General features: G+C 46.9%; 2 protein-coding genes across 6 annotated transcripts; one reads left to right on the forward strand and one right to left on the reverse strand.

Annotated features, from left to right (window-relative positions):
- Window positions 1–2,922: 2,922 nt before the first annotated feature.
- Window positions 2,923–38,100, reverse strand: LOC120041288 (cullin-4A-like). Of its 4 annotated transcripts, XM_038986221.1 has the most exons (19): window positions 37,474–38,096; window positions 36,743–36,858; window positions 21,302–21,405; window positions 19,322–19,391; window positions 19,126–19,199; window positions 18,678–18,840; window positions 16,115–16,204; window positions 15,913–15,995; window positions 15,655–15,722; window positions 14,467–14,585; window positions 14,188–14,380; window positions 13,791–14,006; window positions 11,798–11,883; window positions 8,752–8,859; window positions 8,485–8,598; window positions 8,094–8,199; window positions 4,836–5,008; window positions 4,320–4,472; window positions 2,923–3,787 (listed from the first exon to the last, which is right to left on the reverse strand). In XM_038986221.1, exons 1-19 carry the CDS (start codon window positions 37,613–37,615, stop codon window positions 3,692–3,694), a joined length of 2,274 nt encoding a protein of 757 aa, XP_038842149.1. In that variant the 5' UTR covers window positions 37,616–38,096; the 3' UTR covers window positions 2,923–3,691. The 4 variants fall into 4 exon arrangements, 3 of the variants coding, with proteins under 3 accessions (XP_038842149.1, XP_038842150.1, XP_038842151.1); XR_005475873.1 differs by lacking the exons at window positions 2,923–3,787; window positions 4,320–4,472; window positions 4,836–5,008; window positions 8,094–8,199; window positions 11,798–11,883 and having other exon boundaries at window positions 37,474–38,100; XM_038986222.1 differs by lacking the exons at window positions 2,923–3,787; window positions 4,320–4,472; window positions 4,836–5,008; ... (5 more) ...; window positions 14,188–14,380; window positions 14,467–14,585 and adding an exon at window positions 15,276–15,367 and having other exon boundaries at window positions 37,474–38,100.
- Window positions 38,101–39,940: 1,840 nt separating this feature from the next.
- Window positions 39,941–49,781, forward strand: LOC120041293 (transforming growth factor-beta receptor-associated protein 1 homolog). Of its 2 annotated transcripts, none has more exons than XM_038986230.1 (12): window positions 39,941–40,032; window positions 41,205–41,915; window positions 42,014–42,208; window positions 44,260–44,414; window positions 44,947–45,185; window positions 45,340–45,525; window positions 46,164–46,221; window positions 46,452–46,595; window positions 46,782–46,940; window positions 47,747–47,906; window positions 48,274–48,722; window positions 49,039–49,781. In XM_038986230.1, exons 2-12 carry the CDS (start codon window positions 41,228–41,230, stop codon window positions 49,228–49,230), a joined length of 2,625 nt encoding a protein of 874 aa, XP_038842158.1. In that variant the 5' UTR covers window positions 39,941–40,032; window positions 41,205–41,227; the 3' UTR covers window positions 49,231–49,781. The 2 variants fall into 2 exon arrangements, with proteins under 2 accessions (XP_038842158.1, XP_038842159.1); XM_038986231.1 differs by having other exon boundaries at window positions 41,208–41,915.
- The last annotated feature ends 21,721 nt before the right edge of the window (window positions 49,782–71,502 follow it).

Raw genomic sequence — 71,502 nt, forward strand, 5'->3', positions numbered from 1 at the left:
AGGGAGTACCAGTACCAGATCACTGTGGAGCTATATACATGGAGTACCAGTACCAGATCAATGTGGAGCTATATACAGGAAGTACCAGATCAATGTAGAGCTATATACAGGGAGTACCAGTACCAGATCAATGTGGAGCTATATACATGGAGTACCAGATCAATGTGGAGCTATATACAGGGAGTACCAGATCAATGTGGAGCTATATACAGGGAGTACCAGATCAATGTGGAGCTATATACAGGGAGTACCAGATCAATGTGGAGCTATATACAGGAAGTACCAGATCACTGTGGAGCTATATACAGGGAGTACCAGTACCAGATCAATGTGGAGCTATATACAGGGAGTACCAGTACCAGATCAATGTGGAGCTATATACAGGGAGTACCAGATCACTGTGGAGCTATATACAGGGAGTACCAGTACCAGATCAATGTGGAGCTATATACAGGGAGTACCAGTACCAGATCAATGTGGAGCTATATACAGGGAGTACCAGTACCAGATCAATGTGGAGCTATATACAGGGAGTACCAGATCAACATGCAGAGGTACAAGCTATTTGAGGTAGATATGGACATGAAGGCAGGTCAAGTGACTAGGCATCATAGATAATAAGATTCAAATGTGTAAAAGTGTGTGTTATGTGTGTGCGTATGTAGTGTGTGGGTTTCTATTTGCCTAAAACAACATGGTTGATTTCTTCAGGGCTCCTGGCCAGTACGGTTGATTTCTTCAGGGCTCCTGGCCAGTACGGTTGATTTCTTCAGGGGTCCTGGCCAGTACGGTTGATTTCTTCCGGGCTCCTGGCCAGTACGGTTGATTTCTTCAGGGGTCCTGGCCAGTACGGTTGATTTCTTCAGGGGTCCTGGCCAGTACGGTTGATTTCTTCCGGGCTCCTGGCCAGTACGGTTGATTTCTTCAGGGCTCCTGGCCAGTACGGTTGATTTCTTCAGGGGTCCTGGCCAGTACGGTTGATTTCTTCAGGGGTCCTGGCCAGTACGGTTGATTTCTTCCGGGCTCCTGGCCAGTACGGTTGATTTCTTCAGGGCTCCTGGCCAGTACGGTTGATTTCTTCAGGGGTCCTGGCCAGTACGGTTGATTTCTTCAGGGGTCCTGGCCAGTACGGTTGATTTCTTCCGGGCTCCTGGCCAGTACGGTTGATTTCTTCAGGGCTCCTGGCCAGTACGGTTGATTTCTTCAGGGGTCCTGGCCAGTACGGTTGATTTCTTCCGGGCTCCTGGCCAGTACGGTTGATTTCTTCAGGGCTCCTGGCCAGTACGGTTGATTTCTTCAGGGGTCCTGGCCAGTACGGTTGATTTCTTCAGGGCTCCTGGCCAGTACGGTTGATTTCTTCAGGGGTCCTGGCCAGTAAGGTTGTTGAGAATGTAGGGGTGGTGGTGTGATAAGAGGACTACTCTAAATGCAACACTTACAAGCAGCAGCAGCTCCTCTGACTCATCACTAAGCCACATACACCCTGTTCTGTTGGGAGGAGTGGAGGGGCAGCCTCACTGAGGAGAATTGCAATAGTTTAAAATACCTTGCTTTACTGTACTTGTGAAATAATTTAACTATTCAATAGCAAACTGCTGGTAAAAGGACTTGGTTTTAGTTGAGATGGAGAGGAGACAAGAGGAAGCCACTTTAGACAAACCCAGGGATGAGGAGAGGTTGGGGGGGGGGTGAGGGGGGTGAGGAGAGGTTGGGGGAGAGGTTATTCCACAACAGCATGCCAAAAGGAGACAAGCTGGGACCAGAATCTCTGACATCACAGGTCACTCACGCTCCTCCTACTAAAGCAATTATAATTTGTTTGAGGAATGACTCCACAGGCAGAAATCACATCAGCCTGGCCTGGAGCCATGCACTGTCAGCCTGGCCTGGAGCCATGCACTGTCAGCCTGGCCTGGAGCCATGCACTGTCAGCCTGGCCTGGAGCCATGCACTGTCAGCCTGGCCCGGAGCCATGCACTGTCAGCCTGGCCCGGAGCCATGCACTGTCAGCCTGGCCTGGAGCCATGCACTGTCAGCCTGTAGCTCCCTCCATACACACACAGAAACATCATGTTGGTGAACACAGTTGAAAGGATGAACAGAGAACACTTGCGATTCAGTTGAGGATTATTTCTCACAAGGTCAACCAACTACTCAGTCACACCACTATGTTATACACATCTACTCAGTCACACCACTATGTTATACACAAGTACTCAGTCACACCACTATGTTATACACAAGTACTCAGTCACACCACTATGTTATACACAAGTACTCAGTCACACCACTGTTATACACATCTACTCAGTCACACCACTATGTTATACACATCTACTCAGTCACACCACTATGTCATACACATCTACTCAGTCACACCACTATGTCATACACATCTACTCAGTCACACCACTATGTTATACACATCTACTCAGTCACACCACTATGTTATACACAACTACTCAGTCACACCACTATGTTATACACATCTACTCAGTCACACCACTATGTCATACACATCTACTCAGACACACCACTATGTTATACACAACTACTCAGTCACACCACTATGTTATACACATCTACTCAGTCACACCACTGTTATACACATCTACTCAGTCACACCACTATGTTATACACATCTACTCAGTCACACCACTATGTTATACACATCTACTCAGTCACACCACTATGTTATACACATCTACTCAGTCACACCACTATGTTATACACATCTACTCAGTCACACCACTATGTTATACACATCTACTCAGTCACACCACTATGTTATACACAACTACTCAGTCACACCACTATGTTATACACATCTACTCAGTCACACCACTATGTTATACACATCTACTCAGTCACACCACTATGTTATACACAAGTACTCAATCCATTTGATGTTCACACAATGAATTAACTCTTCATTAAATATCAATTTATTCATGTTTCCTTTCTCTCTCTTACAAAGAATACAATCTGGTCTACAAAATTCAGAGCGTGGAAAGTGTTGGTCAAAATACAGGAGAGTGTCCCCAGACCCAAAATCATCCCTCCCCTTGTATCGGTATCCATGTGACCCCCCCAACCTGTTCCTGTACCCTGTCTGACAACACTGTCACAGTGTTATCCCAGGCCGGGAAGTTATGTTACCTCACAGGAAAAAAACTGAATAATCCCCAGGAGCTAAACTACAGATGAACTGAGACTGAAAAAGAAACATGTGGATGGATCACAGCCCCCAGCCCCCCCCCCCAAGCTAAACTACAGTGGAACAGACTGATAAAGATAGATGTGGATGGATCACAGCCAGCCCCCCCCCCAAAACAACACATTTGAGAAAGTGCTACGTTGTTCTCGTTGTTAGCGTCGTCAGCGGATGATTTGTGCCGGCCGGCCTTCCACCCACCAGACAGACTCCTCCAGCCCCAGGACCCAGCCTGCCCTGCTCTGAGCCCCCCCCCCCCCCGAGGGTGGTGTTGGCTGGGCTGGTGTTGGACCAGGTTGGGCTCTAGCCTCCAGACTGGCCCTCTCAGAGCTGGGCCCCAGAAGCAGGGGGGAGGGGCGGTGAGGGGGTGGGGTGGTTCAAGGAGAGGTGGGGCTATATCAGGGCCAGCTGATGCTGACTATCTGAGCCCACTGGCAGGGCACCGGAGGGGTGGTGAGGATGGAGGTGGCGCCCCCCTCAGGCCACATAGTGGTACTGGTTGGGACTCTCCTTGTCTCTCTCCATGTAGTCTCTGTCGATCAGCGACTCAATCCGCTTCTTCAGGTCTCCAGGCTGAGGAGAGAGAACACACAGAGAGGAGTGACACCGAGGAGAGAGAACACACAGAGAGGAGTGACACCGAGGAGAGAGAACACACAGAGAGGAGTGACACCGAGGAGAGAGAACACACAGAGAGGAGTGACACCGAGGAGAGAGAACACACAGAGAGGAGTGACACCGAGGAGAGAGAACACACAGAGAGGAATGACACCGAGGAGAGAGAACACACAGAGAGGAGTGACACCGAGGAGAGAGAACACACAGAGAGGAATGACACCGAGGAGAGAGAACACACAGAGAGGAGTGACACCGAGGAGAGAGAACACACAGAGAGGAGTGACACCGAGGAGAGAGAACACACAGAGAGGAATGACACCGAGGAGAGAGAACACACAGAGGAATGACACTGAAGGGTATGCAGCTTAGAGCTGAGGGTGTACAGTTCACGTGATGTGAATGCCTGTTCCACATGTGACTATATTTCAGGGCAGGAAAAAAGAACAAAAGCGAAAGAAAATAAATGAGAGTGAAAATGAAAGAGTACCTTGACAGGGAACTTGAGCTGGTTGTAGAGTTCTGACACCAACAGGTTGTGGCCCAGGGTCTTCCTCATCTTCATGATGCGGACAACGGCCGCGTCGATCTGGTACTGTCTGTCCTGAAACACACGCTCAGTGGTGCTCACCTGCTCCTCAACCTGGACACACACAGAAACACACAAACAACACACAGAATTGTAATTCACCGTTTATTTTCTGTGAACGTTTCACTTCCTGAATGAATTGACTCCAACTCCAGAGTTGACTGTGTGAATGCATGATGGCCACACTTCCTCCAAATGATGGGCAAGGGAGGGACTCAACACTTAGGCAATAAGATTTAAATGACGGGAACTTGAGGCGTCAACCCTCAGTGGAAAGCACCATTATATGGATGAATTAGTCTGATATAACAGACACAATGATTAGAGGAGTCAGCACTCCTTTCTGTTCAACAGGCAGGCACAGACTTGACAATGTACCGTTTCCTTCACAGAGACAGAGAGAGGTGTTAACCCTACCGTTTCCTTCATCTGAATCTGGTTGATCTTGATGCGGAACAGTTTGTGTCTGAAGTCGTTGTTGAAGTTGAAGCGGTCTCCGTCTTCGATGTCCTTCCCCCGGGGAGTCTTATTGAGGACGCGCGCCTTCCCACAGGCCAGAGACTGCAGGGTACGCCTCAACTCACCCTCCTCTGGGGACGGAAAGGGGACACAGATCACGGTTACACTACTTCATTTCATCAAGTTTAAATTGGGGAAATTACTTGCGTTTCATGAATGAGCCAAAATGTTAATTACCCCAAATACGCAATGAGATGAATGTAGAAGAGAGATCGAGATGATTAGAAGGGCACTCAACATGTACGGCACTGACACAAATCACTGATGACTGGTTGAAATGGATAAGATTGCAGGAGCTGTACTGTTAGAATTCAGTGCAGCCTTTGGTATTATTGACCCTAACCGGTTGAGAAATATATACGATATGGCAATCTAATAGAACCTTCTCTAATGTCAAACATGTAAAGTGTGGTGTACCGCAGGGCCGCTCTCTAAGTCCTCTACTTTTTTTCTATATGAACAGAAAATAAACAAAAATAAACGCAACAAGTGTTGGTTCCATGTTTCATGAGCAGAAATAAGAGGCCAGAAATTTTTCATAACCACAAAAAGCGTATTTCTCAAAAATGTTTTTTGTTTACATCCCCAAATTTGTTTACATCCCCATTAGTGAACATTTCTCCGTTGCCAAGATAATCCATCCACCTGACAGGTGTGGCTTATCAAGAAGCTGATTAAACAGCATGATCATTACACAGGTGCACCTTGTGCTGGGGACAATTAAAGGTAACTAAAATGTGCAGTTTTGTCACAACATAAGGCCACAGATGTCTGAAGTTTTGAGGGAGCGTGCAATTGGCACGTAGACTGCAGGAATGTCCACCAGAGCTGTTGCCAGAGAATTTAATGTTAATTTATCTACCATAAGCTGCCGCCAATGTAGTTTTAGAGAATATGGCAGTACGTCTAACTGGTCTCACAACCGCAGACCAGCTATTACCACGCAAGCACAGGACTGCCACAGCTGGCTTCACAACAGCAGACCACCGGTTACCACGCCAGCCCAGGACTGCCACACTTGCTGGTTAGTCTGAGACCAGCCAGTCCGGACAGCTGATGAAACTGACAAGTATTTCAGTCTGTAATAAAGCCCTTGAGGGGAAAACCTCATTCTGATTGGCTGGGACTGGATGCGCCAGAGATTCGGACCTAATTTATTTATTTCAATTGACCGATTTCCTGATATGAACTAACTCAGTAAAACTGTTGAAATAGTTGAGTTTACATTTTGTGTTCAGTATATTTTTACCAATGACCTGCCACTGGCATTAAACAAAGCATGTGTCTATGTATGCTGATGATTCAACCATATACACATCAGAAACCACAGCTAGTGAAGTCACTGAAACCCTTAAAGAGTTGCAGTCTGTTTTGGAATGGGTGGCCAGTAATAAACTGGTCCTGAACATCTCTAAAACTAAGAGCATTGTATTTGGTACAAATCATTCCCTAAATTCTAGACCTCAGCTGAATCTGGTAATGAATGGTGTGGCTGTTGAACAAGTTGAGACAAAATTAGATGGCGTTACCTTTGATTTGTAAACTGTCATGGTCAAAACATATAGATTTAATGGTTGTAAAGATGGGGAGAAGCTTAGCCGTAATAAAGAGATGCTCTGCTTTTTTGACACCACACTCCACAAAGCAAGTCCTGCAGGTTCTAGTTGGATCTTATCTTGATTATTGTCCAGTCATGTGGTCAAGTGCTACAAAGAAAGACCTAGTTAAGCTGCAGCTGGCCCAGAACAGAGTAGAACGTCTTGCTCTTCATTGTAATCAGAGGGATAATAGTAATACTAGGCATGCCAGTCTCTCTTGGCTAAGAGCTGAGGAAAGACTGACTGTGACACTTCTTGTTTTTATAAAAACACATTGTGTTGGAAATTCCAAATGGTTTGCTTAGTCAACTTCCACCAGACATGACACCAGGGGTCTTTTCATTGTCCCCAGGTCCAGAACAAATGAAATTAAATGTACAGTATTATGCAGAGCCATGACTGCATGAAACTCTAACATCTTATATAGCGCAAGTGGACAGCAAACCAACTAATAAAGCAACATTACAGCACCACGCCTCTCCCCATGTGACCTACTTGTGGTGTGTATGTATCTATCAGTTCCACATACATGTCAGTACACACAAACACACACCACAAGTAGGTCACATGGGGAGAGGCGTGGTGCTGTAATGTTGCTTTATTAGTTGGTTTGCTGTCCACTTGCGCTATATAAGATGTTAGAGTTCCATGCAGTCATGGCTCTGCATAATACTGTACATTTAATTTCATTTGTTCTGGACCTGGGGACAATGAAAAGACCCCTGGTGTCATGTCTGGTATAAGTTGACTAAGCAAACCATTTGGAATTTCCAACACAATGTGTTTTTATAAAAACAAGAAGTGACGCAGTCAGTCTTTCCTCAGCTCTTAGCCAAGAGAGACAGGCATGCATAGTATTACTATTATCCCTCTGGTTACAATGACAAGCGAGACTACATGTTAATGTTTAAATATTTGTACACTGTTAAATCAGTCTGTAATGTCTTTTTCATTATGTGTCGGAGCCCAGTAACACTAGCTGTCTCCATTGGCATCGGCTGAAGGGGATCCTAATCAATCTAGAGATAAATAAGGAGAGTAGTTAGATTAATCTAAGGACCAGAGAACATTAATGTAGACCTTTGTACCTATGAAGACAGACCAGACAGAGAAGCTGTACCTATGAAGACAGACCAGACAGAGAGGGAGAAGCTGTACCTATGGAGACAGACCAGACAGAGAGGGAGAAGCTGTACCTATGAAGACAGACCAGACAGAGAGGGAAAAGCTGTACCTATGAAGACAGACCAGACAGAGAGGGAGAAGCTGTACCTATGAAGACAGACCAGACAGAGAGGGAAAAGCTGTACCTATGAAGACAGACCAGACAGAGAGGGAAAAGCTGTACCTATGAAGACAGACCAGACAGAGAGGGAAAAGCTGTACCTATGAAGACAGACCAGACAGAGAGGGAGAATCTGTACCTATGAAGACAGACCAGACAGAGAGGGAGAAGCTGTACCTATGAAGACAGACCAGACAGAGAGGGAGAAGCTGTACCTATGAAGACACAGACACTGTACCTATGAAGACAGACAGACAGAGACAGAAGCTGTACCTATGCCAGTGGCTGATTTGATCTCCTCCACGCTGAACTCCTCCCCCTCGTTGAACATCAGAAGCACCAACGTCTGGAACAGAGACACCTGCAGCTCCTTCTTACCCTGTAGAGACACACAGTTAGAGACACGTCTGGAACAGAGACACCTGCAGCTCCTTCTTACCCTGTAGACAGACACACAGAGACACGTCTGGAACAGAGACACCTGCAGCTCCTTGGTAAAAGACGCATTCGAAATTTGACATTTCAAACAAAGAAAGCTGTCCATCTTCTCAGACAGTGTTGCTCTGGTCGTCACCTACCATTTCTATTGTATCCCAGCATGTTTAACCTGGTGGCTATTTGAGGAGCAGAGAAGCACTGTTGTAGGGAAACCTTTCAGTCTCACCTCTTTAAACTCAGTCTTTAGAACAGCGTGGCCCAGGGTGGGCTGCCACTGGAGCTTCCTGCCACTGTGTTTCCCCAGATAGAACAGCTTGAATACCTCCTGGAGCTTCACCATCTGGGAAGAGCGAGGAGGAGGGGAAGAGCGAGGAGGAGAGAGATACTTTATATAGGCTTCATAAAACCTAACCAACACTCAGATTAGATTCATACCTTCTACAGTACTTATTGCTAGCATACACACCACCCAACCACAGACAGACAGACATACCTCAGGGGGCAGGTGGACCTCCATAGGAGTGTAGGAGGGCCAGTAGCCCATGGTGAGGATGTTGACCGTCAGCTCCAGCTGGCTGGGCTCACTCTGGTTCTGGGTGTACTGGAGGTGACAGACAACCTGACTCAATACATTCATGTACTGGAGGTGACAGACAACCTGACTCAATACATTCATGTACTGGGGGAGACAGACAACCTGACTCAATACATTCATGTACTGGGGGAGACAGACAACCTGACTCAATACATTCATGTACTGGGGGAGACAGACAACCTGACTCAATACATTCATGTACTGGGGGAGACAGACAACCTGACTCAATACATTCATGTACTGGGGGAGACAACCATGTTCAATACTACACTGCTCAAAAAAATAAAGGGAACACTTAAACAACACAATGTAACTCCAAGTCAATCACACTTCTGTGAAATCAAACTGTCCACTTAGGAAGCAACACTGACAATAAATTTCACATGCTGTGGTGTAAATGGAATAGACAAAAGGTGGAAATTATAGGCAATTAGCAAGACACCCCCAATAAAGGAGTGATTCTGCAGGTGGTGACCACAGACCACTTCTCAGTTCCTATGCTTCCTGGCTTATGTTTTGGTCACTTTTGAATGCTGGCGGTGCTCTCACTCTAGTGGTAACATGAGACGGAGTCTACAACCCACACAAGTGGCTCAGGTAGTGCAGCTCATCCAGGATGGCACATCAATGCGAGCTGTGGCAAGAAGGTTTGCTGTGTCTGTCAGCGTAGTGTCCAGAGCATGGAGGCGCTACCAGGAGACAGGCCAGTACATCAGGAGACGTGGAGGAGGCCGTAGGAGGGCAACAACCCAGCAGCAGGACCGCTACCTCCGCCTTTGTGCAAGGAGTTAATTAATCTAAACTAACAATATGCCAATTGACGTTGATGTCAATTAAGGCAGCCCCCCCCAGCACCTCTCTGATTCAGAGGGGTAGGGTTAAATGTAGAAGACACATTTCAGTTGTACAGCTGACACACACTTGAAGTCGGAAGTTTACACGACACCTTAGCCAAATACATTTAAATTCAGTTTCACAATTACTGACATATAATCCTAGTAAAAATTCCCTGTCTTAGGTCAGTTAGGATCATCACTTTATTTTAAGAATGTGAAATGTCAGAATAATAGTAGTGATTTATTTCAGCTTTTATTTCTTTCATCACATTCCCAGTGGGTCAGAAGTTTACATACGCTCAATTAGTATTTGGTAGCATTGCCTTTTAAGTTATTTAACTTGGGTCAAACATTCTGGGTAGCCTTCCACAAGCTTCCCACAATAAGTTGGGTGAATTTTGGCCCATTCCACCTGACAAAGCTGGTGTAATTGAGTCAGGTTTGTAGGCCTCCTTGCTCACACATGCTTTTTCAGTTCTGCCCACAAATGTTCTATGGGATTGAGGTCAGGGCTTTGTGATGGCCACTCCAATACCTTGACTTTGTTGTCCTTAAGCCATTTTGCCACAACTTTGGAAGTATGCTTTGTGTCATTATCCATTTGGAAGACCCATTTGCGACCATGCTTTAACTTCCTGACTGATGTCTGGAGATGTTGCTTCAATATATCCACATAATTTTCCTTCCTCATGATGCCATCTATTTTGTGAAGTGCACCAGTCCCTCCTGCAGCAAAGCACCCCCACAACATGATGCTGCCACCCCCGTGCTTCACGGTTGGGATGTTGTTCTTCGGCTTGCAAGCCTCCCCCTTTTTCCTCAAAACATAACAATGGTCATTATGGCCAAACAGTTCTATTTTTGTTTCATCAGACCAGAGGACATTTCTCCAAAAAGTACGATCTTTGTCCCCATGTGCAGATGCAAAACGTAGTCTGGCTTTTTTATGGCGTTTTTTTGAGCAGAGGCTTCTTCCTTGCTCAGCGGCCTTTCAGGTTGTCAATATAGGACTCGTTTTACTGTGGATATAGATACTTTTGTACCCGTTTCCTCCAGCATCTTCACAAGGTCCTTTGCTGTTGTTCTGGGATTGATTTGCACTTTTCGCACCAAAGTACGTTCACCTCTTGGAGACCTCTAGGAGAGCTCCTTCCTGAGCGATATGACGGCTGCGTGGTCCCATGGTGTTTATACTTGCGTACCATTGTTTGTACAGATGAACGTGGTACCTTCAAGCATTTGGAAATTGCTACCAAGGATGAACCAGACTTGTGGAGGTCTACAATTTTTTTTCTGAGGTCTTGGCTGATTTCTTTTGATTTTCCCATGATGTCAAGCAGAGGCACTGAGTTTGAAGGTAGGCCTTGAAATACATCCACAGGTACACCTCCAACTGACTCAAATGATGTCAATTAGCCTATCAGAAGCTTCTAAAGCCATGACATAATTTTCTGGAATTTTCCAAGCTGTTTAAAGGCACAGTCAACTTAGTGTATGTAAACTTCTGACCCACTGGAATTGTGACACAGTTAATTATAAGTGGAATAATCTGTCTGTAAACAATTGTTGGAAAAATTACTTGTGTGATGCACAAAGTAGATGTCATAACCAACTTGCCAAAACTATAGTTTGTTAGCAAGAAATTTGTGGAGTGGTTGAAAAACGAGTTAATGACTCCAACCTCAGTGTATGTAAACTTCCGACTTCAACTGTAGCCATGTCAGTAAGCTAGCTAGCTACAACAGCTCCACAGCTGAAAGTCACGGCACTAGCGACCAACGTCCTGGCACACAACTTGTACAGGAGACAGCTACCCGTTTACTTCCTTCTCACAATTGCAAACTGATGAATCCCTGTAACATCTGCAATAATGGAGTCATACGAGAGTGCAGTGAAATAAAACAATTAGGAAGTACAGTATGTTTTGATTTTAAAACAACGGACACTAAATATTGAAATACGAGTTCCACGTCCTACAAGACAGAATGGTTGAGGGACGAGCGTCACGGAGGAGTGACGACAACATAGTCTCAAGTCAGGTGGCATCTATGATTCCCTGGTGGTAAATGTATATTACAGTAAGTAGTGATATGAGTCTGTGTGTTAACCTGTTTGAACTGGATCATAACGTCTTTGGAGAGCTCCATGTCCTTAAACATCCCCTCCAGCTTACTGGTGAAGGCCGCTCCACACTCTGCAGGGACAGGAAGTCACAAATCATCACACTCACTTCCTGTTAACAAGTTTTTATAGAGTATTATAAGCAGGGTGGTTCGAGCCGTGAATGCCGATTGGCTGACAGCCAGGGTATATCAGATCGTATACCACGGGTATGAGAAAACATTTATTTTTACTGCTCTAATTACCTTGGTAACCAGATTATAATAGCAATAAGGCACCTCGGGGGTTTGTGGTATATGGCCAATATACTACGGTTAAGGGCTGTATCCAGGCACTCCTGGTTGCGTCGTGCTTAAGAACAGCCCTTAGCTGTGGTGTATTGGCCATATTCCACACCTCCTACGGGCCTTAGTGCTTAAATACATTGCATGACCTGGTGACTGGTGGTGTTTCTACAGTCACACACCAGAGGTAGTGACAAACCACCGATGGGCTAACCTCACTGCTGAGGCAACAATCAGCATCTGCCGGAGGACATTTGACATTATCCCACGAACACAGGGCCTAAAATAAAAAACCACGCCAAATGCGGGTAGATTTTGACATTGGCGGGTAAAGACGTCTACTTCACCAGCCATGTTGGCGGGTAAAGACGTCTACTTCACCAGCCATGTTGGCGGGTAAAGACGTCTACTTCACCAGCCATGTTGGCGGGTAAAGACGTCTACTTCACCAGCCATGTTGGCGGGTAAAGACGTCTACTTCACCAGCCATGTTGGCGGGTAAAGACGTCTACTTCACCAGCCATGTTGGCGGGTAAAGACGTCTACTTCACCAGCCATGTTGGCGGGTAAAGACGTCTACTTCACCAGCCATGTTGGCGGGTAAAGACGTCTACTTCACCAGCCATGTTGGCGGGTAAAGACGTCTACTTCACCAGCCATGTTGGCGGGTAAAGATGTCTATTTCACCAGCCATGTTGGCGGGTAAAGATGTCTACTTCACCAGCCATGTTGGCGGGTAAAGATGTCTACTTCACCAGCCATGTTGGCGGGTAAAGATGTCTACTTCACCAGCCATGTTGGCGGGTGGTCAGGGCAACAGAGCGCCAGGATTTCACTCACATGTACAAATAAACATGTCGTTAGGAAGTAGGAAAACATTTATAACTAACTAAATGCTGCAGTAACTGTTTGGTCCTTTTGTTTCATAGATGGTAGGTAATCACAAAGAACTAGGTATCCACTCAAATATATATCCCGTGAGGCGCTGCAACAACGCCTGGCTGGGGAGCTGTGAACACTGGGATTGAAAGTGCTCAATATGCACAGGCATAGAAGTCAGTCTAATTTACTGGAAAGTCCACTGAAGTGAGAACTTGTGTTTCTTGGCTATTTACATTGTTTTGTTCACAAGCTACGTTGTTTTTCAATGTTTGACTTTGCTTCAACTACCAGTGAAGACGTCAGCTACTAGTCAGACCATCTACTCTAATATCTCACAGGCACACCGTCACTGACCACTCCAGCGGCTGGAGTACCATCGTTGCCACGGTAACCTGCCGCCCTTAAAGGGGCAGCTTAACATGTCTCATCTGTGATATTTTGGTTAAAAAAGTTAGTTAAAATGATTAGCCCTATACCACATCACTTCTTACTAGTAATACATTTGTTTTTGAAACATCACAAAGCTTCTGAAACATCACAAAGCTTCTGAAACATCACAAAGCTTCTGAAACATCACAAAGCTTCTGAAACATCACAAAGCTCATTCGTTTTTTGTTGTTGTTCTAACTTAACAATATTTTGTCTGGTAAAACTGGAGTGGCTGCCAGACCAAAAAGTTAGTTGTAGTCCCTACCCACAAACAAAGCCTGCTTCAACACAGATACCATAACATGTGATGGTGACAAAGTTGTAATTTTGGAGATCACTGCACTGTATCCTGTTATCATACAGTGTTTGAGTTGGGACAACTTACCGTGTTTGAGTTTGGACAGCATGGACTTCTCAGCGTCCACAGAGGCACTCTTCCCCACCAGCAGGCGTTTGGCCAGGTCCTTCTTATAAAAGGCCTCGAACACATCCTTCCCGTGGATGAAGCGGAAGATGATCATGATCTTGTCTAGAATTCTCTCCATCTCCTCCTCGGTAGCTTCCTTGTTGCCCGCCCGCAATTTACAGTCCACGTACTTCGCTGTGCAGAGACAGGACACCGCCAGTTAGATAAAACATACAGGAAACATTCATATCAACATAACTGGCGTGGGACCTCTGACTGGTGTTTTAAGCAATGGAACATTCGTTTTAAGATTCCAGGTGCCTTTAAATATCTCCTGCCCTGACTCTTTGCACACACACAGCGGTCTTGTCCTCACCGATGAGTTCAGCAGGTTTGTTGGGTCTGTTGTTGATGAAAGCTTCAAAGGCCTCCTTCATAGCGTTGATGAAGCTCTCGTTTCTGTTGAAACAGCCCTGGGCCACGTTGTCCATCTTATCCTTAAAGTCCAACAGGTCTTGAACCATGTCCTTATCCTTCTCTGGGGTGCCCACAATCTCACCACCAAAACTCTGTTAGGAGACATCTCAGTGAGACTAGAGTCAATAGAAGCGTTTCATAGTGAGAGTAGTATAAAGACAGAGAGAAGAGAGCGTACCTTGATGTAGTCTCTCCAGTGCTGCAGCAGAGTGGGGAGTCCTCCCTTCACCTTACTGAAGAGCTGGTAGAGCAGAGCCAGCTCCATCACCCGGTTACCATCTAACAGAATACTGAGACCTGGAGGAGAGGGTCAATATCACCCAGTTACCGTCTAACAGAATACGGAGACCTGGAGGAGAGGGTCAATATCACCCGGTTACCGCCTAACAGAATACTGAGACCTGGAGGAGGGGGTCAATATCACCCAGTTACCGTCTAACAGAATACTGAGACCTGGAGGAGAGGGTCAATATCACCCAGTTACCGTCTAACAGAATACTGAGACCTGGAGGAGAGGGTCAATATCACCCGGTTACCATCTAACAGAATACTGAGACCTGGAGGAGGGGGTCAATATCACCCGGTTACCGTCTAACAGAATACTGAGACCTGGAGGAGGGGGGTCAATATCACCCGGTTACCGTCTAACAGAATACTGAGACCTGGAGGAGAGGGTCAATATCACCCGGTTACCATCTAACAGAATACTGAGACCTGGAGGAGAGGGTCAATATCACCCGGTTACCGTCTAACAGAATACTGAGACCTGGAGGGGAGGGTCAATATCACCCGGTTACCGTCTAACAGAATACTGAGACCTGGAGGAGGGGGTCAATATCACCCGGTTACCATCTAACAGAATACTGAGACCTGGAGGAGGGGGTCAATATCACCCGGTTACCATCTAACAGAATACTGAGACCTGGAGGAGGAGGGTCAATATCACCCGGTTACCGTCTAACAGAATACTGAGACCTGGAGGGGAGGGTCAATATCACCCGGTTACCGTCTAACAGAATACTGAGACCTGGAGGGGAGGGTCAATATCACCCGGTTACCATCTAACAGAATACTGAGACCTGGAGGAGGAGGGTCAATATCACCCGGTTACCGTCTAACAGAATACTGAGACCTGGAGGAGGAGGGTCAATATCACCCGGTTACCGTCTAACAGAATACTGAGACCTGGAGGGGAGGGTCAATATCACCCGGTTACCGTCTAACAGAATACTGAGACCTGGAGGGGAGGGTCAATATCACCCGGTTACCGTCTAACAGAATACTGAGACCTGGAGGGGAGGGTCAATATCACCCGGTTACCGTCTAACAGAATACTGAGACCTGGAGGAGGGTCAATATCACATACCTTTCTGTAAGATGGCCGTCATGTGTTCTCCAAGCAGCTGCTTCTCTACATTAGAGATAAGTGGCTTCCTGTTGAATACAAACAGAGAGAGAGATGATAAAGACAGATGGAGGGGGTGAAAGAGAGAGAGATGATAGAGATGGAAGGGAGGGTGAAAGAGTAAGTAAAGTGGTTCAAATCTGTGAGATGATCTAGTGTACTCTGATTGGAGCACAGGCCTGTCAGTCTAAGGGGTGTGGAGGAAGAGGCGGGTCTTACTGAGTGCTCTGGTCGAGGTAGCTGATGACACGATCGTTCTCTTCTTCCAACCGACGAGCCACATGATGCAGGTACTCCGGCACCTGGACACACACATACACGTCACTTATGACCGTCACTAGGAGAAAGCCAAGTATGCTATCTATATAGGGGCGTGGTCATAATATGGAATCAAAGCATTTGATTGACGGCTGTCACTCACATCTCGTTCCTGCATCAGCCTCTGTCCCTCTGCAGCGTACAGTCTGTTAGTCTCCATCAAAAAACGCTCCTCAAACGACTCTTTATACACCTGAGGAGAGACAATAGATTACACCAGGAGATCAGAGAATCTACATAGACCTGAGGAGAGAGACAATAGATTACACCAGGAGATCAGAGAATCTACATAGACCTGAGGAGAGAGACAATAGATTACACCAGGAGATCAGAGAATCTACATAGACCTGAGGAGAGAGACAATAGATTACACCAGGAGATCAGAGAATCTGATCTCCCGTCTTCAAGAGAGCGAGAGTTGCACCCCTTCTGAAAAAACCTACACTCGATCCCTCCGATGTCAACAACTACAGACCAGTATCCCTTCTTTCTTTTCTCTCCAAAACTCTTGAACGTGCCGTCCTTGGCCAGCTCTCCTGCTATCTCTCTCAGAATGACCTTCTTGATCCAAATCAGTCAGGTTTCAAGACTAGTCATTCAACTGAGACTGCTCTTCTCTGTATCACGGATGCGCTCCGCACTGCTAAAGCTAACTCTCTCTCCTCTGCTCTCATCCTTCTAGACCTATCGGCTGCCTTCGACACTGTGAACCATCAGATCCTCCTCTCCACCCTCTCCGAGTTGGGCATCTCCGGCGCGGCCCACGCTTGGATTGCGTCCTACCTGACAGGTCGCTCCTACCAGGTGGCGTGGCGAGAATCTGTCTCCTCACCACGTGCTCTCACCACTGGTGTCCCCCAGGGCTCTGTTCTAGGCCCTCTCCTATTCTCGCTATACACCAAGTCACTTGGCTCTGTCATAACCTCACATGGTCTCTCCTATCATTGCTATGCAGACGACACACAATTAATCTTCTCCTTTCCCCCTTCTGATGACCAGGTGGCGAATCGCATCTCTGCATGTCTGGCAGACATATCAGTGTGGATGACGGATCACCACCTCAAGCTGAACCTCGGCAAGACGGAGCTGCTCTTCCTCCCGGGGAAGGACTGCCCGTTCCATGATCTCGCCATCACGGTTGACAACTCCATTGTGTCCTCCTCCCAGAGCGCTAAGAACCTTGGCGTGATCCTGGACAACACCCTGTCGTTCTCAACTAACATCAAGGCGGTGGCCCGTTCCTGTAGGTTCATGCTCTACAACATCCGCAGAGTACGACCCTGCCTCACACAGGAAGCGGCGCAGGTCCTAATCCAGGCACTTGTCATCTCCCGTCTGGATTACTGCAACTCGCTGTTGGCTGGGCTCCCTGCCTGTGCCATTAAACCCCTACAACTCATCCAGAACGCCGCAGCCCGTCTGGTGTTCAACCTTCCCAAGTTCTCTCACGTCACCCCGCTCCTCCGTTCTCTCCACTGGCTTCCAGTTGAAGCTCGCATCCGCTACAAGACCATGGTGCTTGCCTACGGAGCTGTGAGGGGAACGGCACCTCAGTACCTCCAGGCTCTGATCAGGCCCTACACCCAAACAAGGGCACTGCGTTCATCCACCTCTGGCCTGCTCGCCTCCCTACCACTGAGGAAGTACAGTTCCCGCTCAGCCCAGTCAAAACTGTTCGCTGCTCTGGCCCCCCACTGGTGGAACAAACTCCCTCACGACGCCAGGACAGCGGAGTCAATCACCACCTTCCGGAGACACCTGAAACCCCACCTCTTTAAGGAATACCTAGGATAGGATAAAGTAATCCTTCTGACCCCCCCCCCCCCTTAAAAGATTTAGATGCACTGTTGTAAAGTGGCTGTTCCACTGGATGTCATAAGGTGAATGCACCAATTTGTAAGTCGCTCTGGATAAGAGCGTCTGCTAAATGACTTAAATGTAAATGTAAATGTAATCTACATAGACCTGAGGAGAGAGACAATAGATTACACCAGGAGATCAGATAATCTACATAGACCTGAGGAGAGAGACAATAGATTACACCAGGAGATCAGAGAATCTACATAGACCTGAGGAGAGAGACAATAGATTACACCAGGAGATCAGAGAATCTACATAGACCTGAGGAGAGAGACAATAGATTACACCAGGAGATCAGAGAATCTACATAGACCTGAGGAGAGAGACAATAGATTACACCAGGAGATCAGAGAATCTACATAGACCTGAGGAGAGAGACAATAGATTACACCAGGAGATCAGAGAATCTACATAGACCTGAGGAGAGAGACAATAGATTACACCAGGAGATCAGAGAATCTACATAGACCTGAGGAGAGAGACAATAGATTACACCAGGAGATCAGAGAATCTACATAGACCTGAGGAGAGAGACAATAGATTACACCAGGAGATCAGAGAATCTACATAGACCTGAGGAGAGAGACAATAGATTACACCAGGAGATCAGAGAATCTACATAGACCTGAGGAGAGAGACAATAGATTACACCAGGAGATCAGAGAATCTACATACTATCTGCCTATGGAACAATAGTTTTACACTGCTAAGAAAATGCACTCGTATGACTAGCAACTGACTGCCTTGACTTGATTGGTTCATTGGCCAAATGGTAAGACAAGCCTTATGAAACATTGACCAATCACCTGAAGATCTGAGAGCATGCCCAGTAGGCTGCGGAGAAGGCTGCGGTCCACGGTCTCTCCGTTGCGTTCACGTTCGATCTGTTCCAGGATCCCATCGACCGTGCGCTTCTGGACAGGCCCGTCGCTCACGATGTGGTTCCGGAAGAGTTCCAGCCCGGTATCCCTGTGGAACACACACAGTCACGGTGGACGGTCACGGTGGACGGTCACGATGAACAGTAACTGTCTGCATCCCAGATGGAACCCTATTTCCTACATAGTGAACTCTTTTAGCCCAATGAGGACCTCATCAAAGGTAGTGCACTGCGAAGTGAATAGGGTTCCATTTCAGACACAGTCTGTCAGAGGACAGAAAGAAACGTTCACCATCTCAGAACAGGAAAGCCGTTTACCGCTGAGAATGGATGAATGTTTGTGTCTCCTAATGGCTAGTGGACGGGTCTCTTACCAGATGGAGGGGAGCAGGGAGTTCTGGAGCACGTAGGTACGATCCAGGAACAGAAAGATACTCCGGATCATGATCTGCAGTAAACCAGGTTACACATAACACACTGACATTAGACTAATCTACAACATACATTTTAGACAGATTAAATGTCACATGATCAACACAAAGTTGAGATGATAAAGGCTGTCTGACTAACCGTCTGTCTGCAGTGGTCCTGCCAGCATCGGTTCATCCTCTTCAGGAAAGACAGGCTGTCCAGGGACTCTGTGAGGCGCTAAGGTTAAGGAACGGGCCTCAATTCAATCAAACAACAGTCAAACACTCTTTGGACGGGGCCTCGGCTCGCACCAGGTTGTGGTTGAAAACATGACAACCTTCTGATGACTACAAACTGTGTAGTTAGTTTACAGAGATCCCCATTACAGGGATGTTCATGTGCCATCAGTCCAAGCAGCGTGTCGCTGTGTGCAGCTAGCTGGCTGAAGAGGTCCAAAGTGCCCCCTGGGCGGCAGGTAGCCTAGCGGTTAGGAGAGTTGGGCCAGTAAACCGAAAGGTCGCTGGTTCGAATCCCCGAGGAGACTAGGAGAAAAATAAGTCGATGTGCCATTAAGCAAAGCACTGTAAACCGAATTGCTCCTGTAAGTATCTCTGGATAAGAGTGTCTGCTGAATGAACAACATGTCAAACGTAGTGGTACAGAGACACTACTACACAGCGGCCCGCTGAGAAGACATACAGCTGGTACAGAGACACTACTACACAGCGGCCCGCTGAGAAGACATACAGCTGGTACAGAGACACTACTACACAGCGGCCCGCTGAGAAGACATACAGCTGGTACAGAGACACTACTACACAGCGGCCCGCTGAGAAGACATACAGCTGGTACAGAGACACTACTACACAGCGGCCCGCTGAGAAGACATACAGCTGGTACAGAGACACTACTACACAGCGGCCCGCTGAGAAGACATACAGCTGGTACAGAGACACTACTACACAGCGGCCCGCTGAGAAGACATACAGCTGGTACAGAGACACTACTACACAGCGGCCCGCTGAGAAGACATACAGCTGGTACAGAGACACTACTACACAGCGGCCCGCTGAGAAGACATACAGCTGGTACAGAGACACTACTACACAGCGGCCCGCTGAGAAGACATACAGCTGGTACAGAGACTACTACACAGCGGCCCGCTGAGAAGACATACAGCTGGTACAGAGACACTACTACACAGCGGCCCGCTGAGAAGACATACAGCTGGTACAGAGACACTACTACACAGCGGCCTGCTGAGAAGACATAAAGCTCTAACAGGAGGCTGCCAGGTTCCTTTAAGCCGCCCCAGTCACAACCAACCAGATAAACAAGTGTTATCAGGGAGACCCAGGCCAAGGTTATTGTGGCAATGATGGTATTCCAGCCGCTGGAGTGTTCCGTGACAGTGTGCCTGTGAGATATTTATGCAATAAGGACCGAGGGGTGGTATATGGCCAATATACCACGGCTAAGGGCTGTTCTTAAGCACAACGCATTGCAGAGTGCCCGGATACAGCCCTTAACCGTGGTATATTGGCCAAATACCACAAACCCCCCGAGGTGCCTTATTGCTATTATAAACTGGTTACCAACGTAATTCGAGCAGTAAAAATAAATGGTTTGCCATACCCGTGGTATACGGTCTGATATACCACGGCTGTCAGCCAATCAGCATTCAGGGCTGGAACCACAGTTTATAACACAGTAGACTAGTCTGACTAGTAGCTGACGTCTTCACAGGTAGTTGAAGCAAAGTCAAACATTGAAAAACAACGTAGCTTGTGAACAAAACAATGTAAATAGCCAAGAAACACAAGGTGCAGCAATACAAAACTATTTAAAAAAAAAAACGTTAGAGACGGTTCTAAAACATGTTAGAGACGGTTCTAAAACATGTTAGAGATGGTTCTAAAACATGTTAGAGATGGTTCTAAAACATGTTAGAGATGGTTCTAAAACATATTTATCTCCTCAGAGGAGACACTGTCATGCAGCATCATACATGACAGACATTCCTATCAAGTCAACTAGAAACCCACCAAACAGGCTTTTAGAAACATCCACACAGACGCACCGGCAAAAACAAAGGAGCACACTTTCACATGGCAAAGACACACAGAGTGTAAAGGATATTCTCTGAACTGATGTATCTGGGCCTGGACATGGTCCTCACAGACCTGACGGAGCTGCTTGTACAGTGTGGGGGAGACTTTATAGGAACACAGGTTCTCCACCGCCTGAAACAGAGGAGACAGGAATACTTAGTATGTTCACCTCTAAATTCTGTAAGTCATCCTCCCTGTTTACTGGCTTAATAATAGCAAAAGTTACAAGACAGAGTTAACCAAGTCAACAGGCTGGTGACTGGTCAGAGTGACAGGGTTAACCAAGTCAACAGGTGGTGACTGGTCTGAGTGACAGGGTTAACCAAGTCAACAGGTGGTGACTGGTCAGAGTGACAGGGTTAACCAAGTCAACAGGTGGTGAATGGTCAGAGTGACAGGGTTAACCAAGTCAACAGGTGGTGAATGGTCAGAGTGACAGGGTTAACCAAGTCAACAGGCTGGTGACTGGTCAGAGTGACAGGGTTAACCAAGTCAACAGGTGGTGAATGGTCAGAGTGACAGGATTAACCAAGTCAACAGGCTGGTGACTGGTCAGAGTGACAGGGTTAACCAAGTCAACAGGCTGGTGAATGGTCAGAGTGACAGGGTTAACCAAGTCAACAGGCTGGTGAATGGTCAGAGTGACAGGGTTAACCAAGTCAACAGATGGTGAATGGTCAGAGTGACAGGATTAACCAAGTCAACAGGCTGGTGAATGGTCAGAGTGACAGGGTTAACCAAGTCAACAGGTGGTGAATGTTCAGAGTGACAGGGTTAACCAAGTCAACAGGTGGTGAATGGTCAGAGTGACAGGGTTAACCAAGTCAACAGGTGGTGACTGGTCTGAGTGACAGGGTTAACCAAGTCAACAGGTGGTGACTGGTCAGAGTGACAGGGTTAACCAAGTCAACAGGTGGTGAATGGTCAGAGTGACAGGGTTAACCAAGTCAACAGGTGGTGAATGGTCAGAGTGACAGGGTTAACCAAGTCAACAGGCTGGTGAATGGTCAGAGTGACAGGGTTAACCAAGTCAACAGGCTGGTGAATGGTCAGAGTGACAGGGTTAACCAAGTCAACAGGTGGTGAATGGTCAGAGTGACAGGGTTAACCAAGTCAACAGGTGGTGACTGGTCAGAGTGACAGGGTTAACCAAGTCAACAGGTGGTGACTGGTCAGAGTGACAGGGTTAACCAAGTCAACAGGTGGTGACTGGTCAGAGTGACAGGGTTAACCAAGTCAACAGGTGGTGAATGGTCAGAGTGACAGGGTTAACCAAGCCAACAGGTGGTGACTGGTCAGAGTGACAGGGTTAACCAAGTCAACAGGCTGGTGACTGGTCAGAGTGACAGGGTTAACCAAGTCAACAGGTGGTGAATGGTCAGAATGACAGGGTTAACCAAGTCAACAGGTGGTGAATGGTCAGAGTGACAGGGTTAACCAAGTCAACAGGTGGTGACTGGTCAGAGTGACAGGGTTAACCAAGTCAACAGGTGGTGAATGGTCAGAGTGACAGGGTTAACCAAGTCAACAGGTGGTGAATGGTCAGAGTGACAGGGTTAACCAAGTCAACAGGCTGGTGAATGGTCAGAGTGACAGGGTTAACCAAGTCAACAGGTGGTGACTGGTCAGAGTGACAGGGTTAACCAAGTCAACAGATGGTGAATGGTCAGAGTGACAGGATTAACCAAGTCAACAGGTGGTGACTGGTCAGAGTGACAGGGTTAACCAAGTCAACAGGTGGTGACTGGTCAGAGTGACAGGGTTAACCAAGTCAACAGGTGGTGAATGGTCAGTGTGACAGGGTTAACCAAGTCAACAGGCTGGTGAATGGTCAGAGTGACAGGATTAACCAAGTCAACAGGTGGTGACTGGTCAGAGTGACAGGGTTAACCAAGTCAACAGGCTGGTGAATGGTCAGAGTGACAGGGTTAACCAAGTCAACAGGCTGGTGAATGGTCAGAGTGACAGGGTTAACCAAGTCAACAGGCTGGTGAATGGTCAGAGTGACAGGGTTAACCAAGTCAACAGGTGGTGACTGGTCAGAGTGACAGGGTTAACCAAGTCAACAGGCTGGTGAATGGTCAGAGTGACAGGGTTAACCAAGTCAACAGGCTGGTGAATGGTCAGAGTGACAGGGTTAACCAAGTCAACAGGTGGTGACTGGTCAGAGTGACAGGGTTAACCAAGTCAACAGGTGGTGAATGGTCAGAGTGACAGGGTTAACCAAGCCAACAGGTGGTGACTGGTCAGAGTGACAGGGTTAACCAAGTCAACAGGTGGTGACTGGTCAGAGTGACAAGGTTAACCAAGTCAACAGGCTGGTGAATGGTCAGAGTGACAGGGTTAACCAAGTCAACAGGTGGTGACTGGTCAGAGTGACAGGGTTAACCAAGTCAACAGGTGGTGAATGGTCAGAGTGACAGGGTTAACCAAGTCAACAGGTGGTGACTGGTCAGAGTGACAGGGTTAACCAAGTCAACAGGTGGTGACTGGTCAGAGTGACAAGATTAACCAAGTCAACAGGCTGGTGAATGGTCAGAGTGACAGGGTTAACCAAGTCAACAGGCTGGTGAATGGTCAGAGTGACAGGGTTAACCAAGTCAACAGGTGGTGACTGGTCAGAGTGACAGGGTTAACCAAGTCAACAGATGGTGAATGGTCAGAGTGACAGGATTAACCAAGTCAACAGGTGGTGACTGGTCAGAGTGACAGGGTTAACCAAGTCAACAGGTGGTGACTGGTCAGAGTGACAGGGTTAACCAAGTCAACAGGTGGTGAATGGTCAGAGTGACAGGGTTAACCAAGTCAACAGGCTGGTGAATGGTCAGAGTGACAGGGTTAACCAAGTCAACAGGCTGGTGACTGGTCAGAGTGACAGGGTTAACCAAGTCAACAGGTGGTGACTGGTCAGAGTGACAGGGTTAACCAAGTCAACAGGCTGGTGACTGGTCAGAGTGACAGGGTTAACCAAGTCAACAGGCTGGTGAATGGTCAGAGTGACAGGATTAACCAAGTCAACAGGCTGGTGAATGGTCAGAGTGACAGGGTTAACCAAGTCAACAGGTGGTGAATGGTCAGAGTGACAGGGTTAACCAAGTCAACAGGTGGTGAATGGTCAGAGTGACAGGGTTAACCAAGTCAACAGGTGGTGACTGGTCAGAGTGACAGGGTTAACCAAGTCAACAGGTGGTGAATGGTCAGAGTGACAGGGTTAACCAAGTCAACAGGTGGTGACTGGTCAGAGTGACAGGGTTAACCAAGTCAACAGGCTGGTGAATGGTCAGAGTGACAGGGTTAACCAAGTCAACAGGTGGTGACTGGTCAGAGTGACAGGGTTAACCAAGTCAACAGGTGGTGACTGGTCAGAGTGACAGGGTTAACCAAGTCAACAGGTGGTGACTGGTCAGAGTGACAGGGTTAACCAAGTCAACAGGTGGTGACTGGTCAGAGTGACAGGGTTAACCAAGTCAACAGGTGGTGAATGGTCAGAGTGACAGGGTTAACCAAGCCAACAGGTGGTGACTGGTCAGAGTGACAGGGTTAACCAAGTCAACAGGTGGTGAATGGTCAGAGTGACAGGGTTAACCAAGTCAACAGGTGGTGAATGGTCAGAATGACAGGGTTAACCAAGTCAACAGGTGGTGAATGGTCAGAATGACAGGGTTAACCAAGTCAACAGGTGGTGAATGGTCAGAGTGACAGGGTTAACCAAGTCAACAGGTGGTGAATGGTCAGAGTGACAGGGTTAACCAAGTCAACAGGTGGTGAATGGTCAGTGACAAGATTAACCAAGTCAACAGGTGGTGACTGGTCAGAGTGACAGGGTTAACCAAGTCAACAGGTGGTGAATGGTCAGAGTGACAGGGTTAACCAAGCCAACAGGTGGTGACTGGTCAGAGTGACAGGGTTAACCAAGTCAACAGGCTGGTGACTGGTCAGAATGACAGGGTTAACCAAGTCAACAGGTGGTGAATGGTCAGAATGACAGGGTTAACCAAGTCAACAGGTGGTGAATGGTCAGAGTGACAGGGTTAACCAAGTCAACAGGTGGTGAATGGTCAGTGACAAGATTAACCAAGCCAACAGGCTGGTGAATGGTCAGAGTGACAGGATTAACCAAGTCAACAGGTGGTGACTGGTCAGAGTGACAGGGTTAACCAAGTCAACAGGCTGGTGAATGGTCAGAGTGACAGGGTTAACCAAGTCAACAGGCTGGTGAATGGTCAGAGTGACAGGGTTAACCAAGTCAACAGGCTGGTGAATGGTCAGAGTGACAGGGTTAACCAAGTCAACAGGTGGTGACTGGTCAGAGTGACAGGGTTAACCAAGTCAACAGGTGGTGAATGGTCAGAGTGACAGGGTTAACCAAGCCAACAGGTGGTGACTGGTCAGAGTGACAGGGTTAACCAAGTCAACAGGTGGTGACTGGTCAGAGTGACAAGATTAACCAAGTCAACAGGCTGGTGAATGGTCAGAGTGACAGGGTTAACCAAGTCAACAGGCTGGTGAATGGTCAGAGTGACAGGGTTAACCAAGTCAACAGGTGGTGACTGGTCAGAGTGACAGGGTTAACCAAGTCAACAGATGGTGAATGGTCAGAGTGACAGGATTAACCAAGTCAACAGGTGGTGACTGGTCAGAGTGACAGGGTTAACCAAGTCAACAGGTGGTGACTGGTCAGAGTGACAGGGTTAACCAAGTCAACAGGTGGTGAATGGTCAGTGTGACAGGGTTAACCAAGTCAACAGGCTGGTGAATGGTCAGAGTGACAGGATTAACCAAGTCAACAGGTGGTGACTGGTCAGAGTGACAGGGTTAACCAAGTCAACAGGCTGGTGAATGGTCAGAGTGACAGGGTTAACCAAGTCAACAGGCTGGTGAATGGTCAGAGTGACAGGGTTAACCAAGTCAACAGGCTGGTGAATGGTCAGAGTGACAGGGTTAACCAAGTCAACAGGCTGGTGAATGGTCAGAGTGACAGGGTTAACCAAGTCAACAGGTGGTGACTGGTCAGAGTGACAGGGTTAACCAAGTCAACAGGTGGTGAATGGTCAGTGTGACAGGGTTAACCAAGTCAACAGGCTGGTGAATGGTCAGAGTGACAGGATTAACCAAGTCAACAGGTGGTGACTGGTCAGAGTGACAGGGTTAACCAAGTCAACAGGCTGGTGAATGGTCAGAGTGACAGGGTTAACCAAGTCAACAGGCTGGTGAATGGTCAGAGTGACAGGGTTAACCAAGTCAACAGGCTGGTGAATGGTCAGAGTGACAGGGTTAACCAAGTCAACAGGCTGGTGAATGGTCAGAGTGACAGGGTTAACCAAGTCAACAGGTGGTGACTGGTCAGAGTGACAGGGTTAACCAAGTCAACAGGTGGTGAATGGTCAGAGTGACAGGGTTAACCAAGTCAACAGGTGGTGACTGGTCAGAGTGACAGGGTTAACCAAGTCAACAGGCTGGTGAATGGTCAGAGTGACAGGGTTAACCAAGTCAACAGGCTGGTGAATGGTCAGAGTGACAGGGTTAACCAAGTCAACAGGCTGGTGAATGGTCAGAGTGACAGGGTTAACCAAGTCAACAGGTGGTGACTGGTCAGAGTGACAGGGTTAACCAAGTCAACAGGTGGTGAATGGTCAGAGTGACAGGGTTAACCAAGTCAACAGGTGGTGACTGGTCAGAGTGACAGGGTTAACCAAGTCAACAGGTGGTGACTGGTCAGAGTGACAAGATTAACCAAGTCAACAGGCTGGTGAATGGTCAGAGTGACAGGGTTAACCAAGTCAACAGGCTGGTGACTGGTCAGAGTGACAGGGTTAACCAAGTCAACAGGTGGTGACTGGTCAGAGTGACAGGGTTAACCAAGTCAACAGATGGTGACTGGTCAGAGTGACAGGATTAACCAAGTCAACAGGTGGTGACTGGTCAGAGTGACAGGGTTAACCAAGTCAACAGGTGGTGACTGGTCAGAGTGACAGGGTTAACCAAGTCAACAGGTGGTGAATGGTCAGAGTGACAGGATTAACCAAGTCAACAGGTGGTGACTGGTCAGAGTGACAGGGTTAACCAAGTCAACAGGCTGGTGAATGGTCAGAGTGACAGGGTTAACCAAGTCAACAGGCTGGTGAATGGTCAGAGTGACAGGGTTAACCAAGTCAACAGGCTGGTGAATGGTCAGAGTGACAGGGTTAACCAAGTCAACAGGTGGTGACTGGTCAGAGTGACAGGGTTAACCAAGTCAACAGGTGGTGAATGGTCAGAGTGACAGGGTTAACCAAGCCAACAGGTGGTGACTGGTCAGAGTGACAGGGTTAACCAAGTCAACAGGTGGTGACTGGTCAGAGTGACAAGATTAACCAAGTCAACAGGCTGGTGAATGGTCAGAGTGACAGGGTTAACCAAGTCAACAGGCTGGTGAATGGTCAGAGTGACAGGGTTAACCAAGTCAACAGGTGGTGACTGGTCAGAGTGACAGGGTTAACCAAGTCAACAGATGGTGAATGGTCAGAGTGACAGGATTAACCAAGTCAACAGGTGGTGACTGGTCAGAGTGACAGGGTTAACCAAGTCAACAGGTGGTGACTGGTCAGAGTGACAGGGTTAACCAAGTCAACAGGTGGTGAATGGTCAGTGTGACAGGGTTAACCAAGTCAACAGGCTGGTGAATGGTCAGAGTGACAGGATTAACCAAGTCAACAGGTGGTGACTGGTCAGAGTGACAGGGTTAACCAAGTCAACAGGCTGGTGAATGGTCAGAGTGACAGGGTTAACCAAGTCAACAGGCTGGTGAATGGTCAGAGTGACAGGGTTAACCAAGTCAACAGGCTGGTGAATGGTCAGAGTGACAGGGTTAACCAAGTCAACAGGTGGTGACTGGTCAGAGTGACAGGGTTAACCAAGTCAACAGGTGGTGAATGGTCAGAGTGACAGGGTTAACCAAGTCAACAGGTGGTGACTGGTCAGAGTGACAGGGTTAACCAAGTCAACAGGTGGTGACTGGTCAGAGTGACAAGATTAACCAAGTCAACAGGCTGGTGAATGGTCAGAGTGACAGGGTTAACCAAGTCAACAGGCTGGTGACTGGTCAGAGTGACAGGGTTAACCAAGTCAACAGGTGGTGACTGGTCAGAGTGACAGGGTTAACCAAGTCAACAGATGGTGACTGGTCAGAGTGACAGGATTAACCAAGTCAACAGGTGGTGACTGGTCAGAGTGACAGGGTTAACCAAGTCAACAGGTGGTGACTGGTCAGAGTGACAGGGTTAACCAAGTCAACAGGTGGTGAATGGTCAGAGTGACAGGATTAACCAAGTCAACAGGTGGTGACTGGTCAGAGTGACAGGGTTAACCAAGTCAACAGGTGGTGACTGGTCAGAGTGACAGGGTTAACCAAGTCAACAGGCTGGTGACTGGTCAGAGTGACAGGGTTAACCAAGTCAACAGGCTGGTGAATGGTCAGAGTGACAGGGTTAACCAAGTCAACAGGCTGGTGAATGGTCAGAGTGACAGGGTTAACCAAGTCAACAGGGTGGTGACTGGTCAGAGTGACAGGGTTAACCAAGTCAACAGGTGGTGACTGGTCAGAGTGACAGGGTTAACCAAGTCAACAGGCTGGTGAATGGTCAGAGTGACAGGGTTAACCAAGTCAACAGGTGGTGACTGGTCAGAGTGACAGGGTTAACCAAGTCAACAGGCTGGTGAATGGTCAGAGTGACAGGGTTAACCAAGTCAACAGGTGGTGAATGGTCAGAGTGACAGGGTTAACCAAGTCAACAGGTGGTGAATGGTCAGAATGACAGGGTTAACCAAGTCAACAGGTGGTGAATGGTCAGAATGACAGGGTTAACCAAGTCAACAGGTGGTGAATGGTCAGAATGACAGGGTTAACCAAGTCAACAGGTGGTGAATGGTCAGAGTGACAGGGTTAACCAAGTCAACAGGTGGTGAATGGTCAGTGACAAGATTAACCAAGTCAACAGGTGGTGACTGGTCAGAGTGACAGGGTTAACCAAGTCAACAGGCTGGTGAATGGTCAGAGTGACAGGGTTAACCAAGTCAACAGGCTGGTGAATGGTCAGAGTGACAGGGTTAACCAAGTCAACAGGTGGTGACTGGTCAGAGTGACAGGGTTAACCAAGTCAACAGGTGGTGAATGGTCAGAGTGACAGGGTTAACCAAGCCAACAGGTGGTGACTGGTCAGAGTGACAGGGTTAACCAAGTCAACAGGTGGTGACTGGTCAGAGTGACAAGATTAACCAAGTCAACAGGCTGGTGAATGGTCAGAGTGACAGGGTTAACCAAGTCAACAGGCTGGTGAATGGTCAGAGTGACAGGATTAACCAAGTCAACAGGTGGTGACTGGTCAGAGTGACAGGGTTAACCAAGTCAACAGGCTGGTGAATGGTCAGAGTGACAGGGTTAACCAAGTCAACAGGCTGGTGAATGGTCAGAGTGACAGGGTTAACCAAGTCAACAGGTGGTGACTGGTCAGAGTGACAGGGTTAACCAAGTCAACAGGTGGTGAATGGTCAGAGTGACAGGGTTAACCAAGCCAACAGGTGGTGACTGGTCAGAGTGACAGGGTTAACCAAGTCAACAGGTGGTGACTGGTCAGAGTGACAAGATTAACCAAGTCAACAGGCTGGTGAATGGTCAGAGTGACAGGGTTAACCAAGTCAACAGGCTGGTGAATGGTCAGAGTGACAGGGTTAACCAAGTCAACAGGTGGTGACTGGTCAGAGTGACAGGGTTAACCAAGTCAACAGATGGTGAATGGTCAGAGTGACAGGATTAACCAAGTCAACAGGTGGTGACTGGTCAGAGTGACAGGGTTAACCAAGTCAACAGGTGGTGACTGGTCAGAGTGACAGGGTTAACCAAGTCAACAGGTGGTGAATGGTCAGTGTGACAGGGTTAACCAAGTCAACAGGCTGGTGAATGGTCAGAGTGACAGGATTAACCAAGTCAACAGGTGGTGACTGGTCAGAGTGACAGGGTTAACCAAGTCAACAGGCTGGTGAATGGTCAGAGTGACAGGGTTAACCAAGTCAACAGGCTGGTGAATGGTCAGAGTGACAGGGTTAACCAAGTCAACAGGCTGGTGAATGGTCAGAGTGACAGGGTTAACCAAGTCAACAGGTGGTGACTGGTCAGAGTGACAGGGTTAACCAAGTCAACAGGTGGTGAATGGTCAGAGTGACAGGGTTAACCAAGTCAACAGGTGGTGACTGGTCAGAGTGACAAGATTAACCAAGTCAACAGGCTGGTGAATGGTCAGAGTGACAGGGTTAACCAAGTCAACAGGCTGGTGAATGGTCAGAGTGACAGGGTTAACCAAGTCAACAGGTGGTGACTGGTCAGAGTGACAGGGTTAACCAAGTCAACAGGTGGTGACTGGTCAGAGTGACAGGGTTAACCAAGTCAACAGATGGTGAATGGTCAGAGTGACAGGGTTAACCAAGTCAACAGGTGGTGACTGGTCAGAGTGACAGGGTTAACCAAGTCAACAGGTGGTGACTGGTCAGAGTGACAGGGTTAACCAAGTCAACAGGTGGTGAATGGTCAGAGTGACAGGGTTAACCAAGTCAACAGGCTGGTGAATGGTCAGAGTGACAGGGTTAACCAAGTCAACAGGCTGGTGACTGGTCAGAGTGACAGGGTTAACCAAGTCAACAGGTGGTGACTGGTCAGAGTGACAGGGTTAACCAAGTCAACAGGTGGTGACTGGTCAGAGTGACAGGGTTAACCAAGTCAACAGGTGGTGAATGGTCAGAGTGACAGGGTTAACCAAGTCAACAGGTGGTGAATGGTCAGTGACAAGATTAACCAAGTCAACAGGTGGTGACTGGTCAGAGTGACAGGGTTAACCAAGTCAACAGGTGGTGACTGGTCAGAGTGACAGGGTTAACCAAGTCAACAGGTGGTGACTGGTCAGAGTGACAGGGTTAACCAAGTCAACAGGTGGTGAATGGTCAGAGTGACAGGGTTAACCAAGTCAACAGGCTGGTGAATGGTCAGAGTGACAGAGTTAACCAAGTCAACAGGCTGGTGACTGGTCAGAGTGACAGGGTTAACCAAGTCAACAGGTGGTGACTGGTCAGAGTGACAGGGTTAACCAAGTCAACAGGCTGGTGAATGGTCAGAGTGACAGGGTTAACCAAGTCAACAGGCTGGTGAATGGTCAGAGTGACAGGATTAACCAAGTCAACAGGCTGGTGAATGGTCAGAGTGACAGGGTTAACCAAGTCAACAGGTGGTGAATGGTCAGAGTGACAGGGTTAACCAAGTCAACAGGTGGTGACTGGTCAGAGTGACAGGGTTAACCAAGTCAACAGGTGGTGACTGGTCAGAGTGACAGGGTTAACCAAGTCAACAGGTGGTGACTGGTCAGAGTGACAGGGTTAACCAAGTCAACAGGCTGGTGAATGGTCAGAGTGACAGGGTTAACCAAGTCAACAGGCTGGTGAATGGTCAGAGTGACAGGGTTAACCAAGTCAACAGGTGGTGACTGGTCAGAGTGACAGGGTTAACCAAGTCAACAGGTGGTGAATGGTCAGAGTGACAGGGTTAACCAAGTCAACAGGCTGGTGAATGGTCAGAGTGACAGGGTTAACCAAGTCAACAGGCTGGTGACTGGTCAGAGTGACAGGGTTAACCAAGTCAACAGGTGGTGACTGGTCAGAGTGACAGGGTTAACCAAGTCAACAGGTGGTGAATGGTCAGAGTGACAGGGTTAACCAAGTCAACAGGTGGTGAATGGTCAGAGTGACAGGGTTAACCAAGTCAACAGGTGGTGAATGGTCAGAGTGACAGGGTTAACCAAGTCAACAGGTGGTGAATGGTCAGAGTGACAGGGTTAACCAAGTCAACAGGTGGTGACTGGTCAGAGTGACAGGGTTAACCAAGTCAACAGGTGGTGAATGGTCAGAGTGACAGGGTTAACCAAGCCAACAGGTGGTGACTGGTCAGAGTGACAGGGTTAACCAAGTCAACAGGTGGTGAATGGTCAGAGTGACAGGGTTAACCAAGTCAACAGGTGGTGAATGGTCAGAGTGACAGGGTTAACCAAGTCAACAGGTGGTGAATGGTCAGAGTGACAGGGTTAACCAAGTCAACAGGTGGTGACTGGTCAGAGTGACAGGGTTAACCAAGTCAACAGGTGGTGAATGGTCAGAGTGACAGGGTTAACCAAGCCAACAGGTGGTGACTGGTCAGAGTGACAGGGTTAACCAAGTCAACAGGCTGGTGAATGGTCAGAGTGACAGGGTTAACCAAGTCAACAGGCTGGTGAATGGTCAGAGTGACAGGGTTAACCAAGTCAACAGGTGGTGACTGGTCAGAGTGACAGGGTTAACCAAGTCAACAGGTGGTGAATGGTCAGAGTGACAGGGTTAACCAAGCCAACAGGTGGTGACTGGTCAGAGTGACAGGGTTAACCAAGTCAACAGGTGGTGACTGGTCAGAGTGACAAGATTAACCAAGTCAACAGGCTGGTGAATGGTCAGAGTGACAGGGTTAACCAAGTCAACAGGCTGGTGAATGGTCAGAGTGACAGGGTTAACCAAGTCAACAGGTGGTGACTGGTCAGAGTGACAGGGTTAACCAAGTCAACAGATGGTGAATGGTCAGAGTGACAGGATTAACCAAGTCAACAGGTGGTGACTGGTCAGAGTGACAGGGTTAACCAAGTCAACAGGTGGTGACTGGTCAGAGTGACAGGGTTAACCAAGTCAACAGGTGGTGAATGGTCAGTGTGACAGGGTTAACCAAGTCAACAGGCTGGTGAATGGTCAGAGTGACAGGATTAACCAAGTCAACAGGTGGTGACTGGTCAGAGTGACAGGGTTAACCAAGTCAACAGGCTGGTGAATGGTCAGAGTGACAGGGTTAACCAAGTCAACAGGCTGGTGAATGGTCAGAGTGACAGGGTTAACCAAGTCAACAGGCTGGTGAATGGTCAGAGTGACAGGGTTAACCAAGTCAACAGGTGGTGACTGGTCAGAGTGACAGGGTTAACCAAGTCAACAGGTGGTGAATGGTCAGAGTGACAGGGTTAACCAAGTCAACAGGTGGTGACTGGTCAGAGTGACAAGATTAACCAAGTCAACAGGCTGGTGAATGGTCAGAGTGACAGGGTTAACCAAGTCAACAGGCTGGTGAATGGTCAGAGTGACAGGGTTAACCAAGTCAACAGGTGGTGACTGGTCAGAGTGACAGGGTTAACCAAGTCAACAGATGGTGAATGGTCAGAGTGACAGGGTTAACCAAGTCAACAGGTGGTGACTGGTCAGAGTGACAGGGTTAACCAAGTCAACAGGTGGTGACTGGTCAGAGTGACAGGGTTAACCAAGTCAACAGGTGGTGAATGGTCAGAGTGACAGGGTTAACCAAGTCAACAGGCTGGTGACTGGTCAGAGTGACAGGGTTAACCAAGTCAACAGGTGGTGACTGGTCAGAGTGACAGGGTTAACCAAGTCAACAGGTGGTGAATGGTCAGAGTGACAGGGTTAACCAAGTCAACAGGTGGTGAATGGTCAGAGTGACAGGGTTAACCAAGTCAACAGGTGGTGAATGGTCAGAGTGACAGGGTTAACCAAGTCAACAGGTGGTGAATGGTCAGAGTGACAGGGTTAACCAAGTCAACAGGTGGTGACTGGTCAGAGTGACAGGGTTAACCAAGTCAACAGGTGGTGAATGGTCAGAGTGACAGGGTTAACCAAGCCAACAGGTGGTGACTGGTCAGAGTGACAGGGTTAACCAAGTCAACAGGTGGTGAATGGTCAGAGTGACAGGGTTAACCAAGTCAACAGGTGGTGAATGGTCAGAGTGACAGGGTTAACCAAGTCAACAGGTGGTGAATGGTCAGAGTGACAGGGTTAACCAAGTCAACAGGTGGTGACTGGTCAGAGTGACAGGGTTAACCAAGTCAACAGGTGGTGAATGGTCAGAGTGACAGGGTTAACCAAGCCAACAGGTGGTGACTGGTCAGAGTGACAGGGTTAACCAAGTCAACAGGCTGGTGAATGGTCAGAGTGACAGGGTTAACCAAGTCAACAGGCTGGTGAATGGTCAGAGTGACAGGGTTAACCAAGTCAACAGGTGGTGACTGGTCAGAGTGACAGGGTTAACCAAGTCAACAGGTGGTGAATGGTCAGAGTGACAGGGTTAACCAAGCCAACAGGTGGTGACTGGTCAGAGTGACAGGGTTAACCAAGTCAACAGGTGGTGACTGGTCAGAGTGACAAGATTAACCAAGTCAACAGGCTGGTGAATGGTCAGAGTGACAGGGTTAACCAAGTCAACAGGCTGGTGAATGGTCAGAGTGACAGGGTTAACCAAGTCAACAGGTGGTGACTGGTCAGAGTGACAGGGTTAACCAAGTCAACAGATGGTGAATGGTCAGAGTGACAGGATTAACCAAGTCAACAGGTGGTGACTGGTCAGAGTGACAGGGTTAACCAAGTCAACAGGTGGTGACTGGTCAGAGTGACAGGGTTAACCAAGTCAACAGGTGGTGAATGGTCAGTGTGACAGGGTTAACCAAGTCAACAGGCTGGTGAATGGTCAGAGTGACAGGATTAACCAAGTCAACAGGTGGTGACTGGTCAGAGTGACAGGGTTAACCAAGTCAACAGGCTGGTGAATGGTCAGAGTGACAGGGTTAACCAAGTCAACAGGCTGGTGAATGGTCAGAGTGACAGGGTTAACCAAGTCAACAGGCTGGTGAATGGTCAGAGTGACAGGGTTAACCAAGTCAACAGGTGGTGACTGGTCAGAGTGACAGGGTTAACCAAGTCAACAGGTGGTGAATGGTCAGAGTGACAGGGTTAACCAAGTCAACAGGTGGTGACTGGTCAGAGTGACAAGATTAACCAAGTCAACAGGCTGGTGAATGGTCAGAGTGACAGGGTTAACCAAGTCAACAGGCTGGTGAATGGTCAGAGTGACAGGGTTAACCAAGTCAACAGGTGGTGACTGGTCAGAGTGACAGGGTTAACCAAGTCAACAGATGGTGAATGGTCAGAGTGACAGGGTTAACCAAGTCAACAGGTGGTGACTGGTCAGAGTGACAGGGTTAACCAAGTCAACAGGTGGTGACTGGTCAGAGTGACAGGGTTAACCAAGTCAACAGGTGGTGAATGGTCAGAGTGACAGGGTTAACCAAGTCAACAGGCTGGTGAATGGTCAGAGTGACAGGGTTAACCAAGTCAACAGGCTGGTGACTGGTCAGAGTGACAGGGTTAACCAAGTCAACAGGTGGTGACTGGTCAGAGTGACAGGGTTAACCAAGTCAACAGGTGGTGAATGGTCAGAGTGACAGGGTTAACCAAGTCAACAGGTGGTGAATGGTCAGAGTGACAGGGTTAACCAAGTCAACAGGTGGTGAATGGTCAGAGTGACAGGGTTAACCAAGTCAACAGGTGGTGAATGGTCAGAGTGACAGGGTTAACCAAGTCAACAGGCTGGTGAATGGTCAGCACGGTGGTTGGGTATACTGACTGCTGATGTGAGCTACAGAACCTGCTGGCTGGCATGGAGCAGCGCTCCTCTCCAATACTTTGAGACTAGAGAGGCATAGTGTCCTAGGACCGATCTATGTCGCCCCAGTTGGAATCGGGTAACGTCCCAAATGGCACCCTATACCCTAAATAGTACACCACATAGGGAATAGGGTGTCAGTTGGCACCACCAACCCAGACTGGCTGGGGCAACCAGCAGGTCACATGACAAGACAGCTGGTGTAATGGTACACAGATACAGACAGTAAAGGACAACCAGCAGGTCACATGACAAGACAGCTGGAGTAATGGTACACAGATACAGACAGTAAAGGACAACCAGCAGGTCACATGACAAGACAGCTGGAGTAATGGTACACAGATACAGACAGTAAAGGACAACCAGCAGGTCACGTTACAAGACAGCTGGAGTAATGGTACACAGATACAGACAGTAAAGGACAACCAGCAGGTCACATGACAAGACAGCTGGAGTAATGGTACACAGATACAGACAGTAAAGGGCAACCAGCAGATCACGTTACAAGACAGCTGGTGTAATGGTACACAGATACAGACAGTAAAGGACAACCAGCAGGTCACATGACAAGACAGCTGGAGTAATGGTACACAGATACAGACAGTAAAGGGCAACCAGCAGGTCACATGACAAGACAGCTGGAGTAATGGTACACAGATACAGACAGTAAAGGGCAACCAGCAGGTCACGTTACAAGACAGCTGGTGTAATGGTGTCATACAGATGCAGACAATAAAAGTGCCCATATCGGTACATATTATTCACATGGAAACACTGGGACTTGGATATAGGCATGTCACCAAGGCCCGGTGGACACATGAACTAGGCCTATGATTTATTATGGTAAATAAGGGCTGTAGCTCTCCACAAACCATGTGTTTCATGTCCTGAAAGTGCCACTGTGTGCATGATGTTTGATGCTTTAGGCCTGACCTGGTAGAGTTCCTCTAGGTTGTACTTGATGGAGGTGCTGTTCTGGATGGCTCCTACCGCATCCCTCAGCTTCAGCCAGGTGTCCTCAGTGTAGTTGTCCGCTAGCTTTGGCCTGTCTGGGAACACAGTTACGCCACACCAAGGCACAGCAAAATGGTTAGACAGACAATCAATACAACCATTCGTTTTTTTAAGCCTCTAACTGGTTACCTCATTTAAATGAGGAGAAATGTAAAGTTAATTTGTAAACAAGGAGAATATTGTTTGTAAACAGTTTACTATTGTTTGCATACTCAACCATATGTAAACATCTGGCAGGGACAGAGTCAACAAATGTCTAAATTGTATGCAAAAAATATATATTTATTCTGCCAGAATGTCATTAGCTTGGTAAAGTTAGCTAGATGACGTAAACAGAGTTGAGCAATATTTCCAGTGTCTGGTTGCAACGGAATATTATGTTGTTTACATGCCATGGCTATCAATTGCTTCAAATATGTCACAAGCTAACTTGGTCTAGAAACCTAGGCTACCCAGCTGGCCATCATGGACAACTTTCAAATATGAACTTTAGTTACGCTGCCATTTATGGGGAGTTACACGTTACATAACTAGAGTTAACTAGTTAGCCAATTACTAAGCGATAGTTGATAGTCAGGCAAAACGGCCAAATAACGTTTAGCACGGTTAGCTAGCCAGCTAACGTTAACTAGCTATTCAGCACGCGTTACCTTTGAAATTTTTTATAACTAATTTCTTGGAGGCGCCAGTTTTGTTGGAGGCCAGGCCAGAAATCTTCGTCACTCCGTTGTTGTTGTGCTCCGTCAGAGCAGAGAAGTTTGCTTTCTTGTCCTGTCGTATGTCTTCTGCCATTATTAGATTAATGCAGAGGGCCGTTGTTGTGAAGAGTTGTTAGCTAACGTTAGCCTGTCAGCGGCACTTCTACTCGTCCTCTCAAACGAGCCTAAAGTTGGATTATACAACTCTGACCCTGTTTCTTAAATCATTTACGATTCACCACTTAGTCCGATCCCTCACTTGAGCAAAAGTAGATACCTAGCCCAAAGCCATAAATCGCAGGGAAACTTTTGGATGAACCGAACAACTGAAAATTAGATTTCGTTCAAGTAAGCTAACGCGTTAGCTAGTTTAGTTAGCGAAACAAACAATTTAGTATAACAGCTGCGTCCCTCCCTGGCCCGTATTAAAATGATGCAAATATTAAATGTTATATATTTCAGACTTCATTGTGTGAAACAAATTAAAAGCTATATTTAATCTGAAATTATCCATCGTTATGCTACCGCTGGAGATGTGGCGCTAGCCACATAGCAAACATAACAAAATGGCTTTCTACCCCCCCCCCTCCTTGACAAGTGCATCTTGGGAGATTCGCATTCTTCCCATGTGATGTTTGAAACTTTTTTTTTTAACAAGAGTTCATCTTTAAAGGGTCCTAATTACATTTCCTATTCAATTACTTCAGTGAAATTCATCGACTTTTGTCGATTTTGCATGATGTAAAAGCATTTTAGGTACAAGCAATAACACATAAAACTCTTATTCAAATGATGTAGACTCAAGGCAAAAAATGTGTGTTTCCAACTGTGATGGTGGAATATAAATTGGTGCAGGATTGGTGCATCGTGATTTTATCAGTTTACCCTGTTCTAAAAGTTAACTAGATTAAAAGGTATGATAGTGTACAGTATTCTACATTTAGTTGCTCATTTTAAACATGTTTAAACGGTTTCATTTTCTTGGACAGACGAGAAAGGTGTATTTACAGCCCGCAATTCGGGGCATTCCTGCATGTGGGCATTCCTGCATCTTTAGGAACCCCTCTTTATACTTATATTGGTAAATGTTTAATCGCATAGACAATCAGAGGTAATCTAGAATATCAAAAGTGTCATGCAAACATGAAGATGGAGTGCTCTTGAGGGGGGGTGTTCATGCAGGAAACAATGGTATGCTTGTGTGGGGGGGGGGGGGGGGGGGGGGGGGGGGGGCGTTCATGCAGCTATTAATGGTATGCTCAACGGGGACCTTCATGCAGTAACCAATGGGATACTCGAGGGGGGGGGTTCATGCAGGTATTAATATGATGCTCGACGGTGGAATTTCATGCAGTAACCAATGGAATGCCCTGAATTGCGGGCCGCAATCACACACTATTGGAACAGACCAAGCATATTTTTGTAGGCCCTGGTACTCCACCAAGGTTCGAAGGACAAAGCCTATGGGGCAAATGAATGGAGTTTTTGTAGGGTGTTTGGATAAACTGTGAAAATGAGGTCTGTGGTAAAACACAGGCTTATGAGATCTTGTACATTTTGTTCAATTTGATCATTTTCATCAGCTAATGTCACTTTTTGTGAATTTTGAAGCATTTGTGTAATCAAAAGCACATAAAGCTCATAAAGGCTTTATAATTCATAAAGGTCATGTTAACTGACTGATATTATCTCACAAAACGAATAAGATCTCCTAAACCTGTGTTAACCTCAGACCTTATTTTCGGGAATGGCTGAAGGAACCATAGGTAACTAATTTCCGTTTTTTTTTAGGACTACAAGCTTGCAGGCTCTTTAGCCCCCAATCTGGTTTTAATGTCTGGGAGAATCTCAATTGCATACTCACGAGGAGGATGGTGGGAGGAGCTATAGAAGGATGGGCTCATTGTAATGTCTGGAGTGGAGTAATAGAACGGCATAAAACACATGGAAACTCCATGTTTGACTCCGTTCCATAAACTCCATTCCAGCTATTACAATGAGCTCACCCTTCTATAGCTCCTCCCACCAACCAGGAAGAGAGGCCCAACTCGGCGGAAAATCTGTCTCCCTCCAGCAGGTGTCGTTTTTTCGCCCACCAAGCAAGGAGTTTTTGTATGGAGGTCAAGGAGTGTTAGTCAACAATTTGGTCAACACACAAATGAATGTCTTATTTGCAACGTGAGGTTTATTTGATCGAATATAAGTTCCACTAATCCAAAGAAAGGATAGCTGGGAGCTAAACAGCCCGCCCTGCCGCTTTGTGGACAACAACTACCATTTTAGGGCGGAAAGACATGTATTTTGTCAATATATGCATATATTGGATTGTAAACAGGAAGCACAACCTCCTAATGACCTTCTTCGAGCTGAAAACGTAGCGGCAGCTCTCCCTAGTGGTTAGCAAGCAGTTAGCAGCGAAGGGAGTGGAGAGATTGAGAAGTGAAAAGGCAGGAAGGAAGGCCGTGGTACATCGGCGTCTCCTATACTAGATCTGCAGTGGCTACAGCTGGGGTATGACAGCTTCTAGCTATCGTGTTTGTATGGACATGTAAATAGCTGTTTTTGAAAGGTTTTTACAGTAAACAGCAGCACCGATTTACCAATAATGACAGCCTGAGTCATTGCTTAGTAGCTAGATATATACAGCCAGTCAGCTAGCTAGCTAGCTGCTAAAACTGGTTAACATTAGCTGGAGAGCTTACTTTACTTCAGTCATTGCTCTACTTCCACAACTGATCGTCAATATTTGCATGATATTGCTAGGTAATTAACTGCCAGCCAAAACTGGCTCTGGGTTTGCTAATCAAAGTGCCCCAGAATTTCTCTAGAAATGATCGTATAGAGAAGGTTTGTTGCCAGCTAGGCTAGCTAGCATGATGGCTAACTGTCAAGTGATAATTGCTAGTAGTCTCTAGTTGTACCATTATTGCGGTATCCTCCTAGCTAACTAGGTGGCCCTAGAGTTTTTCCAGGTCCGTTCACGTGATCAGGAAAAGTTCCTGGTCCTACTGATTCCACACTAACCTTGGAGTTGGGACTCTCAGTGAGAGCTTGTAAAATATTATTGGAAAGGCTGTTTCTTTGCACTTACAGGATGCATCCCAATTATCCACCCTTCTCCCAAAGTGTGCATGGATTTAAAAACATTGGACTTATGTAATTGGCTGAAGGAAATGTCCACCGTTGTTACAGAGAATCGGGACGCATCCACGGTGTGTTGACCTGATCTCACCCTCCTGACTCTTACAGGAGATGTCTGTGTTGACCTGATCTCACCCTCCTGACTCTTACAGGAGATGTCTGTGTTGACCTGATCCCCTCTTCTCTTGCAGGAGATGTCTGTGTTGACCTGATCCCTTCTTCTCTTACAGGAGATGTCTGTGTTGACCTGATCCCCTCTTCTCTTACAGGAGATGTCTGTGTTGACCTGATCCCCTCTTCTCTTACAGGAGATGTCTGTGTTGACCTGATCTCCTCTTCTCTTGCAGTAGATGTCTGTGTTGACCTGATCTCCTCCTCTCTTGCAGTAGATGTCTGTGTTGACCTGATCTCCTCTTCTCTTACAGGAGATGTCTGTGTTGACCTGATCCCCTCTTCTCTTGCAGGAGATGTCTGTGTTGACCTGATCTCCTCTTCTCTTGCAGGAGATGTCTGTGTTGACCTGATCTCCTCCTCTCTTGCAGTAGATGTGTGCTGTGCCTTCAAGATGAGTGTGAAGGCATTTGAGCTGGTCCCTGCCGTGGAGCGGGAGCTCCTGATGGGAGACAAGGCCCGCATCAACATTGAGTGCATCGAGTGCTGCGGCAAGCACCTGTACGTGGGCACCAACGACTGCTTCATACATCACTTCCTGCTGGAGGAGCATGCCACGACCAAGGGGATGCTATCCTACACCGTCCAGAAACTGCTGTTCAAGTACCTGGGCCTGAAAAAGCCTGTGGAGGCCCTGAAGGCCGCATCAGCGTTAGAACGCATCATTGTGCTCTGTGATGCTACAGTTAGTGTTGTTGACATGATCACCTTAGAACCCGTGCCTTCGGGCGGGGCCAAGATTAAGGGCGTGGCCGCGTTCTGCGTCAACGAGAACCCGGTGAACGGGGACCCGTTCTGCGTGGAGATCGGGGTGATCTCGGCCCGGCGGCGCACCGTTCAGATATACATGGTGTACGAGGACAGGGTGCAGCTGGTGAAAGAGGTCAACACGCCGGAGCAGCCATGTGCGGTCAGTCTGGATGGTTATTTCCTGTGCCTGGCCCTCTCCACGCAGTACATGATCCTTAACTACAGCACAGGGGCCGCGCAGGACCTGTTCCCCTACGACAGCGAGGAGAGGAAGCCCATCGTCAAGAGGATCGGCAGGGAGGAGTTCCTCTTGGCTGCCCCTGGTGGCCTGGGTGAGTCATTACAACAACAGCAGCTGTATGGTTTATCAATAGATCTTATTACTAACATATCACTAGTGAAGTATGCTCTCTCTGTCTCTCTCTCTCAGGTATGTTTGCCAATGCAGAGGGTATATCCCAGCGTGCCCCAGTGAACTGGTCAGAGAGTGTAATTGGAGCGGCGGTGTGTTTTCCCTATGTGGTGGCGCTAGACGAGGGCTTCGTTACCGTCCACAGTATGCTGGACCAGCAGCTCAAGCAGACCCTCTCCTTCAGAGACGGACACATCCTACAGGACTTTGAAGGTGTCAACATGGCTCCCCTACACTACTCTAAATGTCTAACCTTGTTGACTTACCTCAGGAGACCTGTCTACAGTATCTATGGCTGTGGAGATGGTGACCCGTTCCTGTCTGTGTCCCTAACCCTGACCTGTCTGTGTCCCTAACCCTGACCTGTCTGTGTCCCTAACCCTGACCTGTCTGTGTCCCTGACCTGTCTGTGTCCCTAACCCTGACCTGTCTGTGTCCCTAACCCTGACCTGTCTGTGTCCCTAACCCTGACCTGTCTGTGTCCCTAACCCTGACCTGTCTGTGTCCCTAACCCTGACCTGTCTGTGTCCCTGACCTGTCTGTGTCCCTGACCTGTCTGTGTCCCTGACCTGTCTGTGTCCCTGACCTGTCTGTGTCCCTGACCTGTCTGTAACCCTAACCCTGACCTGTCTGTAACCCTGACCCTGACCTGTCTGTGTCCCTGACCTGTCTGTGTCCCTGACCTGTCTGTGTCCCTGACCTGTCTGTGTCCCTGACCTGTCTGTGTCCCTAAACCTAACCCGTGACCAGTCCCTGTCTCTGTCCCTAACCCTGACCTGTCCCTGTCTGTGTCCCTAAACCTGACCTGTCCCTGTCTGTCCCTAACCCTGACCTGTCTGTATCCCTGACCCTGACCTGTCTGTATCCCTAACCCTGACCTGTCTGTATCCCTGACCCTGACCTGTCTGTATCCCTGACCCTGACCTGTCTGTATCCCTAACCCTGACCTGTCTGTGTCCCTGACCAGTCCCTGTCCCTAACCCTGACCTGTGCCCCTGACCTGTCCTTGTCTGTGTCCCTAACCCTGACCTGTCCCTGTCTGTGCCCCTAACCCTGTCCCTGTCTGTGTCCCTAACCCTGACTTGTCTGTGTCCCTGACCTGTCTGTGTCCCTGACCTGTCTGTAACCCTAACCCTGACCTGTCTGTAACCCTGACCCTGACCTGTCTGTGTCCCTAAACCTGTCTGTGTCCCTAAACCTGACCTGTCTGTGTCCCTAAACCTAACCCGTGACCAGTCCCTGTCTCTGTCCCTAACCCTGACCTGTCCCTGTCTGTGTCCCTAAACCTGACCTGTCCCTGTCTGTGTCCCTAACCCTGACCTGTCTGTATCCCTAACCCTGACCTGTCTGTATCCCTAACCCTGACCTGTCTGTATCCCTGACCAGTCCCTGTTCCTAACCCTGACCTGTCCCTGTCTGTGCCCCTGACCTGTCCTTGTCTGTGTCCCTAACCCTGACTTGTCTGTGTCCCTAACCCTGACTTGTCCCTGTCTGTGTCCCTAACCCTGTCCCTGTCTGTGTCCCTAACCCTGTCCCTGTCTGTGTCCCTAACCCTGTCCCTGTCTGTGTCCCTAACCCTGTCCCTGTCTGTGTCCCTAACCCTGACTTGTCCCTGTCTGTGCCCCTGTCCTTGTCTGTGTCCCTGACTTGTCCCTGTCTGTGTCCCTAACCCTGACCTGTCCCTGTCTGTGTCCCTAACCCTGACCTGCCTGTGTCCCTAACCCTGACCTGTCTGTGTCCCTGACCTGTCTGTGTCCCTAACCCTGACCTGTCTGTGTCCCTAACCCTGACCTGTCCCTGTCTGTGTCCCTGTCCCTGTCTGTGTCCCTAACCCTGACCTGTCCCTGTCTGTGTCCCTAACCCTGACCTGTCTGTGTCCCTAACCCTGACCTGTCCCTGTCTGTGTCCCTAACCCTGACCTGTCTGTGTCCCTAACCCTGACTTGTCCCTGTCTGTGCCCCTGACCTGTCCTTGTCTGTGTCCCTGACCTGTCCCTGTCTGTGTCCCTGACCTGTCTGTGTCCCTAACCCTGACCTGTCTGTGTCCCTGACCTGTCTGTGTCCCTAACCCTGACTTGTCCCTGTCTGTGTCCCTAACCCTGACCTGTCCCTGTCCCTATAGGTAAGGTGGTTCTAGCCTCCACTAAGGCTGTGTACGTGCTGGTGCCCCTACCCCTGTCCCTAACTGTGTCCCTGTCCCCTACCTCTGTCCCTAACTGTGTCCCTGTCCCCTGTCTCTGTTCCTAACTGTCTCTGTCCCTATAGGTAAGGTGGTTCTAGCCTCCACTAAGGCTGTGTATGTGCTGGTGCCCCTACCTCTGGAGAGACAGATTCAGGAGCTGCTAGCTGGACACAGAGTGGAGGAGGCTCTCGCCCTTACAGAGGGAGCCAGGAGGAACATTCCCAAAGACAAGTTCCAGGTACAGACGGCCACAAATAGTGTTTCTGCTAGAGAGCTTTTCAATACTCGCCACTAGCTGAAAACGGATTAGAGTTCGACCGATTATGATTTTTCAACACCGATACCGATTCTTGGAGGACCAAAAAAATCCGATACCGATTAATCGGACGCTTTTTAAAATGTATTTGTAATAATGACAATTACAACAATACTGAATGAACACTTATTTAAACTTAATATAATACATCAATAAAATCAATTTAGCCTCAAATAAATAATGACACATGTTCAGTTTGGTTTAAATAATGCAAAAACAAAGTGTTGGAGAAGAAAGTAAAAGTGCAATATGTGCCATGTAAAAAAGCTAACGTTTAAGTTCCTTGCTCAGAACATGAAAACATATGAAAGCTGGTGGTTCCTTTTAACATGAGTCTTCAATATTCCCATGTAAGAAGTTTTAGGTTGTCCTTATGAAATGTAAAATATAGAATAGGAGGGATGAGATGTGATGCATCTTTAACTTTCTCTTTCATTACACCCCCCTTCCTCAGATATTGCACAAAAGAATCCTCCAGCAAGCAGGATTCATACAGTTTGGACAGCTTCAGTTTTTAGAAGCGAAAGAACACTTCAGGACAGGTCAGTTGGACGTCCGGGAGTTGATCTCCCTCTACCCTCTCCTCCTCCCGGCCTCCTCCTCCTTCACCCGCTGCCACCCGCCGCTCCACGAGTTCGCCGACCTCAACCACCTGGCGCAGGGCGACCAGGAGAAGGTCCAGAGGTGCAAGAGGTAAGAGATGTGGTCCTCTGTAGCTCAGTTGGTAGAGTATGATGTTTGCAACACCATAATAGTGGGTTTGATTCCCAGGACCATCTGTATGTAAAATACAGATAAAAGTGGATAAAAGTGTTCCGCTAAATGGCTATTATTATTATTATTCTAGGTTCCTCATCACGTACCTGGGTGAGGTGCGAAGCACGGAGGGGGCGAACGGCTGCCGGGAGGACGTGGACACGGCTCTGTTGAAGCTGTACGCTGAGCAGGACCACGAGAGTCTTCTGGACCTGCTGGCCTCCCCCAATGCCTGTTTACTGGCAGACAGCGCCCCCTGGCTAGAGAAACACCACAAGTGGGTACTGCAGCTAGCCTAGCGGGTACTGCAGCTAGCCTAGCGGGTACTGCAGCTAGCCCTAGCGGGTACTGCAGCTAGCCCTGGCGGGTACTGCAGCTAGCCCTGGCGGGTACTGCAGCTAGCCCTGGCGGGTACTGCAGCTAGCCCTGGCGGGTACTGCAGCTAGCCCTGGCGGGTACTGCAGCTAGCCCTGGCGGGTACTGCAGCTAGCCCTGGCGGGTACTGCAGCTAGCCTTGCCTAGCGGGTACGGCAGCTAGCCTTGCCTGGCGGGTACTGCAGCTAGCCTTGCCTGGCGGGTACTGCAGCTAGCCTTGCCTGGCGGGTACTGCAGCTAGCCTTGCCTGGCGGGTACTGCAGCTAGCCTTGCCTGGCGGGTACTGCAGCTAGCCTTGCCTGGCGGGTACTGCAGCTAGCCTTGCCTGGCGGGTACTGCAGCTAGCCTTGCCTGGCGGGTACTGCAGCTAGCCTTGCCTAGCGGGTACGGCAGCTAGCCTAGCCCAGCCTAGTGGGCACTACTATAGTTAGCCTAGTGCGCACTAAGATATTGCGTTCAAAGTAGCCTGCTATGCTATTGCCTTAAAAGTGTGTAATGAGTGTGTTTTTTATGTTGGTTTATCTTTCTCCTGTACATCAGGTATTTTGCACTAGGCCTCCTCTACCATTATAACGGTCAGGATTCAGCTGCTCTACAGGTAAACATGCTACTACTGTACACTACCTTAGTTTGAACACGGTGACAGTACCACCATGGCTCTTATATGGCAAGTCAAATCTAATCAAACATGGCCACATCTTAAACTAATGCGTTTTGAGCACCTAGGTCGAAAAGCCCTATAAATCCAATCCATTATCTTGATTATTATTTAATATGAATTGTAATGAAGTGACTATGGGGTTGTAAAATACATCTCTCCTCCTGTAGTTGTGGGTGCGGGTAGTGAATGGGGACCTTCAGGACTCTACCAGGTCTGATCTGTATGACTACATTGTGGACTTCCTGAGTTTCTGTTCCAACCCGGACTTGGTGTGGAAATATGCAGACTGGGCCCTGCAGAGAGACCAGACGGTACGTTTCTGCCTGCGTTCCAAATGGCACATTAATCCCTATATTGTATACTACTTTTGACCAGGGCCCTAAGTTCTAGCAGAAACTAAGTAATGATGTCGACTGCCGGCCATTTTGGATATACCCATAGGAGTAAAGAAGACTCTACTCATTGTAATTCTATGGGTGTTTATCTGTGGTCTCTAGGTAGGGGTGCAGATCTTCACCAGGAGGCCGGTGGGTCAGGACCAGGTTAAGGAGCAGAAGGACCAGGTGAACCCAGACGACGTCATCACGTACCTGGGGAAACACAGCCAGGCTCTGCTGCTCTACCTGGAACACCTGGTGCTGGGCCGACGGATACAGGTCCGAACATACACTACATAGGACTTCAGAACATATTCATAACACGTTCATAACATGTTCATAAGGGGTACATAAGAAATGCCATAATTACAGCAGCAGCGTCTATAATGGTAATACTTCACTTGAAGAGTACCTACTTAGGACTTCATAACCCATTCATAGCACAACTATAACCCCTTCATAGCACAACTATAACCCATTCATAAGCAGTACCGAGCATTTACAACGGACGAGACGTAACGATTGTTGACATTAGTTGATTATAACTGTCTTGTCCCTCTCTGCATATTACTCCACGATTTACCTCCTTTCCCTGGTGCTTGTTCTTTACTGCTCTCTGTCTCTCTCTCACTGTTTGTCTCTCTCTCACTGTTTGTCTCTCTCTCACTGTCTGTCTGTCTGTCTGTTTGTCTGTCTGTCTGTCTCTGTCTCTCTCTGTCTCTGTCTCTCTCTGTCTCTGTCTCTCTCTGTCTCTGTCTCTCTCTGTCTCTCTCTCTCGCTGTCTCTCTCTCTCGCTGTCTGTCTCTCTCTCTTTCTCTCGCTGTCTCTCTCTCGCTCTCTGTCTCTGTCTGTCTCTCTCTCTCTCTCACTGTCTCTCTCTCTCTCTCACTGTCTGTCTCTCTCTCACTGTCTGTCTGTCTCTCTGTCTGTCTCTCGCTGTCTCTCTCTCTCTCGCTGTCTGTCTCTCTCTCACTGTCTGTCTGTCTCTCTGTCTGTCTCTCGCTGTCTCTCTCTCTCTCGCTGTCTGTCTCTCTCTTTCTCTCTGTCTGTCTACTGTATGTAACTCTGTCTCTCTCTCTCTGTAGAAAGAGAAGCTCCACACCCACCTGGCAGTGCAGTATACAGACAGAGTCCTGTCTCTCCTGTCTCAGTCCCCCACAGTGGACCAACAGGTGTCTATAGCACGGGACAAACTCCAGCTCCTCCTCAGGGAGTCCAGTCTGTACCGCGTCCAACTACTACTGGGTGAGCTGTCCATTGTCATTGTGTCCCAAATTACACCCTATTCCGTATACAGTGCATAGGGCTCAGGTCAAAAGTAGTGCACTGCATCAGGAATGGGGTGTAATTTTGTAGGTGGCCAATGTTGTTGATTTTAAACGTTTTAAACGATATTTTGGTGTGATCTAGTCCAGTTGAAGTATTGTTACTGTTTAAACATGAGATAATACCAATACCCCACATTTAGTTTCCTGGCAGACTAATGGGGTCATCCAAAAGGACATGGTATGAGACATGTAACCAGAGAATGTCTATAACCTACTATAACCCTGCTATTATCCATGATGACATGGCTATAACCAACCATAACCTCTGGCTCTGTCTCCCTCAGGTAAGATCCAGGAGTGTGACCAGTTGTTTCTGGAGAGAGCCACGCTCCACGGGAAACTAGAGGAGCACGATAAGGCGTTACACATCCTGGTGCACCAGCTCAAAGACTTCCCCGCTGCTGAGGCCTACTGCGTGTGGGGTTCCGCCTCCCGGGACCCGGCCTACCAGCAGCGCCTCTTCCACCTCCTTCTGGAGGTCTATCTGGACCGGGACCTTCCCAGTAGTACCGGCTCCGGGGAGCTGGAGATGGCAGCGGTGGATCTGTTAAACCGGCACGGGGAGGTGTTTGACGCTGTGCGTGTGCTGGACCTGCTTCCTGAAGGGTGGTCCCTGCAGCTGCTTCGCCCGTTCCTCGGACGCGCCCTGCGGGGGAGTATGCACGCCTTCCGTACCTCCCAGGTTGCACTGGGGCTGGCGAGGTCAGAGAACCTACAGCTGCAGCACGACAGGGTGAGACTGGAACGACGAGACACACACACACGTCAAACACGCACACATACAAAATCAAATCACATTTGTTTGGTCACATACACGTGTTTAGCAGATGTTATTGTGGGTGTAGTGAAATGCTTGTGTTTGTAGCTCCAACAGTGCAGTAATATCTAACCATTCACAACAACACACACACACACGACGCACACACAACTCTGTATTATGTGTTTACTACAAAGCTCTTCTGATTTTTAAATCTTTGTAATTGCTCCTACGTTCTGCTGAGTCATGATGAAGGTGAGATGTAACTCTGGCCATGTTGTCCTGTCATCAGTTGAAGCAGAAGAGAAGCCCAGTCCTGGTATCAGAGAAGAAGGGGTGTGTTCTGTGCCACAACACCTTCAGCGAGCCGGACTGTGTGTGTCTTCCAGGCGGCGTGCCCGTACACACACACTGTGCCGCCCAGAGGGTGGTACGAGACTCGCCCACCAGGAGACAACTAGCCAATAGCAACAACCACACATGAAGCCCCTGCCCACCACCACCACCCAAGCCTCGCCCAGAGCCAGTGTGATGGGAGGAGCCTAGCAGCAGCCCGGGCTGTGATTGGTTGCGTCTGGGGGGGGTCACATCAGATGATGACTATGGGGGATAAAAGCACGGAGGTTACCATGGCTACCGTGGTCCAGCGTAGTGGGAGCAGCCCTGGAGCATACTCAGAAACACAGAGCTGACCACACTTCTCTACTGTGTGTGTGTGTGTGTGTGTGTGTGTGTGTGTGTGTGTGCTCTCGTTCATTTGTGAATGAAGGAAGGAAGGTATTTATTTCAGTGCCTCCAGTCATAAACAACAGGGAGACTGATGACCGACTGAGATGTGAATGAAGTTCTACAACAAGAACTAACTCCACATCCATCATGACTCTAAACACATTGAAGTGAAACCTACAGTCTGTCCTGGTCCAGTGCTGAACCCCTCCTCTGCTATGTCTGTCCTGGTCCAGTGCTGAACCCCTCCTCTGCTATGTCTGTCCTGGTCCAGTGCTGAACCCCTCCTCTGCTATGTCTGTCCTGGTCCAGTGCTGAACCCCCTCCTCTGCTATGTCTGTCCTGGTCCAGTGCTGAACCCCTCCTCTGCTATGTCTGTCCTGGTCCAGTGCTGAACCCCTCCTCTGCTATGTCTGTCCTGGTCCAGTGCTGAACCCCTCCTCTGCTATGTCTGTCCTGGTCCAGTGCTGAACCCCTCCTCTGCTATGTCTGTCCTGGTCCAGTGCTGAACCCCTCTGCTACGTCTGTCCTGGTCCAGTGCTGAACCCCTCCTCTGCTATGTCTGTCCTGGTCCAGTGCTGAACCCCTCTGCTATGTCTGTCCTGGTCCAGTGCTGAACCCCTCCTCTGCTATGTCTGTCCTGGTCCAGTGCTGAACCCCTCTGCTATGTCTGTCCTGGTCCAGTGCTGAACCCCTCCTCTGCTATGTCTGTCCTGGTCCAGTGCTGAACCCCTCCTCTGCTATGTCTGTCCTGGTCCAGTGCTGAACCCCTCCTCTGCTATGTCTGTCCTGGTCCAGTGCTGAACCCCTCCTCTGCTATGTCTGTCCTGGTCCAGTGCTGAACCCCTCCTCTGCTATGTCTGTCCTGGTCCAGTGCTGAACCCCTCCTCTGCTATGTCTGTCCTGGTCCAGTGCTGAACCCCTCCTCTGCTATGTCTGTCCTGGTCCAGTGCTGAACCCCTCCTCTGCTATGTCTGTCCTGGTCCAGTGCTGAACCCCTCCTCTGCTATGTCTGTCCTGGTCCAGTGCTGAACCCCTCCTCTGCTATGTCTGTCCTGGTCCAGTGCTGAACCCCTCCTCTGCTATGTCTGTCCTGGTCCAGTGCTGAACCCCTCCTCTGCTATGTCTGTCCTGGTCCAGTGCTGAACCCCTCCTCTGCTATGTCTGTCCTGGTCCAGTGCTGAACCCCCTCCTCTGCTATGTCTGTCCTGGTCCAGTGCTGAACCCCCTCCTCTGCTATGTCTGTCCTGGTCCAGTGCTGAACCCCTCCTCTGCTATGTCTGTCCTGGTCCAGTGCTGAACCCCTCCTCTGCTATGTCTGTCCTGGTCCAGTGCTGAACCCCTCCTCTGCTATGTCTGTCCTGGTCCAGTGCTGAACCCCCTCCTCTGCTATGTCTGTCCTGGTCCAGTGCTGAACCCCCTCCTCTGCTATGTCTGTCCTGGTCCAGTGCTGAGCCCCTCCTCTGCTATGTCTGTCCTGGTCCAGTGCTGATCCCCTCCTCTGCTACGTCTGTCCTGGTCCAGTGCTGATCCCCTCCTCTGCTACGTCTGTCCTGGTCCAGTGCTGACCCCTCTGCTACGTCTGTCCTGGTCCAGTGCTGAACCCCTCTGCTACGTCTGTCCTGGTCCAGTGCTGAACCCCTCCTCTGTTACGTCTGTCCTGGTCCAGTGCTGACCCCCTCCTCTGCTATGTCTGTCCTGGTCCAGTGCTGAACCCCCTCCTCTGCTATGTCTGTCCTGGTCCAGTGCTGAACCCCCTCCTCTGCTATGTCTGTCCTGGTCCAGTGCTGAACCCCTCCTCTGCTATGTCTGTCCTGGTCCAGGCCCAAACCTGAGGTGAGCTTGAGTCTATCCCTGGGAAGGGTCTTACTGCAGACCAGTTAGGCACCTCCTCCTTCACTACAGTGGCTCCTCTCTGCTGCTGGTATCTGAGACTGAGCTTGAAGACGATGATTCCCCAAGTGAGGCTGCGTTCAGAGCCAGGAGAGTTCCTAAGTGTTGCTAAATGTTCTGCTGTGTTGCACACGCTCTCTCACCCCTCCAACCTGCTCCCCTACCCAAACCTTGTGTCCACACTGCTCAAGAACTGTCTCTCTTGGTTTTCACTTTGCAAACCAAGGTGGGGTTGAAACATCCAGCTAACCTGATGCTAGCTGGTTTCAGCTCAGACCAGGGCCGTATTCATTAGGCACCAAACTGAAGAAAACGGGAGAGGGACTAGCTGAGCCATCTCGAAAAACAAACTTGTTTTCCTTTTCCACTGCGAAACGTTTTGCTTCGGTGTTCCCTGATGAACGTGACCCAGCTCTATGGGATGTGAAATGCTAAAACAGAACAGAAGAATTGGCTAATGTCTCACTAACCAAAGCTACGTTTAACCTGGTCCCAGATCTGTTTGTGCTCATGCCAACTTTATTGCTATTAGTCAAGCCAATTATTTTTGGCATGACTATGAGTGACAAGGAGTTGTCATGGTGACACAAACAGACTGGCACTCAGGCTAAGCTATGTCCTATTTATAGAGTTCTCAGCTTTGTATCTGTCCCATTAAGGCGTCAGTGACAGCATGGGCAGCACCATTGAGGCCATCACCATTTTAAAGTAGTACATTTTCTTATTTTTTTTTATGTTTGAAAAAGTGTATCGCTAATATTAGTGATTTACCGCCACCTGCATTGCCTGGGGTCTTGAACCAAATCTTGTCATTCATTTATTGTGGCCACTAGATGGCGGTGATATAGCTTAAAGCCATTTACAAACTCAGCAAACCAATTTTGAAGAGGACAATGCTCTGATCATTGACTGATCACTCCCAACTCATAGGAATCCCTGTCCAGTTGACTACTTTAAAATGGTGGAAGCGCTCAGTGGCAAAGTCCATGCAACTAGTGTTATTTCCAGGTAATGATCTCTATACATCTATGGTCCTGTCCCAGTTCATGTAGATCAGTGAACAACATGATTGTGGGTCGAACAAAGCAAGAAATAAGCCTTTGTATTAACACATTGATTTACAGGGAACCCTTCAATTATGCAACTTAGCCGGTAAAATATTAGTTTTTGTACCGACGCGTTAAAACCAGCTGAGCATTTTGTGAACAGTAAAAGGGAAAACGCATTGCAATGCAGTCTATTTGTTTCAATGCTTTAGCTGTTTTGTTCTCACGCTGCTTGCAAGGTTTATAGCAAACTGATTTCTCTGTCAAAAAAAACTATTTTGACTTTTTAAAATGTGTGAAATGTCAAATTTTTGATGGATATTGCAATAGACCATTTGATGAGCACAGACTAAGTGAAACCCCTCTTTCACACACACACACACACACACACACACACACACACACACTCTTCTGCTCTATGATATCCAGTTATATCCAGTTTGTTTCTCTGTTGGTGAAGGGTGTTGTGTCTCTGTCTGTTTCTCAGGTGGCACCCTATTCCCTATATAATACACTACATTTGACCAGGACCTCTGGCCATTTGGGGATGCACCCTCTGTCTGTTTCTCAGGTGGCACCCTATTCCCTGTATAATACACTACATTTGACCAGGACCTCTGGCCATTTGGGGATGCACCCTCTGTCTGTTTCTCAGGTGGCACCCTATTCCCTACATAATACACTACATTTGACCAGGACCTCTGGCCATTTGGGATGCACCCTCTGTCTTTGGGGATGATCAAAACAACGTTTTTTTTTAAATGTATTTTTTTTTTTTTTATTCAGCCTTTAATTCAAAACTCCGTCCTGTTCACACCGTAACTGCTACCATGTGAATAGAAACAGCCTGCTATGACTCTACATGTTGTAGATGAGGGTGTTGCTGTCTGGCTCTCTGTTCCCTCCATACTTCACGACTGCTTTCATTCTCTATTGGCACCTGCACCTGTTATCTACTTAATGCTCTGTTACTTGATAAAGGAATGAATCACTGTCCTGTTTGAATGAATCACTGTCCTGTTTGAATGAATCACTGTCCTGTTTGAATGAATCACTGTCCGTTACACGATTTGAAGATCTAAATGTTTTTTTAATCATTGGAAGAGGGTGTAGTAGGATGGGAGTGTAGAATACCGGACTGAGCAGTCTTCAAGGTTTTGTTAAACGCCAAAGGTATTGTTCCCATGATATTTGGGGAAAACAAAAATTAAAAATAATCATTCTTGTGTATGTAAAGCCAGTAGCATATTTGTGGGCATGGCTGACTATTCCAGTGGCTGGTTCCATGCACAGTGATTGGCCAGGATAACTAGGTCAGGCGTACCGATTGGACACATTAATCACAGTAACTCCGCCCCCCCCAAGAGTGGCACGTTTTGGAGGAGATGATATCAGTGCACAACACCTTTTAACACTGTTTGGCACCCTATTTAGTATGTAGTGTACTACTTTGGACCAGGGCACATAATGGATCTGGTCTAAAGTAGTGCACTATATAGGGAATGGGGTGCCATTTGACCTGGTCTATAGTGCACTATATAGGGAATGGGGTGTCATTTGCCCTGGTCTAAAGTAGTGCACTATATAGGGAATGGGGTGCCATTTGACCTGGTCTAAAGTAGTGCACTATATAGGGAATGGGGTGTCATTTGCCCTGGTCTAAAGTAAAGCACTATATAGGGAATGGGGTGCCATTTGCCCTGGTCTAAAGTAGTGCACTATATAGGGAATGGGGTGTCATTTGCCCTGGTCTAAAGTAAAGCACTATATAGGGAATGGGGTGCCATTTGGGATGCAGGGGTTTACTCTGCACAAACAAGGACTTACTGTCTTCTGCCTTCTCCCCTGACACCAATAACACGTGTATAAACATGACCTTAAACAAACCTCCCCTCTCCCTCTCTGGCTCTCTCCTTCTCTGGCTCTCTCCCTTTCTATCTCTCTGTCTCTCTCCTGATGTATTTTATAAATATATAGATACTGGTATGTGTATATACTGTATATATAGTAGTTTGTTGCTTTGTAAATCAATGTAGGTGGAATGTACAACATGTGAAGATGTCCATTTTAATAAACATGACTACATGCTGACATCAGTTGGTGGTTATATTGTAATGGGATTTAACAAATCGTCATATTACATGAAAGTAGATAAATACAGAAGTACATAAAGAATCCATCCAGGTCATTGGATCTGATTCTATATGTGACAATAATTTGCAAGAGAGGTTGTGAAGATTTAAAGATCCAGACTACATTATAAAATGTAATTTACTGTTGAGTCCACCGCCAGATCCACCCATGTTAAAGCAATGTGTCCTTTTACGACTTCTGAAGCAGTGTCTCCTTGTTCTGTCTGTGTTACCGTGGAGACGTGAGCATTCTGTCATCCTTCCCTAGAGGAGATACTTCTCTGTAAAGAAACCCGGACAGGACTGGATTAGAGCCAAGCCAGCATAGCAGGACGGATTTGTTGTGGACACACACACACACACACACACACACCTCTGGTTGTGCTGAAGCAGCCTTCACAGTGCACTGTCCCTCTGTGGAGCCACATACTGTCTCCTACATGGAGGTCTCCTAGAGGACAATGGCACACCTCACACTGTAGAGGAGAGAGAGGGGGAGGGAAGGGAAGGGGGGAGGGAAAGAGGAGAGGAAGATGGTTACATACAGTATGGGTTCAGAGACAGATTATTAGAATCACATGAATAACTGCCTACCCATTGCCTGACTGCCTACTGATTGCCTGACTGACTGCCTGCCTGCCTGACTGACTGACTGCCAACTGATTGACTGACTGCCAACTGATTAACTGATTGCCTGCCTGACTGACTGCCTACTGATTGGCTGACTGCCTGCCAGACTGACTGCCAACTGATTGACTGCCTGCCAGACTGACTGCCAACTGATTGACTGACTGCCTGCCTGCCAGACTGACTGCCAACTGATTGACTGACTGCCTGCCTGCCAGACTGACTGCCAACTGATTGACTGACTGCCTGCCTGCCAGACTGACTGCCAACTGATTGACTAACTGACTGCCTGACTGACTGCCAACTGATTGACTGACTGCCTGCTGTGTGACTGACTGCCAACTGATTGACTGACTGACTGCACACATGATACACATCTAGAGGGCATATCTGGTTATCACTACAGCACAACTATGTGGAATATGTGTGACTTCCTGTAGATGTGTGTTGAATAGATAGACGTGTAGACGTACTGTAGATGTGTGTTGAATAGATAGACGTGTAGACGTACTGTAGATGTGTGTTGAATAGATAGACGTGTAGACGTACTGTAGATGTGTGTTGAATAGATAGACGTGTAGATGTGTGAGACGAACTGTAGGTGTGTGAAAATGCCACACTATTCCCTATATAGTGCACTACTTTTGACCAGAGCCTATAGGATCCATTGGGCCTGGTCTGAAGTAGTGCAGTTTAAAGAGCTTAGGAGAGGCAATTGGGACACACATAGATATATGTTGAATAGACAGGTGTGTTGCTTTACCTTGAAGCAGGATGAGTGGCTGTAGATCTGTAGATCCTCCAGGATCATGTTGGCTCCAGCCACCATTGGTTGACAGCAGTACGAACACAGCCCCTTGGTCACACTCCTGTACAGTAGAGGGCAGTAGTGAGTTGGGTATAGAGAGAAAACATAGTGACAGCTTGGCTGAGTGCAGAGTTGGCACCTGTGATGTTCAATAAGACAAACACAGTCCTGATACAGTGTTCATTTACACATTATCATCTTTTTTAACATTTATTTTAACTGTTCAGACATTGATTTGCTACATGAACACAAAACACATGGCTGACATGTTGGGTATGGACTAGAGAGGAGAGTCTGGGTTGGAGTCAGGACTGACCTGTTCGGTATGGAGAGGAGAGTCAGGACTGACCTGTTCGGTATGGAGAGGAGAGTCTGGGTTGGAGTCAGGACTGACCTGTTGGGTATGGAGAGGAGAGTCTGGGTTGGAGTCAGGACTGACCTGTTCGGTATGGAGAGGAGAGTCTGGGTTGGAGTCAGGACTGACCTGTTTGGTATAGAGAGTCTGGGTTGGAGTCAGGACTGACCTGTTTGGTATGGAGAGTCTGGGTTGGAGTCAGGACTGACCTGTTTGGTATGGAGAGGAGAGTCTGGGTTGGAGTCAGGACTGACCTGTTGGGTATGGAGAGGAGAGTCTGGGTTGGAGTCAGGACTGACCTGTTCGGTATAGAGAGTCTGGGTTGGAGTCAGGACTGACCTGTTGGGTAATGAAGAGTCTGGGTTGGAGTCAGGACTGACCTGTTTGGTATGGAGAGTCTGGGTTGGAGTCAGGACTGACCTGTTCGGTATGGAGAGGAGAGTCTGGGTTGGAGTCAGGACTGACCTGTTGGGTATGGAGAGGAGAGTCTGGGTTGGAGTCAGGACTGACCTGTTGGGTATGGAGAGGAGAGTCTGCGTTGGAGTCAGGACTGACCTGTTGGGTATGGAGAGGAGAGTCTGGGTTGGAGTCAGGACTGACCTGTTGGGTATGGAGAGGAGAGTCTGGGTTGGAGTCAGGACTGACCTGTTGGGTATGGAGAGGAGAGTCTGGGTTGGAGTCAGGACTGACCTGTTGGGTATGGAGAGGAGAGTCTGGGTTGGAGTCAGGACTGACCTCTTCGGTATGGAGAGGAGAGTCTGGGTTGGAGTCAGGACTGACCTGTTCGGTATGGAGAGGAGAGTCTGGGTTGGAGTCAGGACTGACCTGTTCGGTATGGAGAGGAGAGTCTGGGTTGGAGTCAGGACTGACCTGTTCGGTATGGTGAGGAGAGTCTGGGTTGGAGTCAGGACTGACCTATTCGGTATGGTGAGGAGAGTCTGGGTTGGAGTCAGGACTGACCTGTTGGGTACGGAGAGGAGAGTCTGGGTTGGAGTCAGGACTGACCTGTTGGGTATGGAGAGGAGAGTCTGGGTTGGAGTCAGGACTGACCTGTTGGGTATGGAGAGGAGAGTCTGGGTTGGAGTCAGGACTGACCTGTTGGGTATGGAGAGGAGAGTCTGGGTTGGAGTCAGGACTGACCTGTTCGGTATGGAGAGGAGAGTCTGGGTTGGAGTCAGGGAGGGAGGGTCAGGGAGTCTGGTCTCTAAACCTGCTCAGTCCTGATTCATTTTGGATTTTAGACAAATCTGACAGAGTTGACCAAATCTCCGGACACATTTTATCGGAATCACAGTTTTAAGATAAATATTATTTAAAGTCAAGAAAATACATAAAAGAAAATACATAAAATGCTTTTTCAGTTCCTAATCATTATTGACAGTTTTTAGAATTTTAAACACGTTTTTTTTTTGGAGAGTTTGAAATCCGGAGAACGGCATTTCCAGGCATAGAGCCAACATGGAAATTAATAATATTGGAAATATTTAGAGAATTCCAAAAACAAATCTTCCCCCTTATGACAGCCTGGTCTCATAGACTAGACGTAACATAGTAAAAATAATTCCAGGACTCAAAATTAGTATGATATGTTACATTGGGTATGGTCACATAAGACAGAAGGTTACTTAAGGCAAAACCCCAAATGTTGCGTGTTCGAATCTCATCATGGACAACTTTAGCATTTTAGCAAATTAGCAACTTCGCAACTACCCTTTACTTTGCAACTACCCTTAAACCTAACCCCAATCTTAACCCTAACCCCTAGCCTAGCTAATGTTATCCACCTAGCTAACATTAGCTTTAGCCACCTAGCCAACGTTAGCCACAACAAATTGGAATTCGTAACATATCATACATTTAGCAAATTCCTCTTCTGGCTGTGCCGGCTGGAGATTATAAGAGTACATGGCCATTAAGGCCAGATCGTTCTTCAAGATGTTCAAATGTTCATAGATGACCAGCAGGATCAAATAATAATCACAGTGCAGAGTTAAAAAGTAAGAAAAATTTGCGAAATAAAAAAGGAAATAGTAACACAATAAAATAACTGTTCATTGTAGTCATGACTGAATGGATACTGCCAATCATCAATGTTCATTATGACAAAAGTACCTGATCTCACTGATTGAAGCTTGGGGCATTGGTGACTCGGTCATTGGAGGTGGTGGTGGTGGAGTTGTTGGTGGTGGTGGTGGTAGAGTTGTTGGAGGTGGTGGTGGTAGAGCTGTTGGAGGTGGTGGTGGTGGTGGTGGTGGTAGAGCTGTTGGAGGTGGTGGAGGTGGTGGTGGTGGAGTTGTTGGAGGTGGTGGAGGTGGTGGTGGTGGAGTTGTTGGAGGTGGTGGAGGTGGTGGTGGTGGAGTTGTTGGAGGTGGTGGAGGTGGTGGTGGTGGTGGTGGTGGTAGAGCTGTTGGAGGTGGTGGTGGTGGAGTTGTTGGAGGTGGTGGAGGTGGTGGTGGTGGAGTTGTTGGAGGTGGTGGAGGTGGTGGTGGTGGAGTTGTTGGTGGTGGTGGTGGTAGAGCTGTTGGAGGTGGTGGAGGTGGTGGTGGTGGAGTTGTTGGAGGTGGTGGTAGAGTTGTTGGAGGTGGTGGTGGTGGAGTTGTTGGAGGTGGTGGTGGTGGAGTTGTTGGAGGTGGTGGTGGTGGAGTTGTTGGTGGTGGTGGTGGTGGTGGTGGTGGAGTTGTTGGGACTTCCGGGGGCTCTTCATCAGTGATATGGGTAATGGCGTGGGGGAGTACTTCTGGAGGGCTCAGTGGGGAGTAGAATATTTTTTTGGGGGAGGAAAAGACCCTTGCAGTAAAGAGGGACATGGATGGGCTCTTCACCGTTGAGCTTCTACATGACCACACGGAAATGAAACAAGATTTTTGGTCAGTTACTGTAATACGGCATTAAATAAAAGCTCACATACATAATCAAACTTTAAACTCATGTCAAGTCACTTGCTGTATGTGTCTGACTTACGTGGGGGAGTTTAGAGACTTTTGGGAGGTGCTCCCAGGACTCATGGCTGTCTTGGAGTCTTTCATGCTCTTTGAGGTGGTGCTGGGAGGAGAGGGAAGACAGTCGCGGTTCAGTACACTAATAGGATGGTCTGACAGTTTTTTTGTGAGTTTGGTACAATTTTAGTCCCCTGAGTTCGAATTTGGACCTCTTTACCTTAAAACGAAGGACACAGTCTTGGTCTTTGGAGGAAGTGGAGGGCTGAGGTAAAACGAAACAAACGAAAAACACAAATACATTTGTGAGGTAAAGAGACACACCTGTGTGAGAATGACGAAATATGATGAAGATACAGGTAGAGAGTGACCATCAGTTAGAGAAAACACTGTGACTACCAGATAGTAGATATAGAGTTAAAGAAAACACTGTGACTACCAGATAGTAGATATCTAGTTAAAGAATACACTGTGACTAGTAGATATATGGTTGAAGAAAACACTGTGACTACCAGATAGTAGATATAGAGTTAAAGAAAACACTGTGACTACCAGATAGTAGATATCTAGTTAAAGAATACACTGTGACTAGTAGATATATGGTTAAAGAAAACACTGTGACTACCAGATAGTAGATATCTAGTTAAAGAATACACTGTGACTAGTAGATATATGGTTGAAGAAAACACTGTGACTACCAGATAGTAGATATAGAGTTAAAGAATACACTGTGACTACCAGATAGTAGATATCTAGTTAAAGAAAACACTGTGACTACCAGATAGTAGATATCTAGTTAAAGAAAACACTGTGATTACCAGATAGTAGATATCTAGTTAAAGAAAACACTGTGACTACCAGATAGTAGATATATGGTTAAAGAAAACACTGTGACTACCAGATAGTAGATATAGAGTTAGAGAAAACACTGTGACTACCAAATAGTAGATATATGGTTAAAGAAAACACTGTGACTACCAGATAGTAGATATAGAGTTAAAGAAAACACTGTGACTACCAGATAGTAGATATAGAGTTAAAGAAAACACTGTGACTACCAGATAGTAGATATCTAGTTAAAGAAAACACTGTGACTAGTAGATATATGGTTAAAGAAAACACTGTGACTACCAGATAGTAGATATAGAGTTAAAGAAAACACTGTGACTACCAGATAGTAGATATCTAGTTAAAGAATACACTGTGACTAGTAGATATATGGTTGAAGAAAACACTGTGACTAGTAGATATCTAGTTAAAGAAAACACTGTGATTACCAGATAGTAGATATACTCCTTTTAGACAAGAAACAAATAACTTTCTTCTGAAACTCATCAGTCTATAATTGCTCTGAGAAATGAAGGCTATTCAATGTGAGAAATTGCCAAGAAACTGAAGATCTCGTAGAATGCTGTGTACTACTCCCTTCACAGAACAACGCAAGCTGGCTCTAACCAGATAAGAAAGAGGAGTGGGAGGCCCCGGTGCACAACTGAGCAAGAGGACAAGTACATTAGAGTGTCTAGTTTGAGAAACGGACACCTCACAAGTCCTCAACTGGCAGCTCCATTAAATAGTACCCGCAAAACACCAGTCTCAACGTCAACAGTGAAGAGGCGACTCCGGGATGCTGGCCTTCTAGGCAGGAACGCTGCTAAGATAAACATAATGCAAATGTACCTCTTGGTCAGATGGTTGACTGGGGTGCTAGGGCTGGCAGGGTTGGGCTGGCCCACCTCAGACTGCTGGCTGTGGTTAGCATCAAACAGACAGAGGGAGATGGATGTTAGAGAGAGAGAATTCTACCAAAAATTATATTGTCAAATCATTTAGATGTTTGACATTGGTAAACTTCTTACCATGGTGACAGTGTCAGTAGATTTGAGACAGCTCAGAACCTCTCCACACTGTGTGTGTGTGTGTAGTGTGTGGTGTGTGTGTGTGTGTGTAGTGTGTGTGTGTGTGTGTGGTGTATGTGTGTACTCGTGTATATGTGTGTCTAAGGATGCGTGTGTTTTTGTGTGTGTGTCCCACTTACTCCACTAGCTCCTCCTCCTCCTCCACGCTGCGTCTGATCCAGCTGTTGTCTTTCAGCAGACTGGTCTTCTTCCTGCTGCTGTCAGCTATGTTCTGACTGGCACTCATCTCCTTACTCCATCTGACAGGCTTAGACTTCTGACTGAAAACAGACATGGTAGAAAGCAGGCGAGGATGTTCCAATCTGTGCTAGAAAAAAATGAAATGTAACAAAGATATTGGTGTGATGAACACTCACACACCTGGGTCACCTGCTACGTTCCAACATTCCAATTACTTGTCCTGAGGACAGACCTGAATGTGGATGTATCTGTTTTATGATGACCGCTTCCTGATGTGGTTAAGAATGGCATGCTAGATGGTATGTTTGATTAAGCAATAATGTTCAACACATTATTATGATTGAACAATCACAAACTTAACGGGTTGAGAACAACAGACTTTGATTCCATGTGGCTTAATAGTGTTGCTATGGCTTAATAGTGTTGTTAGGGCTTAATAGTGTTGCTATGGCTTAATAGTGTTGCTATGGCTTAATAGTGTTGTTAGGGCTTAATAGTGTTGCTATGGCTTAATAGTGTTGTTAGGGCTTAATAGTGTTGCTATGGCTTAATAGTGTTGTTAGGGCTTAATAGTGTTGCTATGGCTTAATAGTGTTGTTATGGCTTAATAGTGTTGCTATGGCTTAATAGTGTTGTTATGGCTTAATAGTGTTGCTATGGCTTAATAGTGTTGTTAGGGCTTAATAGTGTTGCTATGGCTTAATAGTGTTGTTAGAGCATAATAGTGTTGCTATGACTTAATAGTGTTGTTAGGGCTTAATAGTGTTGTTATGGCTTAATAGTGTTGCTATGGCTTAATAGTGTTGTTAGGGCTTAATAGTGTTGCTATGACTTAATAGTGTTGTTAGAGCATAATAGTGTTGCTATGACTTAATAGTGTTGTTATGGCTTAATAGTGTTGCTATGACGTAATAGTGTTGTTAGAGCATAATAGTGTTGTTAGAGCATAATAGTGTTGCTATGACTTAATAGTGTTGTTAGAGCATAATAGTGTTGCTATGACTTAATAGTGTTGTTAGGGCATAATAGTGTTGCTATGACTTAATAGTCTTGTTAGGGCTTAATAGTGTTGTTAGGGCATAATAGTGTTGCTATGACTTAATAGTGTTGTTAGAGCATAATAGTGTTGCTATGACTTAATAGTGTTGTTAGGGCTTAATAGTGTTGTTAGGGCATAATAGTGTTGCTATGACTTAATAGTGTTGTTAGGGCTTAATAGTGTTGTTAGGGCATAATAGTGTTGCTATGACTTAATAGTGTTGTTAGGGCATAATAGTGTTGCTATGACTTAATAGTGTTGTTAGGGCATAATAGTGTTGCTATGACTTAATAGTGTTGTTAGGGCTTAATAGTGTTGTTAGGGCATAATAGTGTTGTTAGAGCTTAATAGTGTTGTTAGAGCTTAATAGTGTTGCTATGACTTAATAGTGTTGTTAGAGCATAATAGTGTTGCTATGACTTAATAGTGTTGTTAGGGCTTAATAGTGTTGCTAGTGTAACGGATGTGAAATGGCTAGCTAGTTAGCGGGTACGCGCTAGTAGCGTTTCAATCAGTTACGTCACTTGCTCTGAAACCTAGAAGTAGGGTTGCACCTTGCTCTGCAAGGGCCGTGGCCTTTGTGGAGCGATGGGTAACGATGCTTCGTGGGCGACCGTTGTTGATGTGTGCAGAGGGTCCCTGGTTCGCGCCCTGGTCGGGGCGAGGGGACGGTTTAAAGTTATACTGTTACATTGGTGCCGTGACCCGGATCACTGGTTGCTGCGGAAAAGAAGGAGGTTGAAAGGGGGGTGAGTGTAACGGATGTGAAATGGCTAGCTAGTTAGCGGGTACGCGCTAGTAGCGTTTCAATCAGTTACGTCACTTGCTCTGAAACCTAGATGTAGGGTTTCCCCTTGCTCTGCAAGGGCCGCGGCCTTTGTGGAGCGATGGGTAACGATGCTTCGTGGGCGACCGTTGTTGATGTGTGCAGAGGGTCCCTGGTTCGCGCCCGGGTCGGGGCGAGGGGACGTACTAAAGTTATACTGTTACACTATGACTTAATAGTGTTGTTAGGGCATAATAGTGTTGCTATGACTTAATAGTATTGTTAGGGCATAATAGTGTTGCTATGACTTAATAGTGTTGTTAGGGCATAATAGTGTTGCTATGACTTAATAGTGTTGTTAGGGCTTAATAGTGTTGTTAGAGCATAATAGTGTTGTTAGGGCTTAATAGTGTTGTTAGAGCTTAATAGTGTTGTTAGAGCATAATAGTGTTGTTAGGGCTTAATAGTGTTGTTATGGCTTAATAGTGTTGTTAGGGCTTAATAGTGTTGTTAGGGCTTAATAGTGTTGTTAGGGCTTAATAGTGTTGTTAGAGCATAATAGTGTTGTTAGGGCTTAATAGTGTTGTTAGGGCTTAATAGTGTTGTTAGGGCTTAATAGTGTTGTTATGGCTTAATAGTGTTGTTAGAGCTTAATAGTGTTGTTAGAGCTTAATAGTGTTGTTAGGGCATAATAGTGTTGTTAGAGCTTAATAGTGTTGTTAGGGCTTAATAGTGTTGTTAGGGCTTAATAGTGTTGTTATGGCTTAATAGTGTTGTTAGGGCTTAATAGTGTTGTTAGGGCTTAATAGTGTTGCTATGGCTTAATAGTGTTGTTAGAGCTTAATAGTGTTGTTAGAGCTTAATAGTGTTGTTAGGGCATAATAGTGTTGTTAGAGCTTAATAGTGTTGCTATGACTTAATAGTGTTGTTAGAGCATAATAGTGTTGCTATGGCTTAATAGTGTTGTTAGGGCTTAATAGTGTTGTTAGGGCATAATAGTGTTGTTAGAGCTTAATAGTGTTGCTATGACTTAATAGTGTTGTTAGAGCATAATAGTGTTGCTATGACTTAATAGTGTTGTTAGGGCTTAATAGTGTTGTTAGAGCTTAATAGTGTTGTTAGGGCTTAATAGTGTTGTTAGAGCTTAATAGTGTTGTTAGGGCTTAATAGTGTTGCTATGGCTTAATAGTGTTGTTAGAGCATAATAGTGTTGCTATGGCTTAATAGTGTTGTTAGGGCTTAATAGTGTTGTTAGGGCATAATAGTGTTGTTAGAGCTTAATAGTGTTGCTATGACTTAATAGTGTTGTTAGAGCATAATAGTGTTGTTAGGGCTTAATAGTGTTGTTAGAGCATAATAGTGTTGTTAGAGCTTAATAGTGTTGTTAGAGCTTAATAGTGTTGTTAGAGCTTAATAGTGTTGCTATGGCTTAATAGTGTTGCTATGACTTAATAGTGTTGTTAGAGCTTAATAGTGTTGTTAGAGCTTAATAGTGTTGTTAGGGATTAATAGTGTTGCTATGACTTAATAGTGTTGTTAGGGCTTAATAGTGTTGTTAGAGCATAATAGTGTTGTTAGAGCATAATAGTGTTGCTATGACTTAATAGTGTTGCTATGACTTAATAGTGTTGTTAGAGCATAATAGTGTTGCTATGACTTAATAGTGTTGTTAGAGCATAATAGTGTTGTTAGAGCATAATAGTGTTGCTATGACTTAATAGTGTTGCTATGACTTAATAGTGTTGTTAGAGCATAATAGTGTTGCTATGACTTAATAGTGTTGTTAGGGCTTAATAGTGTTGCTATGACTTAATAGTGTTGTTAGGGCATAATAGTGTTGCTATGACTTAATAGTGTTGTTAGAGCATAATAGTGTTGCTATGACTTAATAGTGTTGTTAGGGCTTAATAGTGTTGCTATGACTTAATAGTGTTGTTAGGGCATAATAGTGTTGCTATGACTTAATAGTGTTGTTAGGGCTTAATAGTGTTGTTAGGGCATAATAGTGTTGCTATGACTTAATAGTGTTGTTAGAGCATAATAGTGTTGCTATGACTTAATAGTGTTGTTAGGGCTTAATAGTGTTGCTATGAGTTAATAGTGTTGTTAGAGCTTAATAGTGTTGCTATGACTTAATAGTGTTGTTAGAGCATAATAGTGTTGCTATGACTTAATAGTGTTGTTAGAGCATAATAGTGTTGCTATGACTTAATAGTTTTGTTAGAGCATAATAGTGTTGCTATGACTTAATAGTGTTGTCTATGACTTAATAGTGTTGTTAGAGCTTAATAGTGTTGCTATGACTTAATAGTGTTGTTAGAGCTTAATAGTGTTGCTATGACTTAATAGTGTTGTTAGAGCATAATAGTGTTGCTATGACTTAATAGTGTTGTTAGGGCTTAATAGTGTTGTTAGGGCTTAATAGTGTTGCTATGGCTTAATAGTGTTGCTATGACTTAATAGTGTTGTTAGAGCTTAATAGTGTTGCTATGGCTTAATAGTGTTGCTATGACTTAATAGTGTTGTTAGAGCTTAATAGTGTTGCTATGGCTTAATAGTGTTGTTAGGGCTTAATAGTGTTGCTATGACTTAATAGTGTTGTTAGAGCTTAATAGTGTTGCTATGACTTAATAGTGTTGTTAGAGCTTAATAGTGTTGCTATGGCTTAATAGTGTTGTTAGAGCATAATAGTGTTGCTATGACTTAATAGTGTTGTTAGGGCTTAATAGTGTTGCTATGACTTAATAGTGTTGTTAGGGCTTAATAGTGTTGCTATGACTTAATAGTGTTGTTAGAGCTTAATAGTGTTGCTATGGCTTAATAGTGTTGTTAGGGCTTAATAGTGTTATGGCTTGCACCTTATTGAGAACTGTGATAACAGAACACTAACCATGCCATAGCCTTTCCTGAACAAATAAAGTTAAAGATCTCAGAAAAACACACAGGGATACAGAAATCCCAGCTACCAACTGCTCTCAATGATGCATCTCTCAATCAATATCATGTAAGACCATTTCAAACTGTGAAACTCAACAATGGTATGAGACCACTAACAAAGATGTACCCCCTTGATAGAAAATTATAGATGTGTCTGTTTAACTCACCGTGAAGAAGACCAGTGTTCACAATAGTGGCTGATGATCGTGGATTTTAGTATTTTCTCTGTCTCTCCGTCTCTCTCTCTCTCTCTCTTTCTCTCTGTCTCTCTCTCTCTCTTTCTCTCTGTCTCTCTGTCTCTCTCTCTTTCTCTCTGTCTCTCTCTCTCTCTCTCTCTCTCTCTGTCTCTCTCTCTCCGTCTCTCTCTCTCTATCTTTCTCTCTCTGTCTCTGTCTTTCTCGCTCTCTGTCTCTCTGTCTCTCTCTCTCTCTCTCCGTCTCTCTCTGTCTCTCTCTCTCTCTGTCTGTCTCTCTCTCTCTTACGCTACCCGTTCTGTCCTGAAGGGTAAGGTGTTGAAGGTAAGGATAGGGGTCAGGGAGGTGTGGATAAAACAGTACACATGTAAACCTGAAAGGTGAGTAACCTGAGTTGACTGTTATCAGTGAGACTGGAAAAACACTGGAGGATGATAATAAACAACTCATCAGGACAAAACTCAATGAGCTGCTCTACAAAGCAACAACAGTGTTAATCAACCATGGATGTGTGGCTGCCATTATTAAGGGATCTAGTAATGACTATATTTTGCTAGCCATGGACAGTATGAGACAGTAACCTAGCCATGGACAGTATGAGACAGTAACCTAGCCATGGACAGTATGAGACAGTAACCTAGCCATGGACAGTCTGAGACAGTAACCTAGCCATGGACAGTCTGAGACAGTAACCTAGCCATGGACAGTATGAGACAGTAACCTAGCCATGGACAGTATGAGACAGTAACCTAGCCATGGACAGTATGAGACTGTAACCTAGCCATGGACAGTATGAGACTGTAACCTAGCCATGGACAGTATGAGACTGTAACCTAGCCATGGACAGTATGAGACTGTAACCTAGCCATGGACAGTATGAGACAGTAACCTAGCCATGGACAGTGTGATGGTTTGAGACAGTAACCTAGCCATGGACAGTATGAGACAGTAACCTAGCCATGGACAGTATGAGACAGTAACCTAGCCATGGACAGTGTGATGGTTTGAGACTGTAACCTAGCCATGGACAGTATGAGACAGTAACCTAGCCATGGACAGTGTGATGGTTTGAGACAGTAACCTAGCCATGGACAGTATGAGACAGTAACCTAGTCATGGACAGTGTGATGGTATGAGACAGTAACCTAGCCATGGACAGACAGTATGAGACAGTAACCTAGCCATGGACAGTATGAGACAGTAACCTAGCCAAGGACAGTGTGATGGTATGAGACAGTAACCTAGCCATGGACAGTGTGAGACAGTAACCTAGCCATGGACAGTGTGAGACAGTAACCTAGCCATGGACAGTGTGAGACAGTAACCTAGCCATGGACAGTGTGATGGTATGAGACAGTAACCTAGCCATGGACAGTGTGAGACAGTAACCTAGCCATGGACAGTGTGATGGTATGAGACAGTAACCTAGCCAGGGACAGTGTGAGACAGTAACCTAGCCATGGGCAGTGTGAGACAGTAACCTAGCCATGGACAGTGTGATGGTATGAGACAGTAACCTAGCCAGGGACAGTGTGAGACAGTAACCTAGCCATGGGCAGTGTGAGACAGTAACCTAGCCATGGACAGTGTGAGACAGTAACCTAGCCATGGACAGTGTGATGGTATGAGACAGTAACCTAGCCATGGACAGACAGTATGAGACAGTAACCTAGCCATGGACAGTATGAGACAATAACCTAGCCATGGACAGTGTGATGGTATGAGACAGTAACCTGGTAGCCATGGACAGACAGTATGAGACAGTAACCTAGCCATGGACAGTATGAGACAGTAACCTAGCCATGGACAGTGTGATGGTTTGAGACTGTAACCTAGCCATGGACAGTATGAGACAGTAACCTAGCCATGGACAGTGTGATGGTATGAGACAGTAACCTAGCCATGGACAGTGTGATGGTATGAGACAGTAACCTGGTAGCCATGGACAGACAGTATGAGACAGTAACCTAGCCATGGACAGTATGAGACAGTAACCTAGCCATGGACAGTGTGATGGTTTGAGACTGTAACCTAGCCATGGACAGTATGAGACAGTAACCTAGCCATGGACAGTATGAGACAGTAACCTAGCCATGGACAGTGTGATGGTTTGAGACAGTAACCTAGCCATGGACAGTATGAGACAGTAACCTAGCCATGGACAGTGTGATGGTATGAGACAGTAACCTAGCCATGGACAGACAGTATGAGACAGTAACCTAGCCATGGACAGTATGAGACAGTAACCTAGCCAAGGACAGTGTGATGGTATGAGACAGTAACCTAGCCATGGACAGTGTGAGACAGTAACCTAGCCATGGACAGTGTGAGACAGTAACCTAGCCATGGACAGTGTGAGACAGTAACCTAGCCATGGACAGTGTGATGGTATGAGACAGTAACCTAGCCATGGACAGTGTGAGACAGTAACCTAGCCATGGACAGTGTGATGGTATGAGACAGTAACCTAGCCAGGGACAGTGTGAGACAGTAACCTAGCCATGGGCAGTGTGAGACAGTAACCTAGCCATGGACAGTGTGATGGTATGAGACAGTAACCTAGCCAGGGACAGTGTGAGACAGTAACCTAGCCATGGGCAGTGTGAGACAGTAACCTAGCCATGGACAGTGTGAGACAGTAACCTAGCCATGGACAGTGTGATGGTATGAGACAGTAACCTAGCCATGGACAGACAGTATGAGACAGTAACCTAGCCATGGACAGTATGAGACAATAACCTAGCCATGGACAGTGTGATGGTATGAGACAGTAACCTGGTAGCCATGGACAGACAGTATGAGACAGTAACCTAGCCATGGACAGTATGAGACAGTAACCTAGCCATGGACAGTGTGATGGTTTGAGACTGTAACCTAGCCATGGACAGTATGAGACAGTAACCTAGCCATGGACAGTGTGATGGTATGAGACAGTAACCTAGCCATGGACAGTGTGATGGTATGAGACAGTAACCTGGTAGCCATGGACAGACAGTATGAGACAGTAACCTAGCCATGGACAGTATGAGACAGTAACCTAGCCATGGACAGTGTGATGGTTTGAGACTGTAACCTAGCCATGGACAGTATGAGACAGTAACCTAGCCATGGACAGTATGAGACAGTAACCTAGCCATGGACAGTGTGATGGTTTGAGACAGTAACCTAGCCATGGACAGTATGAGACAGTAACCTAGCCATGGACAGTGTGATGGTATGAGACAGTAACCTAGCCATGGACAGACAGTATGAGACAGTAACCTAGCCATGGACAGTATGAGACAGTAACCTAGCCAAGGACAGTGTGATGGTATGAGACAGTAACCTAGCCATGGACAGTGTGAGACAGTAACCTAGCCATGGACAGTGTGAGACAGTAACCTAGCCATGGACAGTGTGAGACAGTAACCTAGCCATGGACAGTGTGATGGTATGAGACAGTAACCTAGCCATGGACAGTGTGAGACAGTAACCTAGCCATGGACAGTGTGATGGTATGAGACAGTAACCTAGCCAGGGACAGTGTGAGACAGTAACCTAGCCATGGGCAGTGTGAGACAGTAACCTAGCCATGGACAGTGTGATGGTATGAGACAGTAACCTAGCCAGGGACAGTGTGAGACAGTAACCTAGCCATGGGCAGTGTGAGACAGTAACCTAGCCATGGACAGTGTGAGACAGTAACCTAGCCATGGACAGTGTGATGGTATGAGACAGTAACCTAGCCATGGACAGACAGTATGAGACAGTAACCTAGCCATGGACAGTATGAGACAATAACCTAGCCATGGACAGTGTGATGGTATGAGACAGTAACCTGGTAGCCATGGACAGACAGTATGAGACAGTAACCTAGCCATGGACAGTATGAGACAATAACCTAGCCATGGACAGTGTGATGGTATGAGACAGTAACCTGGTAGCCATGGACAGACAGTATGAGACAGTAACCTAGCCATGGACAGTGTGAGACAGTAACCTAGCCATGGACAGTATGAGACAGTAACCTAGCCATGGACAGTATGAGACAGTAACCTAGCCATGGACAGTATGAGACTGTAACCTAGCCATGGACAGTATGAGACAGTAACCTAGCCATGGACAGTGTGATGGTATGAGACAGTAACCTAGCCATGGACAGTGTGATGGTATGAGACAGTAACCTAGCCATGGACAGTATGAGACAGTAACCTGGTAGCCATGGACAGTATTAGAATGCAGCAGACATTGGCAAGAAGTAGGGCAACAGTTGACATACACGCAACCACACACATGCAGAATAGATAATGACAAATCATACGTCATGAATGAACAAATCAATGTCCCCTAACCTACGCGGTACCTTCATATATGATGTAACCAAGGTAACCACTGCACCTAGTGGCCCCCATCTGTTCAGAGGGGTCACTGAGTTTCACTGAGATCTGCCCTGAAATGGCAGTTGATGATGTAACAACTGCCAATAATGTAATAGCTGGTAGTAATATATTATCTTTTGCATTTATAATGTAATACATGCTGATGATGTAATACATGCTGATGACGTAATACATGCTGATAATAGCATGCTGATAACATGCTGATAATGTAATTATCAATTATAATGTAATACATGCTGATGATGTAATACATGCTGATAATGTAATACATGCTGATGATGTAATAATACATGCTGATGATGTAATACATGCTGATGATAGCATGCTGATAACATGCTGATAATGTAATTATCAATTATAATGTAATACATGCTGATGATGTAATACATGCTGATAATGTAATACATGCTGATGATGTAATAATACATGCTGATGATGTAATACATGCTGATAATGTAATACATGCTGATGATGTAATACATGCTGATGATGTAATACATGCTGATGATGTAATACATGCTGATAATGTAATACATGGTGATGATGTAATACATGCTGATGATGTAATACATGCTGATGATGTAATACATGCTGATGACGTAATACATGCTGATGACGTTATACATGCTGATGATGTAATACATGCTGATGATGTAATACATGCTGATGATGTTATACATGCTGATAATGTAATTAATACATGCTGTTGATGTAATACATGCTGATGATGTAATTAATACATGCTGATGATGTAATACATGCTGATGATGTAATACATGCTGATGACGTAATACATGCTGATGATGTAATACATGCTGA

Source organism: Salvelinus namaycush, unplaced genomic scaffold, assembly GCF_016432855.1.
Source record: "Salvelinus namaycush isolate Seneca unplaced genomic scaffold, SaNama_1.0 Scaffold431, whole genome shotgun sequence".
NCBI lineage: Eukaryota > Metazoa > Chordata > Actinopteri > Salmoniformes > Salmonidae > Salvelinus > Salvelinus namaycush.

Coding starts and splice junctions, on each gene's coding strand:
- LOC120041288 (XM_038986221.1), bottom strand. CDS start 37,615: ATGGCAGAAGACATACGACAGGACAAGAAAGCAAACTTCTCTGCTCTG. Junction 19,200..19,321: donor AGGACCACTGCAGACAGACG/GTTAGTCAGACA, acceptor GGTTTACTGCAG/ATCATGATCCGGAGTATCTT. Junction 4,473..4,835: donor AGATTCAGATGAAGGAAACG/GTAGGGTTAACA, acceptor GTGTGTGTCCAG/GTTGAGGAGCAGGTGAGCAC.
- LOC120041293 (XM_038986230.1), top strand. CDS start 41,228: ATGAGTGTGAAGGCATTTGAGCTGGTCCCTGCCGTGGAGCGGGAGCTC. Junction 41,916..42,013: donor GGCTGCCCCTGGTGGCCTGG/GTGAGTCATTAC, acceptor TCTCTCTCTCAG/GTATGTTTGCCAATGCAGAG. Junction 45,526..46,163: donor TGGCTAGAGAAACACCACAA/GTGGGTACTGCA, acceptor CCTGTACATCAG/GTATTTTGCACTAGGCCTCC.